Source organism: Euprymna scolopes, chromosome 28 (assembly GCF_053919585.1).
Source record: "Euprymna scolopes isolate OS-2025 chromosome 28, ASM5391958v1, whole genome shotgun sequence".
Lineage (NCBI taxonomy): Eukaryota > Metazoa > Mollusca > Cephalopoda > Sepiida > Sepiolidae > Euprymna > Euprymna scolopes.
This window is the reverse complement of record NC_136509.1, coordinates 39,126,203-39,198,291: the sequence shown is the minus strand read 5'-3', so window position 1 is coordinate 39,198,291 and position 72,089 is coordinate 39,126,203. Positions and strand designations below refer to the sequence as shown.

The 72,089-nt window shown below is 32.4% G+C and overlaps 2 protein-coding genes across 2 annotated transcripts in view; both read left to right on the top strand.

Annotated features, from left to right (window-relative positions):
* Positions 1-5,080, top strand: part of LOC145249581 (zinc finger C3H1 domain-containing protein-like) — a 113,306-nt gene extending 108,226 nt beyond the window's left edge. Inside the window, exon 33 of the mRNA XM_080111279.1 lies at positions 4,837-5,080. Coding sequence (XP_079967405.1) covers positions 4,837-4,950 — 114 coding nt within the window. The 3' untranslated portion in view covers positions 4,951-5,080. The remainder of the gene's footprint in view (positions 1-4,836) is intronic.
* A 20,687-nt stretch (positions 5,081-25,767) lies between these two features.
* Positions 25,768-63,308, top strand: LOC145249578 (small ribosomal subunit protein mS27-like). Its single transcript, XM_080111276.1, has 10 exons — positions 25,768-25,921; positions 27,934-28,020; positions 36,178-36,248; positions 42,984-43,048; positions 43,938-44,052; positions 47,636-47,714; positions 50,162-50,319; positions 61,114-61,362; positions 61,953-62,102; positions 62,736-63,308. Exons 1-10 carry the CDS (start codon positions 25,843-25,845, stop codon positions 63,165-63,167), a joined length of 1,485 nt encoding a protein of 494 aa, XP_079967402.1. The 5' UTR covers positions 25,768-25,842; the 3' UTR covers positions 63,168-63,308.
* Positions 63,309-72,089: the final 8,781 nt, after the last annotated feature.

The window sequence follows — 72,089 nt, the reverse complement described above, 5'->3', positions numbered from 1 at the left end:
AGTGTATGCCAGTTGAAACTGAGAGCTTCAATTTCGATGTTTGAGAGTTCGTTAGTAGTAAGAGTTTGTATTAGATCCAAATGTCATATGGTTCTCCATTTGCTGTTTTTTTTTTGGGGGGGGGGTAAGCTTTTGACAATTTACTTTATATTAAATAAAATAGCTAATAAGCTTATTTCATCCAATTGAAATATTAAATATTATTTCTATTATTCTGATACACACTCAGTGTGATTTTTGTGTTCCCTATAGAAAGGTTTTAGAATTTATATAAAATCTAAAAGTGTATGATTTAGCAGGGAAGGCACTGGATATGTTCCTGAGTCTCTGAGTGCACCTCTAAGGAATCTGTGAGGGCATAATCCTCTAAAAACTTCACATATATCCTATTTTAATAAACTTTATATCATATGTATAAAATTTTCTGGAGAAAACAATGGAAGTGGTCTCGAATCTCTACATTAGTATCTATGTGCCGAATATATGTGCTCTCACCTCTAATGTTGCATAATGAAATTAATCTATAAGCATGAGTTTAAGAGTATTATCATATCTGAGTCAACTTGGTAGAAATTTGCTGACATAAAATATTTTCTGAATTAAATATAGTGGTTTCATGCAAAAAAAATATTTTGAAATAGTGTTGAGAGGCATTTTTAGGATTTTCCAAAAATTAATATTAACGTATTTAAATAACCTGATTTCTTTTTACATTTTTTGTTTTAAATGAATATTAAATAAAACCAAGAAAAAAGATAATTCAAATTTTAGTTGCTTTTAGCATTTTATTACAATGTAATTATTATTGCCTTTTATTCTGTTTATTAAGATTGCGTTTTTTACATTGTGCATATTGTATCGTTTCATTTTACTGAGTTTTTTTTATCATTGTGGCCATATTACCTATTTAATGTTATTTTAAATAAAATAGTCATATTAAAATAAATTATTTAAAGTAGCATTAAGATTTTTATTCAAATTAATATTTTTGTCTTTTTTTGTCTTTAATATTTAACTCTCCTCCTCCAACTTCTATTTAAATGTCGGTTGTTAATATAGGATGAACCCTGTTCTACAAAAGGGGCATATGACTGGAAGCTAAAATGAAAGAAATCTTGACTTGATCTAGAAAGATTTCTCTTCTGACTTAAGGACAAAACATATTACATTTTGATCCTAGCTAAAATATCAGATAGAATTTATCAATCTCCCTACAAAAACTTGATGTAACACAAGGTTGGTTTGATGTTGGAAGAACAGCAGCCACAAAAAATAATCTGTCGGCATTCCATGGTGAGGGTACCTCAAACAATAAATTCATTCACCCCTAAATGTTTTAAGGGGTGGAGAGTATTTATTATTATATTATAATAATAATGATAAATGTAATTTGATCATATCAAAGCTAAAATTAACTGACATTAAACTATACTAAAATAATTCTTAGCTTTCCTCATAATTTATTTCCAAGTTATATATGAGGAAGTTCGAATAAAAGAAATTAAAATTTCTGACAAAAATGAAATGGTTAGCATATGGCTCAAGTTAATAAGCACAAGAATAAAATACTTACTGACCATTTTATGACTGCACACACACGCATATATATTTGTATATTTTGTCAGCAAGTCGTTATTTAGACACGTTTGATTGAACATGACAGGTATTCCTTTTTCTGATTTTGTTGGATATCTTTTCTATTTGCCGAGCTGTTTTTTTAATTGAGAAAAATATGGTCGACCAACAACTTCTGGGCGCCATTCTATATAATGTTTGCCGAAATTAAAAAGACTGCTCAGCAAATAGAAAAGATATCCAACAAGATCAGAAAAAGGAATAACTCTGTCATGTTCAAACAAACATCTCTCTCTCTCTCATATATATATATATATATATATATATATGGAGTGCATGAATATGACTATATTTATGTGTTATATATATTTCCATAATACAAATATTTTATGAATATTACAATATACTGTCTTTAAATATGTTTGTGTCAATGTTTTGAAGTAGTTTGTTCTTGTGTCTATCAACTCATTCCATATACCAACCATTTCATTCATATATATGTATAGGTGTGTATATTTATAAGTGTTATGTATAAATTTGCATAATATAAATATCTTGTGTATATAACACACAATACTGTCTTCTGAATATGTGAATGCCTCTCTAAATTCAAGTGTTGTCTTCATCTGGTTTGTCTTGCATGGCATTTTGGGGTTACATTTCTTGCTCTACTGTTGGAAATTGTTCATTTTGAAATTTTTTTTTTTTTTTAATTTACTTTATACTAAATAAAATAGCAAATAAACTTATTTCATCTAATTGAAAAGCATAGTTATTTGCCTCTGAAGACGCTATAAGTCAAAACCTTCTGGATATAAGCTATATGAAGTAATATCATCTAGTCAGTTACCCTGACAAGGGTTTTGATTGGATGACAAATAAAATTTTATTTTAGTGGTTTTCATTGTTTTATGAATATGTGTAAGAATGTGGATGAAAGGAGGGGTATGTTCATATTTATTTTATCTATCCTAATTTATAAACTCCTTATTTAATGTATAGACCAATTTACAATATATCAAGATTGATCTAAATTCAGAAGTCTAGTGTGTGTGTGTGTGTATATATATATATATATATATATATATATATATATATATATATGAAATTTATTTATACAAACATTGATGGCTACATATGTGCATACATGTTTCTGTAATCACCCGCGTTGGGGGATTACGTCTTCAGGCCAAGAATTATCGTCAAGAACTTCTTGGCCTAAAGACATAATCCCCCAACGCAGGTGATTACAGAAACATGTTTGCACATATGTAGCCATCAATGTTTGTATAAATAAATTTCATATACCTGCTCTGTTTACTCATTGAGCACTCTTTGGTAGACACATGTTGTTTCAATGGACGTGCTTCTAGGAAACTAAACTCTACTGGCTAAATATATATATATAGATGTAAAAGTGTCTGTCTGTCTGTTTGTATACATTTCCCTACTCGAAATTTGATATACAGGGTACTGAGATTTGGGAAAATCTTAGTAATCCGTTTTCGGACAGAAATTTGGCTGTTAAGGGGTCAAAGTTCAACCTTTGAGAACTCTACCAAACTCCTCTGCCAATTTTGGGTAGAACCACTTGAAATTTTAAATATAGATTACTTGGACAGGGATCTAACTTTATAATTCTATATGAGCGCAAAACAACAAATTCTAAGGGGTTAAAATTGGGGTCAAAGTTTAAAAAAAAAAAAAAAAAAATCTGTGGTCTCTACCAACTTTTCTCTATGGTAGTTAAGGAAGTATTAAATAGAAAGGCATTATCATACATATTCACACTTTTTAATATATACAGGCACGTAAAGTTATAAACAGTACACAGAGCCCGAGCAAAGCCGGGTGGAACTTCTAGTATAATACATATATATATTGGGTGTTGGGGCGATTAATTAAGAATTGGAAAAATTGGAACTTTTCAGGATATCAAAATCAGAATTGGAAAATTTTTCCGATGCCAAAATCGATTCTTTTGTCTTTATTTGATTTTGTTCAAACAAAATCTTCCACTGCTGGTTGTAATAATAAAATAAATATTTACTAGTAAGACCTGTTGAAATTCTGCAGGAGACTCCTTCATTTGTAATATATTGATGTTGGCATTCTGTAGATGTTCAGCATAAATGGAGAGGCTCTGATATTATTGTAGCTCTTTTGTTAAAGTTGTAAAAGCATTTCTCTAAGCTAGCATTTCTCTAAGCGTAGTCTGATTGTAAAGTATGCTAAAATATATTTTAATTCTTGCAGATTTCACATATATTATTATAGAGTTAATTGTTCTATCGATTTTTATATATTATGAAGCTGCGATTTCAAAAATAAAAAAAATAATATATCCATATGACTTGAGTGCTACCAATTTTAAACTACCAGGAAAACTAAAATCCATTGATTCCAAGCATGTGTATTTTTACGTTTAAGAAAATATATGCACATTTAACAAGTGTTTTATTACAGTAATCGGAGGAAAAAGTAACAACTCTGTAGTTAAATATTTAGAGATTTATAAAGAATCGGAATCAGTAATTGTATCAGAATCCGGAGGTGGGGGGGGGAGGGGAAGAATATTGGAGTTGTCTTATCATTAATATATATATATTAATATATATATATATATATATATATATATATATATATATTTTATATTTCAAATATAATTTCTTTTAAAACACAGTTTTATTAATTTTCATCCTGCAAGACTAGAGCTATCTAATTTTTGTAAATCATTTTTAATACAAAGATAAATTCTGTTATATCTACCAAACAAGTTATTGTTCATTAGAGCAAGTAATTGTTTTGGCCTATATTAATATACAAAGTTCACTGTATGTGTTTATATTTTATTTTAAAAAATGTTTTTGTTTATTTTGGGTTTTTTTTTTTTTTTTTTTTTTTTATATTTGAACACTGATAGCCTAAAAGTAAAAACATATCTATGATGAAAAATATATATATATTAGTATGGACTGAAACAATTGTTTGCTCTAATGAACAATAAAATAATTTTTCGATTAATGTACTGAATCTGTTTCCTGTATTAAAAGCGGTTAAAAAAAAAGTAAATAAGTAAGTTTCCATACCAGTTGTTTCTTAAATCATTTTATTCAGAAGTGTGTGTATATATATATATAATCTTAGAACATCTATAGAACACTTATTTAATGTATAATTTGTCTCTTATTTTTAAACCATTTTTACTAACAATTTTTTTTTTCTTTTTTTTTTTTTTTTTTTCTTTCTCTTCTCATACAGTTTCTCTTCTTCGAGGTAACTTTGGGAGCTGAGGCAAATGTCATGCAGATAATCCGTCGTTGTAAGGAACTGGATGTCAATATCTTAGGTTTTGTCAAAAATATCTCTAGGTGACCATTGGTGGTTTTTTTTTTTTTTTTTTTTTTTTTTTTTTAACACTTTAACCCCCACATCTGTTAAGACTCTCCACAGATCCTGTAGACTAATGTCTATAGTTAATTGTACAGTTTCTGCTGAGACCACCCAAGGAGTATTTTCTTTTCCTTTTTTTTTTTTTTTTTTTTTAAATATATTATTAATCTCCCTACATCCCTGTATTTATTTACCACACATTGTTAATTGCTTTGTTATTGTTATCCTTGTCTTTTTTTTTATGTTGGTATCCCTACTATGTCTATCCTAGTATGTACTGGGTAGATACATCTAGTATTATTCTGACTTCAATCTTCTAATGCTACTGCCACCACTTGTATCTTCTGACTGCTGACCAATGTGACTGTTACAACCAAACGCAGTAAGTACGTCTGCATCTTATGTTTAAGTGTCACTTGGCACTGACTAATGTAGACCATTATTTTTCTTAACTTTTTTTTATCATTAATATTATCACAGTTCTTTACCTCTTTAAAATTAGTTCACAATCTAAGCCTTTTTTTTTTTCTTAGTAAGTGTGCCTTGTAATTGGATATCAAAGATGCATTTTTAAGTAAAAACACTGTCATGTCGAAATTTAGTTGTTTTTTTTTTTTTTTTTTTTTTTTTAATCTTAAAAATATATGAAAAATGAAGTAGAAATTTGCTGGGACTATTTCTAACAAAAAAAAAAAGAAACCTTATCGTATATTCCCGATCTGTCATTTAATTCAGAATCACAGAAGTGAAAATAAGGGAGATAAATCAGTTTGGCATACCGAATTGGTCATAGTGGAAGAAACAGATAAAACTGTATTTGATAAATTTTAGTTTTTCTTGTAATTTTTCAATTTGATTATTTTTCATAATTTTCTGACATTTGAACTAATTTCAATGAGGGGTAATTATGTAATAGTGTTTTTTTATATAAAATGTTTTTTGTATATCCAATTATAATGAACAAACACCTTTTTTTTTTTTCTTTTTTTTTTTTGAGAGGTGGGGCTAAAAATACTTTATTGATCTTAATTTATCTTTTAACTAGCTATTGGTTAAAAAATTTTAATTGTGCTTTTTTTCTTTTTGTTTTCTAATTTTTTTTTTTTTTTTTTTTTATTCCCCATATATTTCTCTCTTTCATCTGCCATTCAATTTAATTCTGTAATTTCTGTGAATGTTTTAATCAGACATTTTTTCCCCAGGAATTTTACACCTTGGCAGAAAAAGAATAATTATAACTGACTTTTCAAAATCTCAAAGTGAAGTGAATTTCTTGCATAGAAAGAAAAACAAAAAAATGGAAAGAAAAGATCCTCAAAAATGTTTTTATGTCGTCTTTTAAGCTGTATATTGCAAAGCGGACCCTTCGTATGGAATTTTCCTTCAAAATGCGGCCGATCGATTTGGTGTTTACTCTGGCAATTGATTAAGCAATCGTCATTATCTGTTGCTGCTTCTAACCCACAATCCAGATTTGTGATAACCACTTTTCCCAAAGAGTGGTTCTTTTTAAAAAAAAAAAAAGTGAAAAATATTTAATAGAAAAAAAAATTGTTTGGAGAGAAAAAAAAAATGTTTTTTCACTAAATTTGTCAATCAATTCAATAACAATTTTATTATAAAAAAAAAAATTAAAAACAAAAATCAACTATTGTTTACTTTATTTCATGGCAGCTGTCTCCTTCACATTTACTTTCATTATTTTTTTTTTTCCTTTTTTTTAATTCTTGAACTCCAGTCCTTTCTCTTCTTGCATCTCTATAGTTTCCTTTTTGTTTTCTTTTCCTCTTCATTACTTCACTGACCCCCCCCCCCTCGCCCGCAGAAATAGATTGATCATCCTCTATCCTTTTTTGTAAATGTATGTAATTTTGTTTGGTCTTTGGCTGGTGACTTTTCTCTATTTTTGTTTTTTTTTTCCTCGTGTGATTCCATTCTCTTACCTAACTTGTCATGTTGTCTTCTATCTAATATATAAGAATTATAAAAGTTAGACCTGAATAGCATTTAAGCTGACATATCAAACTTTGATCTTTTTCTAGCTAATTTTCATTTATTGTTATCTCATGCCATTAGAACTATAATAATGTACTTTTCTACAATTCTTACCAAACAGCTAGTTATAGCAAAATTTTTCAATTATGACCAAAAAATCGAAATCAATGAAGGGGAATAACACATATTTTTTTTTTTTTTTATTGAAGAATATAAAGCATTGTCTCCCTTACAATTAAAATTTCATGTCTTTCTGTGAGTTTACAAGCAAATAAAAAAAAATAATTAAAATCTAAAAGAAAATTTTGCTGCATCCCGGGCAACACCAGATAAGAACAATTAATAGAAAATAAACTCTTCGTTCAAAAAGTTTTTCTTACTATTATTAATCTTCGAAGATGTACATTTTACACTTGTCAAATTCATGCAGTATTGTCTCATTCTGTTCATCTAGTTTGGTATTTAGGTTATTGTGAGTGTTTCTGACTCTGGAGTGGGGAAACTCCAAACAATGTTTCATGTATGCAGTTTAGTTGAAAGAATTGACATCAGCCGAGTTACATGCAGTTATATTGCTTATGTACCCAAGCGAAATCGTCATCAGTTTATCATGCTTCCCTAGTGCTAAGGATATCCAGACAAACTATGGACTTTTATGCAAGAGATGGCATGTTCTGCATAGTCAAACTGTCATAGATGCCGAGTGCATAAGGTAGTCATAATTTCACTAATACAGAGTTTTAATTGACGGATATTGTCCAGAAATAAATTCTGAAATAGACAATGTTTTTATTTTTTTTAATATAAAGTTCTGTATCCTAAATTAAGATTTAATTTCTATTCAAACCTCATAGAATCAAAAGAAATATTAAGAGATATATATATATATATGGCAGTATACCAAGAAACATTTTGCAATGTAAAATCAATATTTGTAGTACTATCCTTGGATAATGTATCTCTTCATAACTGCTTAAATATCATAGAAAGAATATAATCAACAGTTTGACTTAAATTTCTATAATAAAATCGAGATATTTATTACAGCATATTTTTTATGGTTTAGGGCCAGTCTTTCAACTGTTAGAAACGACAGAGCAATATGCTTGTCTTTTTTTTTTTTTTTTTAACTTTTTTTCTGAACGCTGTGATTTATATGATTCCTTTACATAACTTGTTTTCGTAGCCGGAAAAAAATGTCCAAACCACATTAATCTCTTTCTGTTCAAATAATGTCATTGATGCATCTGTTAATAGTAAGCTTGCATTTCTTTATCTTACTCCAAGGATAGTTAATAAACATTTTATTTTAAAGACATGGAGCTAAATGGATACGACAAAAAAAAAAAAAAAAATAACATAAACAACCAAAATCCTTCAAGCGTGATTAATTAGGTTTGATCGGAAGTTATTGCCGTTTCTGTTTTTCAGTTAGATAAGGTCAATTTGTGGTGTATAAAATAGAACCTCACTCCAAAAATAAACTGGTCAGACCTGACGGCATTCTATTGTGAATGAAATCACCTCGGATGACAGACAATACGCATCTCTAAAAATCCCTGCATATTATTCCCTTGAGTACTGCTTCGGGAATGAATACCTCAGGCGACAAAACTAACTCCCAACTGGCAGTTCCAGTCGATACATATTTAATTCAATGAAATCTTTTCAACTCTAACTCTATTGGATTAACAGTATAGTCCATGTTTTACTTGCATATGCAGCAAAAATTACCAATGCCTTGTAAAGTCTTCAGAAATGTTTGTTCTGGAAAAGGAAGGATATTAATGTTATTAATACATCATTTTTAATTTGTATGGTCCTTTGCTCTTGTAAACTTAACTGTCATTGTTTTGTTTTGTTTTCTGAATTTTTGAGATGAGGATTGATAATTTGTATTATTCAGACTATTGTTCTCATCTTGAGTGTTATTCCCACAATGCTTTGGTAGATGTAATCTCCAACAGAAAGAGTTTGACAGTATACACCTGAAGTTTGAGTGATGTGTGAATAAGACTCAATATCAGAACGGTAGTCCAGATAATAATAGTGATTGTTTTTTTGTTTTGTTTATTAAACCTGAACCTAAGCAGGGTTATGCTGAATCCGTTTTGTAATCATGTTTCATGCAGTTTCTGAGATAAGTCTGCACGCACACAAAACTTTGTTTTATATAATAGAAGAAAATTGAATTGAAGCCATAAATGTTGATTCTGTTTAGTTGCGAGACCAGGCATTCTCTACTTGAAATATATTTGGGTTTATGTCTAAGAGGGGACTGTGAGGAGTTGAGTAACGAGATGCCTCTTCACATTGCATTTAAACTTCTGCAGCTTAGTACAGTCAGGAAAGCAAAAAAAAAAAAAAAAAAAAAAAAAAACGAAAGGAATTGCAAAATTCAATAGGTTATGGAAAGAAACTGTTCCTTTCCAGTATCTGAGGGACCTCAACAGTGAAGAGGTGAGATTTTGCTGTTTGTCAGATTAGTTGAGAGTATGTACATCAAAAGGGGGCACAAGTGCTATCAGTTCATCAGAGCACATTCCATTAAAATACTAGAAAAACAGACACAGGGATGCAACATTACAGTAATGGAACAGTGGTTGGAGCTGAGTAAAATTGGATTTTTTCAACTTTACGCAAATATACTCACGCACAATATGTATATTTAAAAATTAATGTGTATATTATGTATATATTTTTTGTGTTATGTATTATTAGAATATATATGTATGTATAAAAGCTCATCATGAGAATTATAGTGTTTAAACAATAAAAAAAATACAGTTGTATATGAGGAATATTTACAAAATATGAAAATGTTTGGTGTATATTTTCTTTGGGGTGGGGATGGGTCCTATTTCTTACAATGCTAAAAGTGTGTAGATGTATTTTGTTTATCATGTTGGTTAAGCAAATAATATTCTAAACTAGAAAACATTCAATAGGATTGAGCAATTGTGTTGTCATTCATGAGACGGACATAATGATAATGTTTCGTTCATTTTCGTTTTTATTTTTATCCAGAGTTGTCTCGAGTTTTTATTTACTCTGAAATGTTTGTCTGCTACTGATTTTTTTTTTTTTTTTTTTTTTTTTTTTTTGCTAGTTTTTACTTTAGTTTCTCAATCATTGTAAATTGCAGACTCTTAACTCTTTAGAAAAAGGAGTGAATCAAATGTCTTTCTTTCTCTCATATATATATATATATATATATATATACACACACACAAACACAGGATGTCCAAAATTTAACTCTTATTTGTAAATATAAATTAGCATCAAAATTGATGGTTAATTTTGGTATATCCTGTATACTTTATCGCAGTTTCATGAATCATCCAAATCATTGAAAAGGCATAAAGAAACTCCTTGTTTTGCATTCAAATCTGGCAAACACCTTCTTAGTGCTCTTCTGTGTTACCATAAGCCTTATTTATTACTGTTATAAAACTCTATTTGAAAGTATATTGAGTCCTTCCTAAGCTCTACTGTCTAGATTTAGTTTAGTTTTAAGTTGATTTTCATGTTACATATTTATTTCATGTATTTATGTTTTATATATCAGTTTTCAGTATTTACTTCCACAGTGTTCAGTACTTGAGTAGAGATAGTAAGTTATCAAAATATATATATATATATATATATATATATATATATATATGGCAATTAAGCTACACAGAATTGTCTGCATTTAATCCCTGTGAGGATTCGTCAGGAGTTGGTGTTAGCACATGTTTTTATATATTCATGTGGTGTTGAGTTTGCTAGTTGGCCAATCAGATTCTTTGTTATTCTCGCACCCATTTTAAGCAGCTTGTGACCATGCCTTTAGCAGACTGAGGTACTAAGGTTAACTTGACTTGTAACTCACATCTTTGTTTATTTTGAGATTTGGGCTTTTTTTTTTTTTTTTTTTAAATTAAAAAGTGACAGTTTTAACTTGTGTGAATGGATGAATGCTTTTCTTTTCTTTGTAGCCTAATTGCCATCTATATATTTTCAGAAGTTTATATATGCTCTTTCAGTTTTGAATTGTTAAATATCTTTGGGGGAAAATGTCTTTATCTTGTGCATCATTAAAGTTCATGATCATGTTTTTGTTTTGTTTTTTTTTTGGGGGGGGGTATGTTCTTATATTCATTCTTTGAAAGGTCTTGGTTTCTATTTTTGCATTACTGACTTTCTAAGATGTGATTTGTTTCCTTTTTTGTTCTCTCTGTCTCACTACTAAGCTGTTGGTCCTCATACACACATGACTGTAGACTTTTGCTCAATTCAAATGTTTAATATTAACAAAGTATTTAAACGGCCACTATCTCAACACACATTGATCTCCTCGCACACATACATACACACACACACACTGTGATCTCTCTTTATAGTTTACAAAGAGCATTCATCCATTCACACTAATATGAACTATGCACACACACATTTGGGCACTGCCATGAAGATTGGACATAATTGGTGCAAAATATTTTTTTCTTTTTAAAAATAAAAATGGAAATGCAAAATTTTATTTCATATATAAAATTTTGTATGTTTTTTGTTTTTTTTTTTCTTAAACATTAAAACATTTTTTAATTGAAATATGTACTTCTTGTTATTATTGCTTTTGTACGTGTTTATCTATTTATTATGTTAACATATAATATGCAGGGTGTCTAAACAAAAAAAAAAAGAAATGTACTAGCATTTAGATTGACAATAAAACCTTTATTTGTGAACATAGAGAAATGAAATAGCTTTGAATATAGAAGACAAATGTAATTGAAGAATCGTGATCACAAATATTTAAATGGATGACCATTCTTCTCCTGATAACACACAACAGGTCGTTATAGTACTTTTTTGATTCCCCAACAAAAGGAGGGTGGACCTGTAAATTCACCCGTGTCCGTTCGTCTGTCCACATTTTTCTTAGTAACTACACCTTGGAATTTTTTTTTTTTTTTTTGTTTTTTTTTTTTGCACAAACATTAAACATGATATGAGTAAAAAAAGTAATAGAATGGATTTTCCGGGAAAACTCTGATCCCACCCCACCCCCTAGGGGTGACTTTCGTATTAAAATAGTTAAAATTGACACTTTTGTTCTTAATAAAAAAATTGATGGTTTCGACTTTTATCAAACTTTCTTAAAAGTTGTAACTTACTGATTTCTATATAATTTTTTTTTGTCTATACTTCGATAACTCTTGGGGTGCTCCAGGGGCTCTTTTAGAGCTAATAAAAGCACTCCATTTTTATGACTATTTTACCGTATTTGTCCAAAATTTTCTATGTATGTATAATTAGCAGTTTTGCATGGTATTGAATTCAAATTTAAATATGTTAAGGCCTTGGGAACTTTTGAGTCTAGGGGACGGGGCAATGATGAACTTAGTCATTTCATTTTTTTTTTTTTTTTTTTTTTTTTTTTTCTGCTTTGTGCAGAACTCAAATTTATATATGTTAAGGCTTAAAACTGCACCTTTGTTCATTTTCACCAGGATTTGACATCCTCTGAGGACTTCTGGGGCTAAGTCTTTTTTTTTTTTTCTTTTTCTTCTTCTTCTTAGACCTTGTTCACTGTGCACTCATGAGAGACCATGCATGCTTCACATTTTTTTTTTTTTTTTTTTTTTTTAACCTGTTTTAATGAGATCAATAAGTTTGTAGCACTACACAAGTGAAATTTTAATCAATTTTTTTTTTTATTACTAATCAATAGTGAATTTAGGGCACTTACACAGAAAGATGATATTAAAGAATTTCCTCACCTTATTTTGTTTTTACCACAAATCCCTTTGTTTTTTTTTTTCGTTTTTTTTTACACCCTCTCGTCTTCGTCCTACCCAACTCATTCAATTTGTACACTATCTCACCTCTCTCAGCTCTAATTTATTTTCCTTTCACCCTTATAATATTCTCTTCGCCTTTTCTTTCTTTTTTTTCCAAATACAAATTAAATCCGAAATAATATTTCCTATAGGGATCTATTATATCAAGGTGAAGCTTATGGAGGCAGATGTTTTAATAGAAATGTCATACTTTTACCCCTGGCAACATCAGGTAGCTCTACTAGTATAATATAAACTAAAAATGTTCTTTTACAAGGAAAGTAAGTCACTTATTAATGTAATCAGGCAATAAGTTATATATGCACGTAAATAACATCGTCAGATTCAGTTTAATGTCTCTTTTCATTGGATGGCTTTTACAAGAGGCATTCCAAAAATAATGCTGTCTATTTTTTTTTTTTTTTTTATTCCACCCGAATGGATCAGAGGGGATTCCTAATTGCATTGTTATGATGACTGAACTGACCTGAAAGTTTCATATCTCTGTTACAGATATTAACAGTGTGAAACTCTTAGAAAGCAACCCCTGTCATGGATATGTGTCAGAAGTGGAGATGTAATTGAATTCTAAGCTTAAATGCATTGAGAATGGTGTTGATTGTAGAAAAATTAATTCTGGGGCATCAAATGTCACTAGTTTTAATGCTACCATTCCTGCTTTTGTAGCTCTTCAACTTAAGTTTAAAAAAATAGGAGGCTTTATTTTTGTTTTCGAAGGACCTTTGTAGAAATTTACTTTGTATCTTTTGCCAAGTCTTTATCCGTTTTCAAGCTCGTTTTTTACCATTTTCTTACATGTTTTCCTTTCTGAAATAAATCTGCTATTTCAACCCAAGAACTCTTATCCATTTTTTTTTCCCCCCCAATGTGAACAAATTGTTTTCTGTTCTGCACAAATCTTTCTATACTATTCAGATTTAATCTTCTGAGGTTATCAGATCTAAGCCTGTTTTTTACCATCTATTTCTCGTTTTCATATAATCCTTCACCATGCAACACATGTCCTCAACTCTCACTGGCCAGGTTTCACTTCCATATTTTACACATGCCTTATAAACTCTTCTTTTGGTCGACAGTGGTAACGCTCCACTGGTTTATAATGGCAAGTTTTGAACTTCCTTTATCCACAGATGTGGATGCAAAAGCTGTAGTTGCTAACTCGTTCAACAAGTCAGCAACAATCCTTGGTAAAAACAGACGCGTTGATTTTTTTTTTTTTTTTTTTTTTAAACCATATTGTTTTCATACTTATGTAAACATGCGTGATGCTGCATGTTTTGCGGGATGCATATATATATATATTGATCTTTATTATAGTGGGGAATGATCTGTTATATATGACACCCTAGCAACAAAGGGTACATCTGTTGGATTATCTCTCAGTTAGAGGTGTGAGTGATGAACACTCAAACTGGTGACAATGTTATGAGAATAACAAAACATTTTGATAGAAGAATGTTTTGAGTTAAGACTAGAATTTATTGTCATAAATAATTAAGACAGATGAATATGTAAAGCAATACAGGGATTTTTAATGATGAGATTGGAATGCTTAGTTTAAATAAACAAATACATTTTATAGTTTTACCAAACCAATAATGATTGACCTGCATCTGAAATCAGAATAAACCAAAGAAAGATATATATATATATATAGTTAGAGAGATTCAGTCAGAGGGAGACAGACAGGGCAGTTAGTCGGAGAGAAAGCCTGTATCAAGACTGATCGGAGTCAATCATTTGAGGTCCACAGTAAGCAGTCGGTGAAAGAAACAGAAGCACACCAACTTTGAGAATTGGAGCATTCATGGAAATAAAGTTTGTATGTGAACTATAAAATGTCATAATGAATTCGTTTGGAGGAAAACTTCATTCCAGTGTTTACGGACTCTTCAGAGTCAAAAGAAACCAATGAAAAGGTATGTGCCCACCAGGAACATATTATTCATCATTTGTTAAAGAACTGTTCCTTTTGTCTTGTTGATGAGCTGTGTAATTGTATGTATATACCACCGCACACTAAACCATCTACTTGAGGAACAGTTAAAGGTACAAGAAAGGAACAAATTGACAATTATGTGCATGAAAAAAAAAAAAATTATACAGATTAGACTACACAAGCTGATATACATAAAGACGACTATATAACACATCTAGTTCATATATTGAGAATTTATGTAATTGTGTGTGTGTGTGTATATATATATATATGAGAGAGATAAATGACTTTGTAGAGACTGTTCCACACGCAGACCAACTGTCAGTTCTTGGTCTACAGGTTTGAAACTTGATATATAAGAGATTCGAGCCTGTGGAGCAATTTTGAATTGCTTTTTAGCTGGTAAATCCAAAAATTGGCACTTGGTAGGCATAAGTCAACTTGAAGTGTTTTTCCACGTGCGTTTTTGTTTGTTTGTTTGTTTGTTTTTTTTTTAGAGTTGATATGCATTTACACTTAGCTCAGATGGTAATGAAAAATGTATGAGTGTTGTTTTGGTTTCAATTCTAACTGATGGCAGCCAAGTCAATTTTTTTTTCTTTTGTACTCGCAACTATATATTGAGTACAATATAATAATCAATAAAGAATTGGTTCTATAATAATATGAAATCTGTATAGATTAAAATATATTTAAGCGGATTTTATGACAGGGCAACACCAGGCAGACTGTTAGTGTAATAGCTATTTCTAAAGTGCATCCAGAGTTGCAATTTAATGGAAATTATGGACATTTCATAATAATGAATGATTTAATAATGAGATTGGAATGCTTAGTTTAAATAAACAAATACATTTTATAGTTTTACCAACACAACAATGATTAACCTACTGGTTGGCTGCAACAAAAAATAAACTTTTTTACATCGTAAAAAAAATACACAGAACAAAACACCACCATGCAAATCAGTTTGGTAGGCATAAGTCAACTTGAAGGAAAACCTTTATGAAATCTCCTAGCTTCATTACTCTCCTCCTTTTATGACAGACACATCAGCAATTCAGGCGAAGTTATCAACCAGTACACCTTCAGCCTTGACGTCATCTCTTTCTACACTTTCGTACCTTTATACCTGACAGTCGATCCAATCACCACCTGCATCTTTAATGATTTCTACTGCTTCAGACTCGGTTATCAACATAAACCAGTAAATATGTGTAATGCTAGATGTTTAGTAGGATGCATAATTGCAGTGCATACAGACAGGCCTCCAATGAGAGAAATGTTTAGCTAAGTAAAGAGAGAGATCACTGAACTTAGGCTGACTTGAAATAGTAATATCTTCTGGGCTGTGAAATTCCATGCTGTAATTATAAACCACTTGAGTCTTGGAAACATTAATATGCTTTCAGGTATAAGACTGGAAAAAAATGTTTTATGCACATAGATAAACTGGCTTATGAAATTACAAGTAGGTAAAATCCATGAAGGAAAGGCTAAATCCAATAAAGTCCATTGAGAATCCATAAGAACAGGTAACAGAATTACAAATGTCCAGGGTAAGTTCATGCTTCTGGAAAATACATCGGATAACAGAGAAATAAAAAATATAAAAGAAAAGGGGCAAAATGGAGGTAAGTCATAGCAAAACAATTTCAGAAAATGGGGAATGGTATAAATATAAAAATAATGCAACTGCTTTGTGTGTGTGTTTTTTTTTTTTTTTTTTATTTATTTTTATTTTTTTTTTTTTTGTGGACTATTATCCTCGTCTTCATATTTGTTGTTGTTTCGCCACGTTTTGGTCAGCTTATCCCGATGGTTAATCATCCAGGATAGCAAAGCAAGTCAGATGAGTTGGCCAAAACATGGTGAGACAACAACAACTATGAAAGATAATAATTTCACAAGAAACATCCGTCCAGCAGAAAACACTATCAATAATTTCCCCCACTCTTTATCTGTGCCTAAACCTAAACGTAGATTCCATGAGCAAAGCTTCTTTCTTAGAACTGCACACCTATGGAATTGTCTTCCATTTTCCTGCTTTCCAGCTGACTACAATATAGTTGTCTTCAAGTCTGACGTAAACAAGTTTTTGATGAGCCGTTCCATATAAGTTAACAAATTTACCAAATTTCCATTACTAGTGTCCAATTTCTACTGTACATTCTTTAACCCTTATCATCGAGTGGCCTCTTGGCCTTGATAAGTGGTGATGTCTATTAAAAAAAAAAAAAATTACTGGGGATAGAGTTAAAAAGACTCTGCATTCTATCCTTTTATGGTTAACTATCTGAAGAAGGCCAGAGGATGAGTTGGCCGAAACGTGGGGAAACAACAACCAATATGAAGATCCGAAAAAAAAAAAAAAAAATGAATACACAAGTTATGAAGCCTCATCTCAAAGGATTCTAAAAAATTAAAACTAATATATAATGCAACCATTCTTTGGATTTATGTAATCCTGTCCAAATTATTTCTTCTTTTCCTTTTAAAGTTAATGAGTTCTAATTCTTATGGTGAGTCAGGGCAGAAAATATTCAAAAATTGACATAATAATTATGATTGTTTCTGTGCTATGAAACAGGTGCTGTCAAGAATTGAACATTTTTAACATGTTGAAAAAAGATGAACAATATATTGGAATTCAGAATATAGACATTTTGGCATTTATTTGCATATGCAAATAAATGCCAAAATGTCTATATTCCGAATTCTCTGTAGTTATATTTACCATACATCGAGCTTCGTAAATAAAATGACTGGTATAAATAAAGGATGGAATATAATTGAATAAGTATATTTATCCCCATAAACATATATCTATATATAAAGTAGTCACATTCATGTCTGTGTGTGTACAATTCTCTTACAGCCCACAGTCATGACCAAACCCGGCATGATGATGGTCACCCACCTAGGGATGGTGCACACTATTTTTCATAGCATATGAATATATACTCTCCTATAGCCCATACCACAGGATCAATAATGACGAAACCTGACATAATGATGGTCTCAGCACACTATTTTTCAATGTTAAGGTCGAGATTTTGCTATACGCTCGGGTACCTGCTTCACAGGTATCCGAGCATACAGCAATATGTATGTGTGTGTGTGTGTATATATAATATATATATATATATATATGGAGGTGTGTGTATGTATGTGTGCTCCTGCATGTGTTTCTGTATATATGCATGTGTATGTGTCTACGTGCGTGTGTGTGTGTGTGTATATATATATATGTATGCATTTGTGTGTGTATATATCATCTGTTATCTATTTTCCATTTTGTTTGTGTGTGTGCTTGTGTTTGGGTGACTGAGTACATCTATGTGTGTGTGTTTGGATTGGAAATCGACCTTGTACCTATCTAGGTATCCTGCTTCTGTCTCCCTCTTACACGCACGGGCATGCACACACACACTCAAGCACACACATGTGGGAAGGAAAAAAAAATAACGGATCTTGACCCACACACATTCACGCACACACACACACAACAGACAACTCTCACCTTAACACTCAGGTACACACTGACACACACATGCGCACACATCAAAAAAGAAAGAAAATCATAAAATCCCATAAAAATCTTCACCAAATAGACCAAAAGCCCCCCTCACGTACTAAATAGACTTAACTCTGATTGAACTCTTGAGCAACTCACCAACTATTTTTGACAAAAAGTTTGAGACTGGCATTTCTCTGAAAACATGATCAGTGTTGTCAGAGTTAAAATGTTTTCCAAAAAGACATTTCAAACTTTCACTTTAAAAAAAACCTTTAAGAGAGCTGAACAAAGCTTAAAACGCATTATAAAAATATTTTAAAATAAAAAAGGATAAAAATCTAAAAACCCCACAATTTTTGATGGCTACACTCTTTTAAATATACATTTTTTCTCTCGTTGGAACTACACAACCATCACTTTTTATATATATACTAGCATTTCAGCCCGGCGTTGCCCGAGTGTTTGGATGTGTATGTTGAGCAAAAAAAAAAAAAAAAGTAGTAGTAGGAAGGCAGGCTCAAACCCATACCACAAAGGAAGAAAAGAACGAGGTAAAACCTAACGTTTATGCTGTTATGACCACCGCCAAACCGGAAGCGACAATTTTTTTAAATTAAGGCTAGACAACCTAAAGGAGAGGATAACTTTAAAAAATATCGGCGAAAAAAGTGACACCCCCCCCCCTGTAGAACAGTGCCTAGTTGAAGGGGAAATATTAATGTTTTTAGCCAATTTTTCGATATTTGTCATATGAAAGGTTGAACTTTAAAACGATACTGATCTTGGTAAAATAAGTTTAAGGCAGACATGCAAACAGACATACATACATACATTTATATATTGGTAACTAAAAATTTTCGTCCCAAACGGATGAAAAAGCTTGCCCTATCTCTGAATACCCTTTATGTAAAATTTCAAATATTTAGACGAGAAATTGTCTCAGTAATTTGGAAGAGACTGCAGAGGTCAATTGTTTTTAACTTTGACCCCTATTATGACCCCTTAAAATTTATTGTTTTGGGCTCAAACCAAGTTATTAAGTTAGATCCATGTCCAAGGAAGCTATATCTAAAATTTCAAGTGCATAGACCCAAAATTGTCGGAGGAGTTTGGTAGAGTTCTCAAAGGTCAGATCGTTAAACTTTGACCCCTTAATCGCCAAATTTCTGGCCAAAAACCGATCACATCGATTTTCCCAAATCTCAGTACCCTGTATATCAAATTTCGAGTCTGTAGACTAAAAATTGACAGAGTTATTGCGTAGGGAAATGTACACAGACACACACACACACAGACACGTTCACTTTTATAGATATATTTTGTCGGAATACTATTTCCATTATTTTCATCATATATATGTGTGTGTGTATGTTTTGTGAAAAAGTAGATTTGCAATTATTTTTCAGTCTTTGTGTATACCAAAATAGATTAAGGTTTTTTATATAATTTTTTATAACTTGTAACCAAAACGAAATTTTATACAATTTTAAGTTGATATGGTAACTGATGTAATAGCTTTTCCCCATAAAACAAAGATGGCTGCCCACAAAATACACATTACACTTTTATGTTATTTCTCTTTAAGAATTTTCTGGTTTTGCTAATGAGCTATGGAAGGAAATATTCGATGTTGACATACAAATATCGATTATTGTGAACAAAACAGATTTGTAAAATGTACTGAAGTTTGTTATTTTAGAAAAAATGATTGGTAAGACGAAGAAAACCATGGATTTTTAAATATAGCAAAATTGTTTATATACGTGTGTGTGTGTGTGTGTGTGTTTTGAGGGAGGTCATGTTTGATCAACACTGCCGAGAGCCATGATTTAATATACTATTTTGCTTTTAAATCCCCGAAACAGTGTTTCATGGTAAACAACTGATGATCCCCTTTAAGAACATTCATACAATGTGAAGGAGGAAAAGAACGTGAAAAAACAAAAAAAATGTGACATCTTTGCTGTTGGGTCCATCGCCAAACCAGCAGTGACGAAGGATTAAATTAAGGCTAGTCAATCAAAAAGTAGAGAATGACTTTCGAAAATATTGGCGAAAAAAGCGACCCCTCCTTGTAGAAAAGTGCCCAGTTTAGATTAAAGGAATTAATGTTTTTAGCCAATTTTTCGATATTTGTCATCCGAAGGCTTGAGCTTCAAAAAAATACAAATCTCATAAAAATCCGTCACCTCTGTCGAAAGTTTTTGGCATACATACATACATACATACATACATACATACCTACATTTAAACAGACAGGTGAGATTTATATAATAGATTGTTGAAAAGTTTTTTTGGTCTTATTTTAATCAGGAATTATTGAAATTAGTTTTGTCTTGTTTTTTTAAGAATTATTGAAAACAGTTTTGAAAAACATTTTTTTTAACTATTTTCGGAATATTATATATTGGATACGTTTTTTTTTATGAAGTTTGAAATTTGTCATTTTGATTTTAATAATTTCATTTGTTATTTCGATTTCAATAATTTTATTTTTATATTTTCATAAACATACATAAATTTAAATAAAAAAAACTTATTTTTAAAATTATAAAAAAGTTTTATTTTTATAATTTCATAAAAATATTTCTTATAAAATTTCAAATAAAATAAAATCTTTTTTTAATTTTGTTATTAAAAGTGCAAATAAAGACTTTGTGTTGTTTTTATCTTTTTATTTTTTTTTATTTTATTTTTATAATTTTGTGAATTTCTATTGAATACTGTGTAGGGGAAAAGAAGTTTAAGTGAAATTAAATCTCTTTGCCCAAAACAAAATAAAAAAAAAAAAAAGGAATAAAACAAAACGACATCTCCTTCTGGTTTAAAATGCACTGCATTTATTTTTTAACAAAAACAACAAGATGAATAAGCAAAGGTCTGATCGGTGAAAGTTCTTGCGAAATCATTATGATTAGAATATTAGATGAAAGTCCTTCGTGGAATTAATAAGATTACAAGGTAAAAGTCTTGTGTGAAAATAATGTCCTTATTTTAAGGTTGGTGTTTTAACTGGTGAGGAAAATAATTTGTTGTTCTTAATTAGAAAATATGCGGAATGTGTGCATGTATGCATAAATGTGATTTTTGAGTGAAGAAGGAAAAAAGAAGGGAAAGAATGTTCGATGCGTTTTTATACATTTCGGACCAGCTCCAAAACAAGATTGCTACTGCTGATATTTTGGTTTTTGGGAAAGACAATCTTCTAAATCTTCTCATTGGTCACTTGTGTCACGTGATACTGTCATCAGCTATGTCTGCCAGAAATATGTTCATTTTACATTATTGTTGATGTAAGAAAAAGTGTGTGGGCGTATTTGAAATTATGCCGTTGCTAGAAGAACTTATTTTTGTGCAAAATGAGCGGGAAATTGAAATGAATAAACGTTCGTTTATTTGCGCACCAGCGTGCGTGTGAGTGACTGCACAAATACTCCCCCCCAGATTGAAAAATAATATAAAACTGTTTTTCTCTATGTTTTTTTCAATATGTAACGTATTCCTTAAAACGTTTCGGCCAGTGTACTTTCCTGACGGTTTTTGTTTTGGTAGTCGTGTCGGCGTTCTGTACAACAGTAAGTTCTGTAAGAGGTTGCTTCAGTGAAGGAATGATTTGAAAATCTTCATCTATGTATGCCGGTTTAAGTCGATTCAATGCGATAGTGTCTCTTTTCCTGTTTTTTAAAACAGTGAAATATTTATCCTGCCTGTCCAGAACTGCGTATGGACCCGAATAATTTGGACAAAATGGCTTTTTCACTGACAAATACATGTTTGGTGGTGTGAAGATCTTTGGGGATATAAGATTGTCTGTCTGATGGGTGTGAAATTTAGGCGAGATATTTTGTCTTACAACTCTGTTACGAACGTGGTTGTAGGTGAGATCTCTGTGTGTTGATCAAAATATTGACCCGGGAGAGTCTTAGTGGAACCAAAGACTACCTCTGCCGGTGTGCTTTGTAAGTCTTCTTTTACAGAGTTCCGTATCATTAATAGAATCAAATGTATATTGTCTGCCCAGTCTGTGTTGTTCAGACTCATTAGCAGGAAGGTTTTTAACTACCTGTGAAAGCCTTCAACCAAGCCATTCGAGGATGAGTGATAAGCTGTAGTCTTGATGTGGTTTGTTTCCAGTAATTGATTGAATTCTGCAAAGAGTGTTCATTGGAACTGCGAACCTCTGTCTGTCCTAATGACCGTGGGTACTCCGAAAATGGCTATCCAGTCCTGAAGTATGGCTCTGGCTATTGTTGAAGCTGAAGTATCCTTAATGGCTATGGCAGTAGGCCATTTGCTGAATCTATCAATGATAGTTAGGATGTGGGTGTGTCCTTTTGAAGTTGGTAACGGTCCTACCAAATCGATGTGGATGTTGGTGAATCTAGTATCGGGTGTGCTAAAAGAACTCAGTGGTGATTTCGTTTGTCTGTGAATTTTGTGCTTTTGACAAGATATGCACGTCTTAGTCCAATTTCGAATATCTGTGTTCATATTCAGCTGCACAAAACGTTGCGTAATTAGCTTTAGAGTAGCTCTTTTTCCTGGGTGAAATAAATTGTGAAGATGTTGGAAAACTTGTCGTCTGAGGCTAGGTGGTATATACGGTCGTGGTTGTTTCTTTGCCTTGTCGCAATAAACAATCGCTGTACTGAAGGGTACGGGCATTTTTTCGAGTTGTAAGGATGTGTTTTCCTGAACATCTTTAAGCGTTGCGTCTGATTCCTGTTCTCGTGCTATCAATTCCATGCTTAGCTGGAATTTAGAGAAGTGATCATGGCTCTGGATAAGGCGTCTGCTACAATGTTTTCCTGACCCTTCACATATCTTATATCCATGGAGTACTCTGCAATGTAATCGAGATGTCTGATTTCTTGTGGGCCATATTTGTCTACATGTGTATGTAGCGAATAAGTTAACGGCTTGTGATCTGTGTAGATCGTGAAATTTCGGTCTTCCAAGATATGTTTGAAATGTTTAATCGCCAGGTAAATTGCCTTTAATTCTCCCGAAAATGTGCTATTTTCTGTGTTTTGTTTAGCTTAGCTGAAAAAAATGATATAGGGGTCATTCCATCATCGGTCAGCTGGTGTATGACTGCCCCTACGGCTATGTCTGACGCATCTGTTGTAAGTGTGAGTCTGGTATCTTCCTTGTCATTCATGTAAGTCAGCTTTGTGAAATTTGCTAGTGCTTTCTTCGCTTGAGTAAAAGCTGCTAAGGCTGGTCCATCTAATGTTAACTGTTGGTTCTTGGTCTTGTTGATGTTAGTGGTGTGAGAATTTCAGAGCAGTTGGGTAAGAATCGCCTGTAGTAGTTGATTATCCCTATAAATCGATGGACTTGTTGAACAGATGTGGGTTGTGGAAAGAACTTATTTTTGTGCAAAATGCGCGGGGAAATTGAAATGAATAAACGTTCAGTTATTTGCGCTCGAGCGTGTGTGTGTGTGTGTGTGTGTGTGTGTGTGTGTGACTGCACAACTGTCGCAATTTTGGGGTCATTATCAAAATTTGTTTTCCATGATAACAAATTGAAAGGGGAAAAAAGGGGAAGGAAAAAGCATAAAGGCAAAATGACGTAAACAAAATGGAGGCAAAATATAAAAAAGGAGCAAATGAAAACCAGACCGAAAAAGAATATCAATTTAGTCAAGTTTTATTGAAAAATAAAATGCTGTTTTGCTTTTATTTCCTAAAGCAGGGGTTAACAATTAACCTCTGGTACCAATTATAAAGATAAAAAAATGGAACATACAAAATCTAAAAAACTAAATAAATACTGTGAGTAGGTACGGGCAAAATGAATGCCGATGCTCAAAATGTATAAACATTTTGACTCCTCCCTTTACGTAAAAATTTACCAAAAAATCAGGAAATTAACCAATTTTAATGAAATTTTCAATATTTATCAAATAATGATTACGGAATATGATGAACTCGTTATTTTTATTTAAATCTTAGTGGAAATGTATTATTTTGTTTAAACAAAAAATACCTTTACTAAATTTATAATTTTCAGTAGTAAATAAAAAACGCAAGAATTTATTTTTGCTTTTTTTATATAAATAAATAAAGCATCGTAATTTGTAACAATAAAAAAAATAAAATAATTTTTACAGGAACATTACAAAAAAAGCCCCTAAAGTCCGTATTAATGAATTCGATATAACTCGAAGAAAAATGAATTTCTCAAACTACCGATATTACCATTAAATTAAGCATTGTTTATTTAATATTTTCATACAAAAAAAAAAACATTATGATAGCAAAAATATTTCTACTGTTTTTTTAAATTACAGATTTCGTATAATTTTATATGCAAGATTTTATTAATTTCCTTGCTTGCAAGAATGTGAAACTTTCGGCATAACATGATTTTTATATAATCTCGAACAATAATTTAAAAAACAAATTAATTTAAAAACAGGAACATAAAAAATAATTAAATTTAAAAAATGATAAAAATTGATACAAACGTTCAGAATAGGAATGTATGGATGCACGTCTGGGGGGGGGGGGGAGAAATCTGACACCCTACCTCCTTTTACTATCATGACTTCATTTTGAAGCAGCGTTTCGATTGGCTAAAATTTTGGGCTTCCTTATAATCGTGTTTACAAAATTTTAGTTTGTTGCGTTTTTGTCGAATGGTAAATTACTTGCTTTTTGAGGGCTAATTAAGGTTTTTTTTTTTTCACAAATAAGGTTTTTTTTATTATTATTTAATTCAATATCTTAGGACTTTACTTTACTAATTATCTTTGAAATAGACCCAGAGAAAACTAATATTTATCTTTTAAAGGATTTTTACAATGAATTTATTTAACTTCAAAATTTAGCTTAATTGGTTGTTAGCTCACCGTTGTATGTTTTTCGAGCTGAATAAACGTTACATTAAATAAAAAAACACTTAAAAAATTATCCAGTTAAGTAGAAAAGTAACTTATCTTGCCTTTGATAACTTTTATTGGTAAATTTTCAGATTAGGTCCACCTCAACAATTTTCTTTTAAATGACGACTTGAATAGATTTTCGGCTAGGCTGAATACGAAAATCGCATTGAAAGTTTGAAGAAATAAGTAGTTATCGGAATATAAAAAGTTGTATTATGCATTGTATTCTTTGGCGGCCATTTTACGCGCGTGCGCACGCCATAAACAAATCTACTCATCTCTGACTGACATTGCATGCGCGTAAAAAAAGATGGCCGCCAAAAAATACAATGCATAATACAACTTTTTATATCTCGATAACTAATTATTTCTGCAAAATTTCAATGCAATTTTCGTAGTCAGCATAGTCGAAAACCTTTAAAAGTTGTCATTTAAAAGAAAATTGTGGAAGTGGACTTAATCTAAAAAAATACCCTTTTATTTTTTATATATTTGTTTTTCAACAACTTTTTCGAATCTATGTGTATAGTAATACGACCTCGATTTTTTTTTTTATTCCATTAAAAAAAGGAAAAGAAAAAGAAACCCTTCACCCTCCCCCTAAATTGTCCGCTATTTTAACTCTACAAACTTTGAATAGACCGGAAGTAGCTGATCGCTTGATGCACAGTCGAAATTCATCATGGCTACCACATGTGTTCTTCGTTCTGTTTGCCGACGATTAAAATTGCAGTCAAGGCTTCAAGGAGTTAATTATTCCGGTAAGAAGAATAATTGGCTTTATCTTATCAATCTTGAATTATGTTCGCTTTGGTATCATGGCAGTTTATCTGCTACCAATATTATTTGAATCGATTTTATCCATTTCGTTTATCGACTGTTAACTTTGTCCTTGAAATGAACTCGACTTTATGAAATAAACATACGTTTATTTATTTTTGTTTTTAATCCATTAGATTGATATATAAACAAATGAGGTAATTATGGGAAATACTTATGCATTAAATGTGGGGAAAAAGTAATAACGAAAATATTAAATTTATTTGTAAACAAAACATTAAACGGTAAAACCGTAGTTTAGTGGCTTAACATAATGCGATGAAAACTTGTGTACAGGCAATAAATATTGTTTTGTTGGGTTTGTATTACTGTACACATAGATTCGAAAAAGTTGTCAAAAAACAAATATATAACAAATAAATGTTATCAAAGGCAAGATAAGTTAATTTTCTACCTAACTGGATATATTTTTTTGTGTTTTTATTCAATATAACATGTTTATTCAGCTCGAAAAACATGCAGTATTTACCGATGTATTGGAAAATTCAAAATGGCGCCCGACTCTCTCTTTAACACGGTAAGTTCGGGAAAAGGTGTTATAAATAATAAACTAGACAAAATACTATTAAAAACCACCGAATATATGTCAACTTATGTCACGGTAACATATATTGAGCGAATTTCTAACAGTATATCGGTATATTTGAAAAGGACAAATGGCGGCTAGCTTGCTGTTGAATACGTTAAGTTCAAACTAAAAAAATTATACAAAATACTGTTAGAAACCCACCAAATATATGTCAGCCTGTCACGGTAACATATATTGAATGAGTGGGTTTGTTTTACTATACATATAGATTTGAAGCTAAATCTATCAGAAAAAAAGACCAAAACAGGCCAAATTGATAACTAGCCAAATTTTCACAAACAGAAATATATGAAATGCATCAGTTTAAAACATCACCAGTCTATATAAGCACATAAAAAATAATAATGACGTTAAAAATATATAAATGTTTATACATTTACGCACACAATCTTTGTTTTTTTAATTTGACTTTTTTGTGTGTGAAAATTTGACTACAATTATCAATTTGGCCTTTTTTTCTGAAAGATTTCGCTTCAAACATTTATTATAGTCTGGCAACCCCAATTAGGGTTGATTAGACACGTTTACTGACATCAGTAAATTTAAAAAAAAATTTTATTATTGCATATTCACCTCAAACAAGGCACAGTGTCACTTTGATGTAGGGGAGTACTATCTGGGACATAATTTGTAGAGCTACTATGTAGGGAGTTGAACAACAAGATGTCTGTTTACATTACACGTGAACATCTGCATGTCAGGGAAGCAGGAACTTGGAAGGGAATTCCAAAGTCTAGCAGTCCTAGGGAATAAACTATTAGAGTAGAAAGCTTTCTCACATCTAGTGATTTCTACTGTGTAGGGGTGGGATTTTGCTGTTTGTTGGAGTTATGTACTTTGAGGACAGATAAGGGCTTGTAGTTCGTCAGAACACCTATCATTAAAATACTTGTAAAACAGGCAGAGGGATGCAACATTTCATTGATGGGACAGCGGTTGACGTTTAGCTAATAGTGCGAGACCTATTAGGTTGGCGACTCTCATTTGAACACTGTTTAAGAGGGAGAGACTAGTAGCAGATGCATTAACCCAAATGTGACAACAATACTCCATATGATGGGTCATGTTGTAATGGTACAAAACACCTTCTTTGCAGTAGTCTCAGCAATGCCCTCAATGTCTGAGGAAGCTAATGGGGCGATAATTTAATGGGCCAGTTCTGTCGCTAGAATTCTTGTAAACTGGTACAACAGAAGCAGTTTTCCAGCAGTCAGGAAAGCAAAATTTGTTAAGACATTTGTGGAAGAATTTGAAGAGGATAGGAGCTACTTTAGTGGAGCCAAAGTGAGAGGGTCTACGAGAAATTCAATTTAAATTCAATAGCATTTTTTTTTTTTTTTTCAGTTCGACGCCATTTGCTCAGCGATGCCTATCTCTGCCAAGAAGCATGGAACAAAAGATTAAATGCACCGGAATTACAAGTTCCTTGTGGTAGGTATTTAAAAAGTCATGGAAATTAATTAAGAAGGGATGGAAGAAACGAAGTAAGGAGGAAGATGACTGTTCTAAATTGATACCTGTTTCCATAGTCTATTAAAACCCTTTTCATTATACACTGTGTATCAAATTATTAACGAGTTTACATTTTTCTTAATATTTAAGGAACGAGTGAATAAAAATCCATGAAACTTTGAGAAAATGTGTACAATATTATTCAGCTCCTCCAGTCAGAAAATAAGATTATTTAAAGCAGCATTAGTGAAACTATGACAGAAGATAGGAATATCTGTTGATTTCAGTGTGTCAAGTTATTAACGAGGTTGAGAAAAAAACACAATATACCCATGACTTATATTATTCCTTAATTGGAATTCATTTTTGAGATGAGCATTATATATTAATTTATTTTTATTTCGGACTATTATTCTCATCTTTATTAGTTGTTGTTTTTGATCTTTTATTGGTTTTGTTTATTCACAACGTTTCAGCCAACTATTCCTCTGACCTTCGTCAGGTGGTAACCGCGACAGATAGGAACTTCGAATCTCCAACCTTGATCGCCTTTCGGGGCCCGTGGCGCAGTTGATAGAGACATTGAATCTCTACAGTTCCAGATGAACATTGTCTGAAGATAGCGGTTTCAATCCCACCCAAAGCGTGCCAGAGGTTAATTGGCCAAAATGTGGTGAGACGACAACAACTACGGATGGCAGTGATGGCTGAGAATGCAGTTAGGAGATTCGAAGTTCCTATCCGTCGCGGTTACCACCTGACGAAGGCCAGAGGAATAGTTGGCCGAAACGTTGTGAATAAACAAAACCAATAAAAAGATCAAAAACAACAACTAATAAAGATGAGAATAATAGTCCGAAATAAAAATAAATTAATACCCATGACTTGTTTATTGAAATAATTTTCAAACATTAAATGAACTAGGAAAAATCCTTAGAACACAATAACTACATAGCAATTTCTACGTTGACATAATTAGTAGGGGATATGCGATCCTTTTTATGAATGACTTGTAAAAGACGTTGGTCCACAGAATTAGTCAAATTTGTGATTTCGCCAACAGTTATTCCTCGCGATACCTCTTGGAGAGCATTCCACAATTCATCTTTGCTCTTAAATTGGCGTCCGCTTGCATAGAAACATCGCTTCATGATACTCCAAAGGTTCTCAATTGGGTTCAAATCTGGCGAATTCGCAGGCCACTCCATCTTCCATAGGCCAGAGAACTCCAGTTGTTGCAAATAGTCTTTGCTTTTGTTTGCTCCATGCGAAAGAAGCATTATCCTGCATGAAAATAGTAATAGAATAAAAATAATGGTTCTTCTGAACGTCAACCTTTTGCTTCTTCAGCCATTGTTCAAAGTGCTCCTTCAGAAAAGCTATGTAAGCATTTGATGTCATTTTTATGCCTTCTGAGACTTTCCATGTGCCAACTAAAGTACCTCCAATAATCCCAGCCCAAATCATCATCCCACCACCATCACCTTTTTGGCGCCTTAAATGCTGATGAAGATGTCGTCCATCTAGGACCCATCCCTTGCTCCAGCCATCAGGGCCATCCAGACTGACACGCACTTCATCCGTAAACAAATCTTTGGAAAAATCTGTTTTCATGTTGTCCTCTGCCCATTTCAATCGGTTTTGTATGTGATGTTGCTTTAATGGAGGCTTTGTCACAGGCTTAACAGACTTTGCCACTTCTTTCAGAAGATGACATTGAATACTTTTTGAGACATTCTTCAATCCGGCTTGGTCAAAGACTTCTCGACTTGTCTGCCCAGGGTTCTTAACAACTTCACGTTTAATTGGGAGTAGAGAATGGCGTGAAACAACTCTAAATCAGCCCTCTTACATACGTTTGTAGGGTCCTTGACAAAGTTCTTCACAGTTTGATGGTACTTTCCTATCATTTTCGATATTTCAAGGGTAGTTTTACTTTTTACTAGCTGTTCTGTAATAGTACTCTTTTCAGAACTACTCAAACCACCTTTACGACCCATTTTATTGACAAAAGAAACTGTCTTGTCAATAATTTGACGCACCTCAAATACCGTGGATTCCAGAATTACGATGACAAGTTGTTTACATTGTGCGGAACAGTACGAAAATTTTGCAGTACACGCAGCTCAGCATTGCCAACGTTTTTGAAGCTTTTGATACAAAACTACCGGTAAGTTTCTGAAACTGGTAAAAAAATGTTATCTCGTTAATGATTTGACACGCAGTGTATACTTGGTAACAGAACTTCATTTTTTAATGTGTATATGTTCAACATTAAAATGGTTGAATGTGTATATGTTCAACATTAAAATGGTTTTAATGTGTATATGTTCAACATTAAAATGGTTTTAATGTGTATATGTTCAACATTAAAATGGTTTTAATGTGTATATGTTCAACATTAAAATGGTTTTAATGTGTATATGTTCAACATTAAAATGGTTTTAATGTGTATATGTTCAACATTAAAATGGTTTTAATGTGTATATGTTCAACATTAAAATGGTTTTAATGTGTATATGTTCAACATTAAAATGGTTTTAATGTGTATATGTTCAACATTAAAATGGTTTTAATGTGTATATGTTCAACATTAAAATGGTTTTAATGTGTATGTGTTCAACATTAAAATGGTTTGAATGTGTATATGTTCAACATTAAAATGGTTTTAATGTGTATATGTTCAACATTAAAATGGTTTTAATGTGTATATGTTCAACATTAAAATGGTTGAATTGCTGTAAAACAAAACCAGCAAATCAAACCAAACTTTTCTTTTTAACTAAAAAATTTTTCTAATAAAATTTTGATAGTTGAATTTAATTATTACACGATTGTTTGGCTATTAAAAATTATTAATTGAACCAAATTGTAATAAAACTATAAATCACTTTGTGAAGCTAATGTTTTAATCTTTTACTTATAAAATTATTGGGTGTAAAGCGCTTCACAAACTTGTAACCTCTTAGTACACAAGGATTTGTTAGGAATTTAAAACCACAAAATACTATTTGATAGTATAAATGCTTCTAAATCCTTTTAAAATTTTGAAAGGTTACAGAGTAATTCAATCTATTTCTTAATATACTCAGAGCAATTCTTTTTCTCTATTGTGTATGTATATATATATATATATATATATATATATATATATATACAAGGTGACCCCCCCATCCCACCCCCAAAAAACGGGCCTCAATTAGCCACCGTTTCTTAGTGTTTTGTCTGAATGAAATGAAACTTTGGTTATAACTAGTTTATTATATTCAAAACATCACATCAAAACACTAGGGTCTTTGGCATTTTTTTCTCTGTTGACTGTAAAATGCTCAGAAAAACAATTGAATGTCCTCTGTTTTTTTTTTGGGGGGAGGTCACCCTGTGTATATATATATATATATATACGCTAGCATTTCAGCCCAACATGGCCCGGGTGTTTGGAGGTGTATGTTAAGCAAAAAAAAAAAAAAAAAAAAAGCGGTCAATTTTTTAACTTTGTCCCCTATTATCACCCCTTAACATTTATTGTTTTGGACTCAAATCAAGTTATTAAGTTAGATCCATGTCCAAGGAACCTATGTTTACACCCAAAATTAGCGGAGGAGTTTGGTAGAGTTGTCAAAAATCAAATCGTTGAACTTTGACTCCTTAACAGCCAAATTTCTGGCCGAAAACCAATCACAAAGATTTTCCCAAATCTCAGTACCCTGTATATCAAATTTCGAGTCTGTAGACTTAAAATTGACAGTTATTGCGTAGGGAAATGTACACACGCAGACACAGATACGTTCACTTTTATATATATATATATATATATTTTGTACACATGTTCATGGATAATTTTTGTGCACGAAAAAATATTTAATAAATATTTGAATAAAATATTCAAATGTTTAATAAATAAAATTAATAATATATATATAAATATGTTTGCGTGTTTGTTTTTTATATACATACATAGTTTTAACAATTCATTGTTTTTGTGTAAATGTGGTCCGAGTAAGAACCTAACACAATCCAATGATAAAAGTGTAAAAAGAATACATAGATTATAGAAGCAGTGACAAGACAATTCGGTTCTTTCACGTTTAATGTTAAATATTTATATCGAGAAAAGTTACAGAGTAATTCAGTTGTGTTTTCAATAATTAACAGATGATTTAAATAGCTGACTTGTTTACAAATAAATTCTGGTGGATTTAATTTCATAATTGAATCATTTTTGATCACCCCCAACAAAGGAGGGATTGGTCTTAGTAATTCACTTTCATTCACACTTTTCTCAATAACCATGCCTTGGATTTTTAAAAATTTTGCACAAACATTAATCATGGTGAAAGTAAATTTTTGCCAGAACAGGTTTTCCGGGATAACTCTGGTTGGTGCAACTGTAGGGGTAAAATTGCCCCAAATCAGTCATCCATTCATTTGTTTACACTTTTCTCAAAGTTTGCACAAGCATTAGGCATGGTGAAAGTAAATTTTTCAATTGTGAAGGGAACTCCGCATACTCAGTTTAGAATTTTTAAATGTAGTGTATTGCAATTTTAATTTCAATAAATATTCAATTTAAAAGAAACAGGGTTCGCATAGGCTTGAAAAGCCCTTAAATTTTTAATTTTGCCTTGAAAAGGGCTTCTTTCTATTATTACCTTGAAAAACATTGAAAATATGGAAAATGTCTTGAATACATATTCAAGACATTTTCCATAATTTGAAACTACTTGAAAATCATATTTTTATGCCCACTAAAAATTTGTCGAAATATTAAAAATATAATCAAAACAAATACTATTAAATTATTTTTTAAGTATTGATAAAGATATTATTGAAATATTTTTGAAATATTGAAAATAAAATCGAAATGCATTGTTCTGAAATTGCATTGTATTATTGTACCTATTTACTATGCCTCCCCATGGGACAGAGTTAGACACCAGGGTCGTTTTTTAACGTGCATTGTATTATTGTAGATGCAAGAGTTATGTCCCCTTATCACAAAAAAGGGCAGTTAGACACAAGGTTGGTTTTAAATGTTGGGAAATTTAGCTCCCCAAAAAGGGGCACTCTGAATAGGAACAGAAATTAAAATTGTCTCAGTCATGAAGGATTCCTTCTCCACAGAACAAAGTGAAGTGTATATAACATTGGGTAGTTTTATGATAAAGGGAAATAACTCTTGTATCAACAATACTAAAAATTCAAAATTTAAAAGTAAAATGAACATACCATAGACTAATCTACAATTGGAAAATAACATTTAATCACTCTTTGTTGGCCAAATATATGTGAGTCAGGGAATGTAAATATGATTGTTGACAAGCATATTGTTGTTTTTGTCAAAAGACGTTTCTTTTTAGAAAAATGGGTGAAAGTATCTTGAAATCACACATGGCTGACACTAAACACAAAGCAAACGAAACCTCTAAATAGTTGACCAGTTTTGTTGCGCCTTAGCGAACTTCATGTAAGGTATGACCTTTGAAACTACTTTATGAAAATAAAGACGCAAATGGAAATTACTTTTCCTAATGTCAATTATAAAGTTTTTGGTTAGTTATATCATTTATCCATAGCTGACTATTATCTCATCTTTTAGTTGTTGTTTCAAAACGTTTTGGCCAACTGTTCCTCGGGCCTTCATAGAAGATGAGGATAATAGTCTGCAATGGATAAATAATACAAATTACTCATCTCAATAAGAATTCCAATTAATTAATATAAGTATATAATCTATATATATAAAAGCGAAAATGTATGTATGTATGTACGCTTTCCCTCGATGTCCGCAAAAGGCTTCTTTCAGAGAAGCGCTCGCTCGGTTCACAACTTCTTAAAACTTTTTATATCATCTATAAATTGTAATATCTCACACTTAACCATGGAGCTCGCCTGTCTATTTAATTTTATTGACTTTCAAACATTAATTATTCCACATTTCCCGCATCGGCACGCGTTACATTCGGTTATTGGTATAAAAAAAGCGAAACTCGACTCTAATCACAGGCCCAGAGCCAGTTGTCTCTAGAGAGCTAAGTAACGTTTGGTCAATGTCAACTTCGTCATATCAGATGGTAGCTCGGGTTTTTTAAAAAAAAAAAACGATTTATTGACCTCATTAAAAACTGTCCCGCACAAAATGCTAACTGCTGAATAACTATCGCCGTTACGTCAATCAAAAACGCGCACCTGTTTTTTTTTTTTTCACACTTTACTATTTTCCAACTGTGCGTCGTAAAGGCTTTGTTTTGTTTTTTTTTCACAAGCACCTGTTTTTTTTTCACACACACCTACAAACACCCGGGCAACGCCGGGTACCCCTCGCTAGTCTATCTATATATATAAAAGGCAAAATGTGTATGTCTTGCAAAGGCTTCTTTCGCACGCGCTCTCAGGGGGGTTACGATCGCTTAAAACTGTTTATATACTCCGCTAGATAATAATATCTAGGATTTGGGAACGCGGGTGGCCTCTACATTTATTTACGTCGACTTTTATGAGATTCGCGCTATTTCGCCTGTTTGTCCGGGGTTTTGATTTACCCAAAACCACACACACCTCCAAACACCCGGGCAACGCCGGGTACCCCCTGCTAGTACATATATAAAAGCGAAAATGTGTGTTAGTGTGTGTGTGTGTGTGTGTGTGTGTGTGTGTGCATTTTTGTGTATGTTTGCCAAAGACTTTTTTCGCCGGGCTTCTCGGTCGGCTCACTCCTTAAAACTTTTTATATGCTGTCTAAATTATAATATCTACGACTTAAGAACGGGGGTCGCGGCTGTCTTTAATTTGCCCAACTTTTACACGCTATTTTTGAGATATTTTTTGATCGCCGATGGGGTCGGGGGAAACAGAAACTAGCTTCCAGCGCAAAACTAAGACAAACATCACGCGACCTAACTTTCTCGCACATGTCAATTTCACTTTATAAACGTTAACTTAAGACACTTATCACTTCCACTTCCCTCGTGGCCGAGATGATTAGGTCTCAGTTTTTTTTTCCATTTCGTTTCCACCTTCGCGTCAAGGCTTTGGGGTTCAAGCCTACCTTCCTACTAAAACTTTTTTTTTCTTGAACACCTCCAAACACCCGGCCAACGTTTTTATTTTTTTAAATAGGGTTGTTTTTATCTACCTACCCCCACCCCAACACACCTCCAAACACCTGAGCAACGCCGAGTACCCCCTGCTAGTTGTTTATATATCTAATTTTGTTTTGAAAAGTTGAATTTAGTCTGGAGAAGGCCTTCAAAAACTTTGAAAAGTCTTGAAAATGGACATTGAAAATCTGTATGAACCCTGGGAAAGAAAGAAAAAACTAAATGTGTAATTATCACAGTTATGTTGGTATATATCGCACCTGCCTACAAAATATGTGTTTTGATTCACATCATCAGCAAATGAAAAAAAAAAAATTAAATTCCCAAATTTAATGGTGACCGTAATGTGCAGGAATTTTCGTTGCGAATGAAACAGTCGCATTTACGAGTGATTTTTCAAAGTGGCGACTAAAAATAATAAAACGCTTATCTTTTAGCGATTATATTTCTTTCACTAACAATCTTCTAAGGCTTATTACTGAGTGAAAAATGTCTTTTCAGCCATTATTTTTTTAATGGGCAAAAGTCAAATTATTTAACCAATAAGTTTAATAAAACAATATGCTCTTTTTCTTTCTTCTTTTTTTTTAAACAAATTCAGTGCATATTTAGAATTGCACTTATTTAAAAATAAAAAAAAAATACAGAAAAATCTTTATGATGTATGTACTCATCAGAGAACAAAGATGTCATATTTCAAAAATCACATGGGTTTGTCTAGTACCTTTTCTGTTTGGCTAGTAAATGAAAATATTTAGTTGTCAAAGGTAAACTGAAGATAAATCTGTCTTTAAAGTCCTGATGTGTTGTAATTCTTTCTTTTGTTTTTGTCTTTTTTGTTTTTCTTAATTTGTTTTCATCTATTTAAAAAAAATTTTTTTTTTCATTTTTTATACTTTCCTTTTTTCATTTTTTTTCTCTATTTTTCTTTTTATTTTTATTTAGTCACTTTTCTTTTTCCTTAAATTTTTCTTTTTTTTTTTTTTTTTTATTAATTTAACCAAACATTGTACGAATCTTTTTTTTTTTTTTTCAGGTGAATTTCTTACAAAACTTTTTGACAAATATGAAAAAGAGAAAATTATTTCAGTTGTTGACATCTCTATTGTAAGTAGAAGAAAAGTTTTTTTTCATTTTCTTTTAAATTAAAAAATTTTTTTTTTTTTAAGATACTTAGCAAAATTTGATATAGGAGGAGTTTATTCAAACCTCTTGAGTAGAGGCTATTTTTACTGGCAAAATAAAAATATCCAAGTTATTTTATTGGTCAGCTTATAAAATCTTTTTTACCTGTTTACAAAGGAAGAGAATGCAAAAAAAAAAAAAAAATTTTTTTTAAATAAATGACAAAAATGTTTGATAATAATTTGTTTTATTTTTTTTTACATCAGTTATTTACAAAAACAAAACCATTTTAAATAATACTTTGAGGGAACTTGTCATTCAACAAGTTAATTCAAAGTGACATTTGCTTCCATGAATTTTATGTGAATAATAAAGCGAAGAATGAAACTGCATATGAACAGAATAAAGTGAAAATGGAGTTAGCATAATTATATGATAATCGCATCTCATCAGATCACCGAAGTTAAGCAACATTGAGCCTGGTTAGTACCAGTTGGGGGACCATTTGGAAATTCTAGGCGCTGTATGTGCTCTCCGCTTATCTCAGCATTTGTTTCCAGTCGTCCTGTACATACAGTTCATTTGCCACTGGTATTTAACAATGTCGACTCAGGAGAGGTGTGGTTAAAGATTGCGCACCTCCTGCCACAAAAATTTCACACACAAGCACCCCTAAATGGGTATTCATAGTCTGTCAATGACCGAAGAAGCCTCTTTTTTTTTTCTTTTTTTTTATATTAGTGTACACTCTTCCTTCAAAATAATGAAAAAAAAGCATTTATACTAATATTCACATAAAATAATATCAGTAATTTAATTTCTCATATATGAATATATAAGCAGAAAGGAAGTAAAAAGGGAAAATGTATAAATCATTATAAAAAACAAAAATCATTTCTTATAGAAAGCAAGAAGGAAGTCATATGAGGTGCCTTCAATTAGTTTCCAGACATTTTTTGTACAACCATTTAAAATTGTCATAAACTCTTGAAAATTCAGTATGTTACTGCTATACATCTTAGATGTTTGGCCAATTTTTATGATTTCAGCTTCAAATGAACAGCTACAGCAGGAAATGGAGTACACGCTACTAAAGCCTGATTGTCAAAGCTGGTGAATTTCAAAACTGCAATCTGGACGTGAGGACACTTTAGAAGAATGATATGCAATAAAATTCTGTTTTAAACTTGCAAAAAATGCCACAGAAATGTATGGAATGCTTCACACGGCTTTCGAACTATCTTGCACGAATCGAACATCAGTATTTTAGTGGCATAAGAGATTCAAGGAAGGCAGGGAGTCTGTGGGAGATGATGAGATGTATAAGAGGTGTAAGGATGTCAGAACACCAAAGTTGATTAGCCAAATAAAGAATTTCATGAATAAGAACCGTTGTGTGTCTCTAGAGAGAATAAGTGCACCATTTGATGTCAGTATAATAACTGAAGATATGGAAGATTTGTGTGAAGTTTGTTCCAAGGGTGCTCAGAAAAGATCAGAAAGAAAGATGTTCTCATGACAGCAGAGAAATAGTTGAGCTGATCAATTCAGATCCCGAAGTTCTTGATGCTCTGGTGACCTGCAATGAAAGCTGGATCTACTGCCATGACCCAGAGTCTAAGAGACAGAGTTCCCAGTGGAAGCATGCTAGGTTCCCAGTGGACAGACTGTCAACAAGGAATACTATATTGAGTTTTTAAGGGAGTTCAGAATGAGATTCCATCGGAAGAGGCCAACACTCTTCAAGTCGGGTCAGTGTTTTTTTTTTTTTACTCCCGTTCACCCCTCACATCGCCACATGGACATAAGGGGTTACTATTTGGGACTATGCCTAAGAAAGATTAACAAGATGTTTGTTTGCATTTAAACTTCTGCATATCAGTACAGTTAGAGAAGCAAGTAGCAGGAAAGGAATTTCAAAGTCTAGCTGTTCAAGGGAAGAAACTATTAGAGTAGAAAGCTTTCTGGCATTTAGGGACCTCAACAGTGAAGGGGTGATATTTTGTTGCTAAGCAGGTTTGTCGGAGATATGTACATTCAAGAGGCCACTAGGACAATGCACCAGTCCACAACTCTATCCTTTTCACGGACTATTTTACCAAGATGGGCATCAAAACACCGTCCTTATTGTCCAGACTTTGCACGCTGTGACTTTTGGTAATTGCCTAAGCTCAAGGAAAACCTTAGAGGCTGTCAATATGAAACAATTGAACAGATGTAAGAGACTGTGATAAGGATCACTGACACTCTCACACAAGGGTCTTCAAGAAGTTGTTGGAATGGTACAGCAAATGCATTGCAGCAGGAGGAGATTACTTCAAAGAGTTTAATGTGTGTATTATCAGTAAAAGTGCCCATACAAAAAATGTCTGGAAACTTATTAAAAGCACCTCGTAAATCATTACAGAAAGAAAAAAATATATTTAAATTGTTATAGAAAGCAAAAAGGAAAAATACAAATCATTATAGAAACAAACAAAAAAAAAATGTATAGAAAGCAAAATGAAAAAATTATTAATCTTATGGAAAAAAAAAAAAAAAATATAAGTCACTAGAGAAAGCAAGAAGAAAAAATTTATGAATTGTTATAAAAATAAAAACGAAAAAATTTATGAATTGTTATAAAAATAAAAACGAAAAAATTTATGAATTGTTATAAAAATAAAAACGAAAAAATTTATGAATTGTTATAAAAATAAAAACGAAAAAATGTATAAATTGTTATAAAAATAAAAACGAAAAAATTTATAAATTGTTATAAAAATAAAAACGAAAAAATTTATAAATTGTTATAAAAATAAAAACGAAAAAATTTATAAATTGTTATAAAAATAAAAACGAAAAAATTTATAAATTGTTATAAAAATAAAAACGAAAAAATTTATAAATTGTTATAAAAATAAAAACGAAAAAATTTATAAATTGTTACTGAAAGCAAAAAGAAAAGGTTTGGGTTCCTTCCTGGGCATATATTTTTGTATGACTAGATGCATATATATTTACGAATAAATACACATTGCTATTTATTACAATGAATGATTACAAAATCACTCCCTCCTTCTTTCTTCATATTTTAATCTTTTATGAGAAACAGATTTTGCTTTAATTTTTATTATGTGTGAAAATGATGATGATTCATAATTAGTTAATTATTAAAGAACCAAATAAAAATATACCGTGTTTGTTTAAAATAAAATTCATACTGGAAGTCATACCGTCACTGACAAAATAAATTAACACAAAGATATTTTTAGTTTTGTACACAGACGAGAGTCTGTCTTCTATTTACATTCTGAGATGAAGGCGGATAAAATCACGCAAACACTTGCTTATATCTTTTATATTTTGTGTACAGAAAGTTGTTAGTTGAGACAGGTCATTGGTACCGTTGGTTTCAAGCCCGATAATAAGGCCCGTTTCGTAGACGAATATTGGCTGAAGAGAGCTTGATAAGGATACCTTAAACGGGCCTTATTATCGGGCTTGAAACCGACGGTACCAATGACCTGTCTCAACTAACAACTTTCTGTACACAAAATATAAGTACGCTCTTAAAATTTGGATTTTCCTTTTAATTGAGCACTCTGCTGGAATTCTTTTTCCAAAAAAAACTAATCATATATATATATAAATAAAGGTTTTTTGTGGTACAAAATTTTATTATAGATTTTAAAAGGATAAGTGGAGTCATTAGAATTTGGGGGAAGATCGGTGCAGGGAGAAAAAAAATAGACACTAAAGATAGTTAAGACTATTTGACTAAAATAAAAAAGAACCTCAAGGTACCTTTCGTCCGACCCTTGTCAAGAGATCACGTCGGAAGCGATTAAAATAAAACAATTACACGATTGAAAAATGGAGGCAAAGAGAGGGGTGAGAAAAAAAAAAATTATAAAACTACACGGTGTGAATTGAATGAATGAATAACCCATGATATATCATCCATATTTCAGAACCTGGTACAAAATTTAAAAAAAAAAAAAAAACGTTAACTTGCCTGCAGAAACAAGACTTCAAGACGCTATGTAGGCATTTTCTTTTTTTTTTTTTTTTTTTTTCATCTCCTGGTAAATCAGAGCTCTTTAAACAAGTCTAATGTATGCGACAGCTCCTTTTGCCTACAGAGCGATGGTTTGTGCATTAGTACAGTTACGGCCTCCAAAATATCGAGATGTTGTTTGGAACGGGCCTTGTATACAATGTGAGAACAGCCATTCGAATACGCTTCACCACATGTTTTATTGTTACACAAGTGCACACCAATAGATGACTCTTGAATAGGTGAGCGCCCGGATGTGCTCTGTAAATGCCCGGAAGTGTTCTAGAGGGTCTAGAATAAACACATTGTTGAACACATCCGGGCGCTCACCTATTCAGGGGTCATCAGTTGGTTATTTGCAGGCAAGTTAACGTTTTTTTTGTTTTTTGTTTTTTTTAATTTTGTCCCAGGTTCTGAAATATGGACAATATATCACTGGTTATTCATTCATTTAATTCACTCGTGTAGTTTTATAATTTTTTTTTTCTCACCCCTCTCTTTGCCTCCATTTTTCAATTGTGTAATTGTTTTATTTTAATCGCTTCCGACGTGATCTCTTGACAAGGGTCGGACGAAAGATACCTCAAGGTTCTTTTTTATTTTAGTCGAATAGTCTTTTGACTATTTTTAGTGTCTATTTTTTTTCGCCCTGCATCGATTTTCCCCCAAATTCTAATAACTCCACTTATCCTTTTAAAAACTGTAATATATATATATATTGTAACATATGCGTTAAAAGGTGGGAGATTTAAGTAACAAATAAACATAGGGGTATGAAAAGAAACTTACGATAAAAAAACCAATATTGTTTATCTTTGTAACACATCACAAAAGGGGGGGGGGCATAAGGGAATTTATGGGAAAGCAAAACGCAAGTGTTTTATCGCACATGTAACACGGGTAAAAAGAAAACAAAGAAGACACGGGAAACAAACATGACAAAAACGCAAGAAGTAACGAAACAAAACACCAGTGATAATATTTTCAAAATTAAATTTTATTATGAAACACTAAACTACGATAGGGAGGGGGATAATGAGATTAGGTAAAAATTAAAAAAATTATTATAAAGATGGGTAGGGGGGTATCTTTGTCTACTATCCGAAGATGCCAACGAGAAATATATCAAAACGAAAAAAAAATGTATCTTCAGTCCAGATAAAATTAATTTGTTGATATAATATATGAGAGAGAGGTAACTCACATTTTTTTATGTTTCTTTTCTCTCTTGTTTTTCTTTTAACTTTTAAAGTGAACTCTAACCTTCATTTTATTCGACTCTGGCGACAGGTCATAGCATGTGGTATTCCTATATCGTATCCATTCAATATTTCGGTTATTCTCGGAGTATCCTGTCTTCTGTGTTCATGAAATTAACATCCTGTATTTCGATGCCGCCAGCTTATTCTTCAAGCATTATTTCTTTCCTTTTGCTGTTAATATGGAGTTTCTCCCAGGCATTATCTCCTTGGACGGTTTCATGCCGCTCCTCCGCTTTTCTGTCGCTGCCAGGTGAAAATTTCCCACGCCCGCTAGGCGCGACAGCCAAATGGTAACTGCCCTACCAAAAGGTCTCTTTTCTTCTCTCTCTCTCTCTCTATCTATACAGTCTATCTTTCTTTTCCTATACATTTCTTACTCTCTCTTTTTTTTTCTTTGTCGCTTAGCAGCTGGCAGGAGTCACAAAGCGGTCAACTTTGTTTCTGAGTAAATGACCGGTCATCTCGCTAGCTGATTTTCCTCACCTCCCTTCTCTCTCTTTTTATACTCTCTCTCTCTCTCTCCTATAAGGGCTCTCTCTCTCTCTTTTTTCTATACTGTCTCTTCTTTTGTTTTTATACTCTCTTTTTCTCTCTTTCTTGGAAACTACGGTCATTTGCCTCGCTAATAAAATAACAAAATAAACGATACATTTCTCGTTGGCCCGAAATTAAATATTTCAATTTTTAATTAATTACGTAATCCAATTTATGGGTTACGTCACAATATATATATATATACATATAAAAGAATAAAAGTTAAATTCTTTGAATTAAAATATACATAAAAATATATTCAAGTTAAGAATTTATTGTTTAAACCAAGGAATATATAATAAAGTATTTCTATACAATATATTGGTTTAAACAATAAATTCTTAACTTGAATATATTTTTATGTATATTTTAATCTAAAGAATTTAACTTTTATTCTCACTTTTATATTTTTTTGCTCTATTTTTACATATTGAGCTTTACCTTTTTGACTGGGATTATCTGGAAAATATTATCTCACCATAATATTTTATAAGATAATTCATTTGATTGTCTAATCTGTGATTTAACTCATTTTTTATATAATATATATATATATATATATATATATATATATATATATATGAAAGGTAAGGTAACTCTAAGTTACTCAAAAAGCTATGTCAGTAAAAAAAATTATCACAAACCCATACACAGACAATGGGAAGCAACTCTTCACACGGTCCAAGGTAGACAACTATTACAGGTTTCACTATTAAAATCTGATTTACATTGATAATTTCTAATACATGATTTCGGAAGTGAATGCACTTTTTATATTTTTGATAATAAACTTTAGTAAAAAAAAAAATCTTTTTTCTTTTATTTTATTTTTGATATTTCTAATGAATGAATTTTAATAAAATAATTTTTTTTTATTTTTAGATGGTGAATAAAATTCCAGAAGTGGATGAACATGATCTGCAAATGATTGAAAGTTTACTTTACAAGTAAGTTTCACATTTGGAATCATTTTGCTTATGCCCGAAACATACTAATTTTATGATTAGATAAAAAAAAAAAAAAAACTGACATAAAACAATTTCGACAAAAAAATAAAAGTATCAAATATATTGTATCAATGAAATAAAGACAAATCTTAAAAAGTTTTTATAAAAGATACAATTTAAAATATAATTTTTTTCCTTTGCTTTTATTCTTTCTATTACCTTTTCTAGTTTTCCTTTCTAAGTTTTTTTTTATTATTTCTGTTTTTCATTTTAGTCTTTTTCTTTTTTCTTTGGTTCCTTTTACATTTCTTTTGTTTTTCTTTCATTTTTTCCTCATTCATTTCTTTTTTCTTTACTTTTTCTTTTTTTAATTTTTTTCATTCCTGCTTTCATTTTCATATTTTCCTTTTCCTTTGTTTCTTTTTTCTTAGTTATTTTTTATTTTCCATTTTTCCTTTTTTTTTTTTGTGATATTATTTTTTAATTCTAAAAAGATGTTTCATATTAAACTGATGAAATTAAGAAAAAGTTGTTGAATTTTTTATTGATCTTTTATGGGTGTTTAGCTGGGTAAAATAGTTTTAAAGGAGTTAAAAAGAGGTCAAAATTAAAAAATTTCTGATACATTTTGTACATTCATCTTAGTTTATTTTTTAATCATTTCATATATAGGTCGCATTGGTACAGTGGTAACGTCACCAGCTTTGAATCCTACAGTTTTGCTTTCGGTTTTGATTCTAGCTGATAAGACCCCAATACTTTTTTTTATTTTTGAAAGTACAAAATCTGGACAAATTAAAGTATATTCAAGCATATTTTACGCCTGGGTAAAGCCGGGCACTCTCTAGTATAACATAAAACCAGTAAAAACAATCTTTTTTTTTTCTAGGTTCCGCCATTGTCGAGGAGCACACAATGTTGATGATTCTTTGCCATACAGTTTAATCCGCTGTTACATAGAAATTGACAAAGCAGAACGTTTAATTCCATTTCTAAAGGATAAGGTGAGTTAATTATTCTTCTGATCACTTTAATATGGAGGAGGAGGAGAAAGAAGTTATTGAATGTGTTGAGGGAAAGGATTCTTTAACTGTTCTTTTTTTTTTTTTTTTTTTTTTTTTTTTTTTTTTTTTTTCTATAATCTCAAGATTAGTAATTATGTATCAATGATATTGTAGGGAAAATCGTAACTTACCAAGATAGCGTGCATGTGTGCTTTGTAGGGTTCGGTCACTTTACAATAAAAAAAAAATGGCAACTCACAGTTGCTTTTATACTTTTATACGTAAGTATATTATACATTTATATATGAGTAATATTAATTCTCACTGTCTCTATGCAAATTAGACTACACCAGGTGCATAAAAAGAAATTGTGAATAGAACAGGAGATTGAGTTGGATTAAGGCGTGTTAAAGAGATGGACATGTACGAGAGACTGTTAATAGTGATTAGAAAAACCGTGTACAGAAAAGAAAAAATTTATTGAAACTGACTTTCAAACTAGAGATATACAACAACTTGATGCATTACAAGAATGGATAAAATGAAAACATTTAAGGATAAGACTAAAACATTTGGGCATGCAAATATGATGTTATAAAATATATAATGCTATAATATATATTATATTATAAAATATATAATGCTATAATATATATTATATTATAAAATATATAATGCTATAATATATATTATATTATAAAATATATAATGCTATAATATATATTATATTATAAAATATATAATGCTATAATATATATATTAGACTAAAATATTTAATATATTAATATAATTTATAATTGTATATTAATATTTAGGGGACCAACTCTCACTGTTATTCACAAAGCAAAATGAAGAGAAGAAAAGTTTTATGCATTATTATTCATCGGATTACTGTTCTCATCTTGAGTGTGATTTTCACAACGTTTCGATCGATATAACCTCCGACCTTCTTCAGGTGTATTTTGTCGAACTCGGGAATTTGGACGAAATTTCAAGCGGAACCCTTTATTTACTTCATGGGGGTAACGTGCTCTTGTTCCGTCAGAGGTCCTAAATAATTCGCAAATGTATATTTTGGTCACCCACACTGAGGATTGAACCTTCAACCTTCAGGAGAATATCACTTTTACAATTGATTTTTTTCCAATACTCTAACCACTGCGCCAAGGGTCCTTGCGGACAATTCTAGTACAAATTTTAGGAGCCTTAAACCTACTTTTTTATTTCTAGTTGTAAATATCACCATTTATTACTAATTATTACTATATATTAATGTAGATCAAGAGCATGCTAACCCTGTGAAGTAAAAGGATTCTGCTTGAAATTTTGTCCAAATTCCCGAGTTCGACAGAAACATTCCAGAGTTCGACAAGATACACCTTTTTTTTTCTTTTTTTTTTTGCTCTTATTTATAATTTAATTGGGGGTGGGCAAGGGGAGAGGAGTAGTGACGGCTGCCATAAATAAAAATGCCCCCCCCCCTTTTCTCTAAAAAAAGAAAAAAATGCTTTCCTTACACAGATGGGATGCTCCAATGGCGAATCTCCCCCTCCTCTCATGGCCCTGTCGGTGGGGCATTAGAATACACCGACTGCCCCCCTGCAGCGGGTAAAAGTCCCTCAATGGGGGTCCTGGATATGACCTTAAACTATATCCAGTGGTGAGGCCCCAGCTTGCGGGCTTTGGGGAGTGTGGAGCCACCCTTTAATTACCATTGCTCCCAGGTCCACTCTGACCCGGAGTGGTAGTACCTGTTAGGGTTCCAACTATGGGTTAAATAGAAACCGACTTGAAAACAACAAATATATTCTACTAAAAAAATTTCTTCAGAATCTTTTGATTCGGCATTAAATAACCCGAAAAGGGTTGATATGCCATAAAACAAAAACAACCAACCAACCAACCAGCCCCCTCCTCTCAAAAACAAATTGTGATAATCGAAAATGAGGCTAGCCAGGTCAAGAAAATGAACAAAACAGCAACCATCTTGGTTGGAAATTTATAAGCCGTAAAGAAAATTAATGTTTGAGATGAAATAAAAAGCATTTCTTTCAAGCTACTTAAAAACACCAAAAATGATGCAGATAGGTTGCAAAGTAATTGTTATTGGTTATGGTAACATTTATTTGTTGTATATTTGATTTTTTATCACTTTTTAAAATCGCTTTGGATTCTAAAACAAACACCAAATTTTGTTTTGAAAATTGGAATTTTGTCTGGAAAAGGCCTTAAAAAGCCTTGGAAAATCCTTGAAAATGAATATTGAAAATTTGTATGAACTCTAAAGTGAAAAAAGACATATTGTCGAAAGTTTTAGAAGAAAAAATTATATATTCATTTAATAAAAAGAATATTATCTGGCACTAGCAAGCCACCAGACATTGTCCAGTTATAAGATTTGCTTAAATATAGTATATTAATGCATGCGCATTACATATTTATTACTATAGAACTAATTCTCTATTGATTATTATATTGTACCCAATATATAGTTGTGATATCAAAAATAAAAAAAATAACTTGGATGCCATCAGTTAGAATCAAAACCAAAACATACAAATCTTCAGCCTCATTCCATATCCTCTGACCTACACCCATATGCATATAAATAGTTAAAAAAATAACATTGTGTAGCCTATGAATGTAAATTTGTGTAAGCAAAAGGTTTAGTTGGCTACTACCAAGGTAAACTGTTCTTTTAATTTTTTATGACTAAAAGCCAAATTAAAAGTGTGTTACAGGTTCAAATACCCTATATATAAAATTTCAGAGAGGAGTTTAGTAGAGACGTTTTTACACACACACACACACACACACACACACACAAGATCACTTACATGTATAAATGTAAAAATATTTTTGTGTGCTAGTACGTTTTCATTTTAAATTCTAAGCAATTATGCAGAATGTAGAAACTATGCATAAATAGAATTCAGTATATTGGTGAAATGAAACCAATCATATAATAAGAAACCATAAAATGAATAAGTAATTAATTAATGCTTATTTCTCAAAGGAATATGTAAATTATTTCACCTTCATGTAGTTGATCACATATTCATGACTGACAAGAACTAATTATTTTTTTTTTAAATATAATTTTTTTTTAATTATTTGATGCTATTGCAATTTTATTCCTATCAATATTCAATTAAGAGTAAAAAAAAAATAAATAAATATCAAACTTTGATGCACAGCACATAAATGTGAACTTATTTTTATTGATATGGAGATTAAATATACTAATAACTATTAAATGAAAAAAAAATTGAAAGTTTTTTTTTCATTCAAGTGAAAGTCAGTCAAGCAATTGAAATGTTACTGATATTTTATTCTCTTTCTAAATATGTAAATATTTTTCACATTTTCTTATTATTTATTAAGATTAACCCTCCCCTTTTTTAAATTAAATTCGCATATGTGATTATTATTTTTCAGTATAACCAGTTATTAAGATCAAGCCTCCCTTTCTTTACTCATAAAATTAAATTTCCATATGTGATTATTGAAGCGAATTGGACACGCTTTATTCGCATTGTTGTCAAAATTTTGAAATAATAAAATTTCTGTTTTTTCATTTCAGGTTCATTATGGAATTTTTCCAAACTATCAAACAGCTAATATCTTAATGGACCATTTTATCAAGGCCAAGAAATACAACTGTGAGTTTATTGTTTTTCATATGGATTTATTTTTTATTAGAAAATTGAAACTAGTCTCATAAAGGGTTACATTTTTTTAAAGAAATTTCATGACTATTCAAATTTCAAAAAATCTCTTCAATATTATTTCTAACAAGAGTTCTCAACAGAAGCATATACTCTATCCCAACCATCATCAATGGGACCTGAGGTAATCTCATCAGCATCAGACAAGGCCGAACTCTTTGCCAAGAACTTTGCAGCTAATTCTACCCTATGCAATTAGGGTCACCAATCCCCTGTATTTCCTCCTGTGTTTCAAAACATGCTATGCGACATACAAATATCTGTGTGACATACAAATATCTGCTTCAATATTTAAATTTAAAAAATCGAAAAAAAAAAAAGAAGACATCTCACACCACAATTCGAACCCAGAACATTTAGATAATGACCCAACGCTCTAACCAACTGAACTAACACGACATACATGAAATTTAGTCAGTTCTTCAACTATTTAAACTAAATCAGGTCATGACGTCATTTGACGCATGCGTAGAAACAATCTCGTCGTGAGAGGACAGTTTTTGTTAACACCCCCCCCCCCCCCCCCCCCGTAGGAAATTGTTGGTTTTAGGGTGAAAATTTAACGTTTTTGGCAAATTTTTCAATATTTTTCAGGCGAAGGATGGAGCTTCAATATGATACCAAGTTTGTGAATTTTTGTTCTGTCTGTCGAAAGTTTTTAGCAGACACACATTTTTGCTTTTATATATAGACTAGCGAGGGGTACCCGGCGTTGCCCGGGTGTTTGTAGGTGTGTGTGTGTGAAAAAAAACAGGTGCCTGTGAAAAAAAAACAAAGCCTTAACGACGTGCAGTTGGAAAATAGTAAAGTGTGAAAAAAAACAGGTGCACGTTTTTGATTGACGAGACGGCGATAGGTATTCAGCAGTCAGCATTTTGTGCAGAACAGTTTTTAATGAGGTCAATAAATCGGTTTGTTTGTTTTTAAAAACCCGCTCCCCCGTCTGATATGACGAAGTCGACAAACGTTCACTGGCTCTGGGCCTGTTATTAGAGTCGAGTTTCGCTTTTTGTTTATACCGAAAACCGAATGTAACGCGTGCCGATACGGGAAATGTGGAATAATTAACGTTTGAAAGTCAATAAAATTAAATAGACAGGCGAGCTCCATGGTTAAGTGTAAGATATTACAATTTATAGATGATATAAAAAGTTTTAAGAAGTTGTGAACCGAGCGAGCGCTTCTCTGAAAGAAGCCTTTTGTGGACATCAAGGAAAAGCGTACATACATACATACATACATACATACATACATTTTCACTTTTATATATATAGACTAGTGAGTGGTACCCGGCGTTGCCCGGGTGTTTTTCGGGGTATGTGAAAAAAACCCGAAAATGTGAAAAAAAAACGAAGCCTTCACGACGCGCAGTTGGAAAATAGTAAAAGTGTTAAAAAAAAACAGGTGCGCGTTTTTGATTGATGTGACGGCGATAGGTATTCAGCAGTTACGATTTTGTGCGGGACAGTTTTGAATAAATCGGTTTGTTTGTTTTTAAAAATCCACTCCCTGTTTATTAGGAGGAGCGAAATGAAAGCTACAGTCTGATATGATGAAGTCGACATTGAACAAACGTTACTTAGCTCTCTTGAGACAACTGGCTTTTGGTCTGTGATTAGAGTTGAGTTTCGCTTTTTTTTTTATACCGAAAACCGAATGTAACACGTGCCGATGCGGGAAATGTGGAATAATTAACGTTTGAAAGTCAATAAAATTAAATAGACAGGCGAGCTCCGTGGATAACTCTGAGATATTACAATTTATAGATGATATAAAAAGTTTTAAGAAGTTGTGAACCGAACAAGCATTTCTCTGAAAGAAGCCTTTTGTGGACATCGAGGAAAAGCATACATACATACATACATACATTTTCGCTTTTATATATATAGATGAGGAACCCCTCCCTGGACTTTAGCCATCTATCTCTGTCCCAAGCTATCCGCTGCCATGTGGGATCCATGTCTTGTATTCCTCCACTTTGTTCTTGGTCTTCCCTTTGGCCTCTTATGTTCACAAGGTGTCCATTCTGTTGTCCTGATGGACCATCTGTTATCTTGTCTGGCTACGTGCCTTGCCCATCTGTGTTTGGATGTAATGAGATATCTTTGGTTGATTTTTGAGGGGAGCAAAGTAGGTAACAGTTTCTCGCCAACTCAAAAATGAATGTACTAATAGAAACACTAGTAATATTTTTTTGAATAAATGTTCTTACTATTAAAAGTGACTGTATATATATATGTTTTTTTTCCCAACAACGTTTCAAGTAAAGGAGATACAAGATGAAAATTAAGGAAGCCTCCAGAGCTCTGCTAAGCCATTCTCTTTTTGACTTTTTCTAAAAGGTCTTCTCTCTCTTTTTTTTTTTCCTCTCCCCTTAACAGATGCTGCTGATGTTGCATATGAAATGATGTTACAAGAAGATTTGTCTCATCGATCAACATCCCTCATCTCGCTCTATTCCTGCGTCAAACATCTGATGAACATGTCACTAGCACCACTAGAACCAGTGCAAGAAGGCGAACCTTCAGAAGAAGAAGAGGTATGTGTTGAAATGCACACATTAAACTTTATCTGGAATACATATCTTGCCTAAATATGAGGTTTGAATGTTATACGTGATCCTACCTCAACCCAGGGGGTCCTGGATATGACCTTAAACTATATCCAGTGGTGAGGCCGTAGTTTGTGGGCTTTGGGGAGTGTGGAGCCACCCTTTAATTTCCATTGCTCCCAGGTCCACTCTGACCCAGAGTGGTAGTACCTGTTAGGGTCCCAACTATGGGTTAAATAGAAACCGACTTGAAAACAACAAATATATTCTATTAAAAAATTTTTCTTCAAAATCTTTGTATTCGGCATTAAATAACCTGAAAAGGGTTGATATGCTGTAAAACAAAAACAACCAAACAAAACTTTCTCTCTTCGTCTCTCTCTCTTCTCTTTCTCTCTCCTCCTCTGTTTCTCTCCTTGTTCTCTCTATCTCTCTCTTCTCTTATGAAATATCCGTCTGTATAAAGTGTGCATATATATATGTTTGTGTGAGTAATCTGCATATGTTTTGCATATATAGGGATTATAATGATTTATTTTTGAAGAGGAGCAGTGTAAGTTAAAAATAAATTAATCCATTTACTCAAAAATTAGAAAGATTTTTATGAAATTTGAAACCTACATAGAAGACATTAAAAGGTACTCCCTCCACTAACAACAATTATACTCCTCCCCATGGCATTCATAAAACTGTTAATACAATTTACAATCCTTTCTGTAATCCAACTATATTTGGTACAAGTAAACTCCTCATATTATATACATTTTTCGAACTCCTGTTCTCGCCTTGAGTGTTATTCTCATAACGCTTTGATCGATGTAACCTCTGACCTTCTTCAGGTATATTGTGTCAAACTTCGGAATCCTCTTTCTGTTGAATTCCGGAATCTACCTAATCATGACTGACGGAATGAGAGCATACCACTCTTGTGGATTAAATAAAGGGTTCCGTTCAAGATTCTGAGTTCAACAGAAAGATTCCAAGTTTGGCAAGATACACCTGAAAAAGGTTGGAAGTTACAACAATTCAAACATTGTGAAAATAACACTCAAGATTGTCCAAAGAATCCAGATAATATGAATAATAAATCTGAATCTCAAAAATTCAGAAACATAAAATAAGCCCCTGACTTTTCCAAGTTTCAATCATGAATGCTGGTGCTATCAGGCTGTCTATTGGCCTCCTGAGACGAAATGCACTTACATTGATGGTCCTTTTTGTTTTTCTACTCTCTTTTGTAAAACTTAATTATGTTCTACAAAACCCAAAACAAAAACAACAGCCCCTTTCCTCTCCCCCCCTTTTTTTTCCCTCCACTTCCTCCCTTCGCCCTGTCGGTGGGGCTTTAGAATACACCAGCTACCCCTCTGCAGAGAGTAAAAGTCCCTCAATGGGGCCACCAGTTTGCTGTGGGTGGCGTCCCGTGACACCTTGGAATGGAATCCTGGTGGTTGAGGGTTGCGGAGGATAGAAATGATTTCCTCCCCTTCCCAACACACCACTTTGGCCCTTACCTCGGCTAGACGGGCGGTCGGAGAGGCCCGCTCCAATCAATCGACTGGTCACGCCTAGCCCTAAATTAGACAAACACAACAAGAAAACACGCTCGCGCTCCCCACATTAGGCAATAAACTGATTTAGTAAGCGGTGGCTGAAGGGTCAATCAACTTGCTGAGTACGGACGAAACATGGTTGGAAAACCAACATCCCTTCCAAAAATAAGGCACTTGGAGGGGACGAAGGAAACACAAGTGCTGGAATCCAAAATTCCAAGATATCCAAGAAGAATATACTTCTGCTGTATCCCTGTTGTGTTTTGGGTGAATGGCCCCCCCCCCCCAAACACTTCCCACATAGGGCTCCGAGGCGGGTGGGGAGCAGCAGAAATGAAAAATAATCAAAAATAGAAATGGAAAAAAAGAAAAAGCCTCCCAAAAGAAATCACACGGAAATATTGGATATTTCCAGCTCAGAGGAAGAAGATTTACAAAAACAAAACTTTCCAAGATTTATCACCCTGGAAGCTGAAGATGACAACTCCCTGACAAGACTGTCCCCATTCTTGATACAGAAAGAAATTGCTGCAAGAATATCACCCAAAGCGGTTAAGAATTTAAGAAATGGAACAATTCTAGTAGAAGTGAATAAAAAAAGATGCCAATATCCTTTTAAAAATGGAAAAATTCCATAATAAAAAGATCAAAGCATATCCTCACGGTAAAATGAATTCATCAAAAGGCGTTATAAGAAGCAAAGAACTATCATACTGTTCAATTGACAAAATAAAAATCGAACTAAAATCCCAAGGACTAACAGACATAAAAAGAATATCCATTAAAAAAAATGGGAACTCAATTTTAACCAACACCTATATCATAACGTTTAGCACACCAAAGGCCCCAGCAGAAATAAAAATCGGTTATACAAACGTAAAAGTTGAACTATTCATACCAAACCCACTTAGATGTCAAAAATGCCAAAAATTCGGACACCATGAGGATGTATGCTACAATCAACCTGTATGTGGGAAATGTAACTAAAGAAACCCAGACCACAATTCAAACGAGTGTACAAACAGGTGCAAACTGCGGAGAGGGCTACCCAGCCTATGCAAGAAGCTGTGACATATGGAAAAAAGAAAAAGAAATCGTAACAGTAAAACAAAAGCAAAATATATCATTCCCCGAAGCAAGGAAAATTGTAGGCAGATATATGACTGAGAAAAGTTATGCACAAGTTACCAAAAAGGAAATTACAGAAAAAAAAGATAAATATGATATACTCGTTGAAAAATTAAGAAAACTTGGACCAAACGACTGGCAAAAATTCATGACTGAAATAAAACGAATAATTACAGATACCACAAAAATGAACACATACTCTGAAATAAAACAAAGAAAAGAAAAACCAATTAATAAAAACACCAAATCAAACAGAAATAGAATCCGCACAAACCCCTAGCACATCCAGAATCAAAGAATTACCAATACAAGAAAAAATTAACAAAAAAGAGAACAAAACAAAGCAAGAACTAAAACCCTCCTACAGAACACCACGATCACGAACAAAAACAAATAAAAGCCCTAACTCACAAACCAAAGATAAAGACAAACAAAAAAACACTATGCCACCAGGACTCGAAAGCCATGAAGTCATGGAGATTGAGGAATCCAACAACCCAAAACAAAAGAAAGAAAATATAAACCATGGCTAACAAAATCCTACAGTGGAACATAAGAGGATTAAAAATTGATATCGAAGAAATACAAATACTTATCAAATCCCTATGTCCCGCAATAATTTGCCTACAAGAAACACACTTAAAAGAAAATGACAAAATTAACATAAAACACTACTCAATATACAACCACATAAATACATTATCATGCAAAGCCACCGGTGGATCATCAATACTGATAAACGAAAACATTCCACACAGCAAAGTGAATTTAAAAATAAATATGCAAGCTGTTGCAATAACTGCAACACTACACAAAACAGTAACCCTGTGTTCACTCTATATACCACCAAACGAAACAATAAATGAAACAGAATTAAACAATATAATCAAACAACTACCTAAACCTTTTCTACTACTGGGAGACTTCAATAGTCACAATATATGGTGGGGCAATAAAAAAAACAACAAAGAAGGCCAAACCATAGAAAAAATAATTAACCAAAATGATCTATGCCTACTCAACAACAAAGAGAATACATACATGCACCCACCAACGGGAACCCTATCAGCAATCGATATAACTCTATGTGACCCAACTATATACATGGATTATAGCTGGAGAACACATGAGGATACATGTAGAAGTGACCACTTCCCAATCATAATAGAAAACGAGAATCCCAAACTAGAAGACAAAACACCTCGCTGGAATTTACAAAAGGCAAATTGGGAAAAATTCCAAAATACATGTCAACACAGATTAATACCTGACGCGAATCCTAACTTAGAACACATCACATATTTCCGCAATACCCTACTCACAATAGCCGAGGAGAACATGCCAAAAAGTTCCACTCCTACAAAATATAACAAACCCTGGTACAATAAAGAATGCAAAGAAGCTATAAGAGCCAGACGTGCAAACCTAAGGAAATTCAAAAACAGTCCAACGAAAGAAAATTTGGACACGTATAAAAACAGCAAGGCCAAAGCACGGAAAATTATTAAAGAATCAAAACGGAACACGTAGAAAGACTATTTAACAAAAATTAATCAAAACACAAAACCCAAAAAAGTATGGGAGATGGTCAGAAAAATAGCAGGAAAAAATACAAAGAACCCTATTAAACACCTTATATGCGACAACACGAAGATTACCGACAAACAAAATATCGCAAATAAATTAGCAGAACAATTCTCAATGAACTCATCATTAAAAAACCAAAATAAAATTTCCAAGCTATAAAGAAAAATGAAGAAAAAATAAAATAAACTTCAAATCAAAAAATGAAGAAAATTACAATCAATTATTCAACAGCGCAGAACTAGAGGAGGCAATAAACAAATCTCCCGATACAGCAGTCGACCCAGACGAGATCCATTATCAATTCCTCAAAAAACTACCAAAACCATCACTGGACTACTTATTACAAATTTACAATGAGATATGGATAACTAACAGCATCCCAAAAAACTGGAAGCAGGTAACAGTAATCTCAATACCTAAACCAAAAAAAGATCATACAAACCCAACAAACTACCGACCCATTGCACTCACTAGTTGTTTGTGCAAAACTTTTGAGAGAATGATTAATGAAAGGTTAAATTGGTACTTGGAAAGAAAAAATCTAATTACAGAAAGCCAGTCAGGTTTCAGGAAAAATAGAAGCCCACCGACCACTTAATAAAACTGGAAACACACATAAGAGAAGCATTTGCAAAAAAAGAACATCTAATAGTAATTGTTTTTGATATGCAAAAGGCGTATGACACTGCTTGGAAATACGGAATCTAAAAAGACCTGTATGAACTATGACTTAGGGGCAGAATGCCAGAAATTATCAGAAATTTCTTAACAAATAAAACCTTCCAAGTACGGATGGACAACACTTATTCAGTCCAAAAAGATCAAGAAATGGGTGTACCCCAAGGCAGTATCCTGTCTGTTACCCTCTTCAATATTAAAATAAACAATATCATAAAAAACATAGACCCAGGAATTGAAAACGCCCTATATGTGGACGACCTACTTATATACTACCAATCTAAATATATACAAACAGCCGAACGCAAATTACAACTCTGTCTGAATAAAATAAACAAATGGGCCATAGAAAATGGATTTACATTCTCAGAGGAAAAAACTAAATGCATCCACTTTTGCAAATTACGAAAATTCCACCACGACCCCAACCTGAAACTGGATAACAAGAACATCCCACTCACCGACCAACATAAATATTTAGGTATTATATTCGATAAAAAATTGACTTTCATACGACATATAAAATATTTAAAAGCAAAATGCCAAAAGATAATGCAATTGATCAAAGTCCTAGCACACACCGATTGGAGTGCAGACAAAGTCACATTATTGAAACTATACCAAACTCTAATCAGATATAAATGGACTACGGATGCTTCATCTATGGAGCAGCAAGGAAGTCCTACATAAAAGAACTAAATACAATCCATCATCAAGGATTAAGATTGGCCTTGGGAGCATTTAGAACCTCTCCAGTAGAAAGCCTCTATATAGAGGCCCATGAGCCTCCACTGATTTTAAGACGACAGAAGTTAGCGCTACAATATTACCTAAAGCTGGTATCATGTCCAACAAATCCTGCATACCAATGTACCCTCCACCCACAATACACACATCTCTTCAATAAGAAAGAAAATATCATCAAGCCCTATAGCCTCCGGATAAAAAACCTTCTCACAGAAGCCCAAATGGACATTACAAAAATACATAAATATAACAAATCAAAAACTCCACCCTGGATGATCAAACAACCACACATAATATTAAAATTAAATAAATATCCCAAAACGAAAACCTACTTATCATCCAGAATACATACAAAGAATATACACAAATTTACACTGACGGATGAAAAGATGGAGATAAAGTAGGATGCGCAGCCATCCACAAAAAAATAAAACTAAAGAAAAGGCTCCCAAACGAATCTTCTATTTTCAGCGCAGAAGCAACAGCCATAGATTTGGCACTAAATATAATAACCAATGATGACCATCAAAAATATATCATATTTACTGACTCACTTTCAATACTCATATCTCTAAAAGAAAAAAAAATGACAAACCCACTTATTACAAAATTGCTAAACAAAATAGATGCCATAACCATGGAAAAAAACATTATCTTTTGCTGGATACCAAGCCATATCGGCATCTACATGAATGAACAAGCAGATAAGGCAGCAAAGGAAACTCTGCAACAAAACCACATAAGTGGAAAAATCCCCTATACAGACCTAAAGACTAAAATAAACACATATTTGAAGAGAAAATGGCAAGAAAACTGGAGCTTATGCACCAAAAACAAATTATTCCAAATAACACCAAATATTGGAACGAGAGACACCAAAAAGTTAACAAGAAAGGAAGAGGTAGTAATGACCAGACTGCGAATAGGTCACACTCACATCACCCACTCACATCTACTAAAAGGGGAGGAGACACCAAACTGTATAACGTGTCAAGAACCCTACACAATACACCATATACTGACAAACTGCATTGACCTTGAACAAACCCGAACAAAGTATTACCAAGAAAACAACCTAAAAACAATATTAAACAAGATTGATCCCCCAAAAATTATCAATTTTCTGAAAGAGTTTAAAATATACTCAAAAATATAAGGAAAGACCCCCCCCCCCCCCAAAAAAAAAACTTTAAGAAGAACAAACCAATATAACACATCATAACTAACCTTCGGCATTAAATGACCCCAAAGTGGTTGATATGCCGTAAAACAGAACAAACAAACAAACAATCATAAATGTCCAACAGTCTTTGTTTTGTCGCCATTCGATAATATACGAGGGCACTTTATTGATCCTGATGTGATCCTGAACAGACTTCACACTTTCAAGATCTTAACCATCTAGATTCTTATCTGTGCATTTATCTTAGCAAGAATTTCTATTAAATGAATCAATCCTGAATGGAAGAAAATAATCGCAGCCAAAATCAGGTAAATGCCAAAATAAAAGCCTGTCAAAGTGGTTGACAATTTTCCATGTTGTGTCCAGGTGTGCATATTATTAAACAGTGATAAAAAAAGCTGTTAGACAATCACAACTAAAACTTGGTGGACAAGTCAGGCATTGAATGAAGTTCATTTGTACCAAATATGGTTAGATTGCAAAAAATGTGAATTTTATTAATGATATATGTATGTATGTAATAATAGTTTTTATTTTAAATATTTATTAATGTTATCTACACACACTAGTCTTTCATGCTTATGCAATCTCCAGTGTAGGAAATGATTATTACTGCTGAAGGATTCAAATCCAGTTGCACAGTCACCTTTTACTCTGTAGTCTGGTATTCAACCTGAGAAAGAAGAGAATTTAAATTCTATATCATGTCAAATTGGCGACATATACAGTAAGCTTAGTCATATAGTGTTCAACCACAGTGGATGGAACATGACATTACGCATAACTTGACGTCTTAAAGGTTGCTTGTTACAGAAATCAATATACTAACAGTTAGAAAATTTGGACCAAGTAAAGAATAGATACCCTTTAGCAGAAGATGAAAACTGGCGCACATTTCAAGTGACACCGGTTGTTCGACCTTGACATTGCCATTGGTTGTTTGTAAATGTCAAATAGCAGACATGGTTGAATGTTCGCAAGCAAGATTTAAAAAAAATATATTTACAAAACTTTCTAAGATTTTAAAGAAAAAAAAATATATTTACAAAACATTTTTTTTTAATATTAAATATTTACAAAACTTTTAAGGATTAAAAAAAAACTTTTTTATTTACGCAAAACTTTTTAATGCAAGTAACAAAACGGCCGTATATTAAAAAATGCACTCATTAAAAAAAGACACCCATTTATTTAAATATATTTTGTTTAAATATGTTCGTTTTGTTACTTACATTAAAAAGTTTTGTATAAATAGGAAAAAAAATTTTTAATCTTTAAAAGTTTTGTAAATATCTAATATTAAAAAATTTTTTTGTAAATATATTTTTTTTTTCTTTTAAATCTTAAAAAGTTTTGTAAATAAATTTTACAAAAATCTTGCTCGCAAACATTCAACCATGTCTGCTATTTGATGTGTTTACTAACAACTAATGGCAATGTCAAGGTTGAACAACCAGTGTCACTTGAAATGTGCACCAGTTTTCATCTTATGTTACAGGGTATCTATTCTTTTACTTGGTCCAAAAATTCAAATTAATTTTAATAAGAGCAAACACATTTCATAAAGTTAAAATGAAAACATCGAAAAAATTGAGAAATGCTTTTTTTTTTTTTTGCGTAAATGAAAATTCAAACTCATTTTTTTTTTTTTTTTTTTCTAAGATTTTTGGTGAAATCTACCTTAACCATAGAAGACTTTATAATATGTGTCTTTTTTCCCCCTCATTTTTGTAGTGGTGTTAAGTCCACGAGCAATTGCTCTTGAAGAGGAAGTTGAACGTCTGATCTCCTTGACGGTTGTATTAAATTAATTTTGATAAGGAATTTCCAGACACCATTCAAATTTCCCTCCAACTTCAACTGGAGTTAATACTATCGCTTATCAGGGATGCAATTGAAAACAAAGACCAATACTAAAATCAGACACAAGTTTTCTCAAGTAAAATTTTACAAAGAATACAATGGTGGTTTTCTGGACTATTCTGGGATCAATATTCAGTCTGGATATCCGTAATCAGTAAAGACGATATCTTTATTGTAAAAATTAAAGATAAAAATTAGATAAAAATGATATGTGATTCAGGGCTGAGATAAGAAACTGGTATATGTATTAGAGTGAGGGTAGAGCACTTTGGTTAAATTATAACTTTCTACTTAGTGTAATGCAAAGCTCTTTGTAAATAAACAAATGGAGCACTTTATAAAGTCATTGGAGATATGATTTACCTTGGCTTAAAGTTAGAACAGTTGACTATTAACTAGATTGTTGTAGGTTCCATCCCTGGCTTGGGATGGGTGCCAGTCAAGTCGCACTGGAGAGCTGTGATACATTATTAAGTTACATTCCAATGACCAAAGGAAAGAATCAGTTCACAAACGTTGTTTTACTTTTTTTTTTTTTTCTTTTTTTTTGTAATATAAAAAAAATTGTATTATATAAAAGAACTTTATATTATATAAAAAATTAACAAAAATTATGATTGTGGAGTGATTCTTTTCCATAGTTATTGAAATGTAATTTATCAGTGTGTGTGTGTGTGTATATATATATATATATATATATATATATATAATTGTTTTGTTTTTGTTTTTTCAATTTTCTTATCAGTTTATTTAAGCTGGGGACTAGATGCCAAACATTCACCTATATTCCAGCTGACAAATCTTTTTAAGTCTTTTTAAGTGCAATTGTTTGAATCTCTCTTGCACTTGGTTCACTGGGTATATTACGCAGGTAGTTTTTTAAATTCTTTTTCATGAGTCCATCCAGTTCTTTTTCATGTCATACTTAAGACCTTATATATATATATTGAGTAAGATAAAAATCGGTTTCACAAGGAAGAACAAACAAAATCAATAAATTGTACGATCGTTTTGGAAACAATGTTTTTATTGAGATAGACAATAAGTCTTGGGCAATAATTTTATCATTTGGTTTTTTGAAACAAAGTCTCCTCATCAGCAAAACTATTGGGTGGGGGTTTTCAACACACCAAAAATAAAACTAGCATTTTTTTTAAGTAAGTCAGATATATCTTTTAATGGTCCGCCTTTTTTTACATTTAACATCCCAATGAATGCATTGACGATGAGACTTACAAACTTTAAAAGGCAGATCATTAAAAGATACATCTGCCTTACTTTAAAAAATGCTAGTTTTATTTTTGGTGTGTTTAAAACCCCCACCCAATAGTTTTGCTGATGAGGAGACTTTGTTTCAATAAAACAAATGATAAAATTATTGTCCAAAACTTATTGTCGATCTCAATAAAAACATTGTTTCCGAAACGATCGTGCAATTTATTGATTTTGTTTGTTCTTCCTTGTAAAACTGATTTTTAATTATAAATTATCAATCATCTTACTCAATATTAAAATAGCTCTAGGATATATATGCCTATCGAGCTTATTATATATCTACATTAAAATGAGCACGGTTTTCTTTTATTTTAATTGTATTTATGAATTTACTAATACATTAAAATAAACTCTGCTCTTTAGACTGTTGTTCTAATCCCCTTAAGATATATATATATATATATATATATATATATATATATACTGTTTCACTGTATCCCAGCTCTTTAGTGCATCTAGACTAGCACTCATCCGGAGCCAGTGGTCGAACCTAAAACTATCTAGTTGATAGTCAGTACTTCTGACCATTTGATCAGGTTGGTAAGTGATATTTTGGTTTTCTTCTTTATATATTTTAGTGAGAAAGTTCAGACGGGATACTGCTTGTGTTTTGATTAATCACTATTAGACAGTGCTCGATATGTTTATTTAGAAAATGCTTTGCATTGCATTAGTAGCAACCAATATCATTTACAACAGTGCTTAACCTGAAAACAAAATAAAAAATCCAAACTACTTTTTTAGAAAAAAATCTTTTCCTCTTTTCAGGAAGAAAATTGGGTAAGACTGCGGTATATTAACAAACCTTATTATGACGACCATTTTGATATTACGGAACCGGATTTACTTCTTGGAAAGACATTGGTTGCATTAAGCAAAGTCTTTAAAGAAAATACGATCATCAGCAATTCTTTGCAAGTTATTGGCTGGGCTTTTTATGAGAAATTTGACAAGGGACTCAATTTCTTGGAATCATGTTTGGCAGATCCAGTTCAACCATCCATTTATGAAGAAGCGGTAAGTTGCAAAGAAAGAAAGAAAGAAAAAAAATTTTTTAAATCTGTAAAATGTATGTACTCGTGACCAAACAAAATATCATATTCCAAAAATTATGTAAATTGATGAAGTAATTTAGTTAATACTTTTAAATAAGAAAATCAAATTTTATGAGCAACAGAGGAGTGGCTGTCTTGTTCACCATTTTGAAAATAATCTATAACAAAAATAAAGGGAGATAACTCGACCAATTCAAACTTGCAAGATTGTGTTTAATTCCTATGATTCAAAAAAATTTAAAGACACCATGGAAATTACTTTTAATTTCATCTGGAGTTACTAGAGGAAATTATCAGTTAGGTTCATAAAATAGCTAAAATGCACAGTTAGATATTAATGGGGATTAGTGTTTAATGCAAAAGTTAGCAAAAATTTAACGATATTCAACCATTAATTTTGCATAAAGTACTCATTCTAAGTCAATGAATTCTAATGTTTTTTGTTTTTTATTAATGGGATAAATATCTAGTGTATAAATTGTAATTTAAATGAATAAATGCCATTTTTTTATTCAAATAAACTGAATGATTATCATTTTTCCTTTTCTCCAGTTATTGAAGTTTGAAAGCTGCCTTAAAGATGCAAGCCTACAAGACTCTAGTAAATTCCAAAAAGACCTTGGACTCCTAACAAAAGCCGATATCCGAGAAGAACTCAAAATCACCCCTGAAGAAAAAGAGGCCTACCTTCAACGATTTCAAGTTAGTTTCAGTTTCAATACAACATTGCTTTTCTTTGAGATTTTTTGGTTCATTTCTTTATTTTATAATTTTTGCTTGTATTTGTTCTCCATTTCGATAAGGGCCATGAATTCACCAACTGCAACCCTATGCAGAGGAGGTACTCCCTCGCAAAAACGGGGCCATCTGGAGTCCATGAGTGATGATCTATGATGCTTTAAGACAGGATCCAGATGGTTGAACCATTCTTTAATTTTCGGTTAGATGGGAGGTCGGAGAGCACAATCCAATCAATCAACTTGATCAATCGATTGGTAATGTGATGCCTTAGTATCTCTAAGTTCATCTCCAAATGTATTATTTAATCTAATTCTTCGAAAAATCCAAACCTTATTTGTCGCTTTTGTTTTTTTCACAAATAGGTACTAATTATGAATTTATATCTCAAAATTTAGAAACATAATGTCAGTTAATTTGAAGTATTATTTTCATTTCATATTATTTATATTCATTATTCAGAAGTTGTAGTTATATCGACTCAAGTATCGCTCTATAGGAGGAAATTTTAAAATCTGTGCATGTTTTATATTTCCATCGGCATAAATGTCGTCTTTCATCCCTTAACAGATTTCTTTCCCTCTTCTTCATTCAAAGGCAATTTTCCAGAAATTCCAAACCGGAACACCAAAACTCGTGGAAGGTGAAGGCCACTTGGAACGGGAAGTGGATGAGCTGATCCTGAAAGAACTGCCAGCTCTTGAAGAATCTGACATCGATTTGCAGGTACGCAGTCTGGCACAATGGGAGTCTGATCGGAAGAGCCTCCTCAAAGAACAGATCGAGATGTATCGACGCCAGAAGAAACGGAAGGAAATCGAAGAGAAACTCCTGCAACTGCAAGAGAAGGAGGAGGTGTTGACATTTTTCGAAGCTCAGCATCAGATCATGATTGCATCCAAAATTGGGCAGAAACGTCTCGACCTCGAAAAAAAGAGGGTGCCGAAACAAAAAAATGAAGAGCTTGATGAAGACGGAAAGAAAATCCGTAAAGTCATCAAAGGGGAAATCAAAAAGAAGAAATTCTAACTTAGTTGTTTTGCTTTGCTGTTGCATGACACTGTCTAGTTATTATTCGGGACTGCTTTGCAATCATGTGATGAAAAGAAAATCGTGAAATTGTATCCTTGACCCTTTCAGCAGAAAAAATAAAAATGATATCCTATTTTATTTTTAAGTTATTACACTTTACCTGGAAATACATTGCAAAATTTTATCATTAGTTATCATTCCAAAATGAAAATGTTCAGTTAATTCACAGTTATTATTTATTATTTTTTCTTACTGTAATGAACCTTACATGTGTTTCATTAAATAGCAGAAGACCGCTAAACAACTCTTCAGAGACAAATTTTAAAAAGAAAGATAAAAAGGAAATGAAGATATGTAAAGTATGCAAAAACATTAAAAAAAAACAAACACTTATTGTAATATTTATTGGCATACACACACATACACATATAATATATATATATATATATATATATATATTTCTGTGGAAATATATTTTATTTCCTTATAATATATACCAATCCTTATTTAAGAAGCTCAATATAATTACAGAGCAATATACTGAATAAATGACAAAAGACTATATTCCAAAGTTCATGATGTTGGCCATTTTATAATTTAACAGAATTGTAAATGTCAACTGAATTAAAGGAATAAATTATAAGATGGTCAACATCATGAACTTTGGAATATAGTCTTTTGTCATTTATTCACTATATATATATATATATATATATATAAACATAAAAAAATCACATTTAACTACACCTAGGTTTAAAAGAGGTCAGATCACTAGATATCTACGCTTCCCGCTAAAAGAGCACACACAAAGGAAAGGTTGAACCTAAGGTAAACTGGGCCTTTGTCCTGTAAGTGCTTGCCCATTGGCTGATTAGGAGGGGCGTGGTGGAAACTTGGAAGCTGATTGGCTAACTAAAAACCCAATAGAATGTGTGTGTGTATATAAAAACGCAAGATAACCACAACTCTTCGCATAAACCTGATGAATCCTAGCGTAGATGAAATGCAGAATATTCTGTGTAGCTTAATTGCCATATATATTTTTATAACTTATATATATTATACTTCAGAGTGAAGGTTTTCTTTACTATATATGTTTAGCATAAAATGATCGCCGAGTTCTTGAACACAGTGTAAAACAGGCCATGTAACCATTTTTTATTTCCAAAATGACTGTCATTTTTTAGAAATACAAAAAAAATGGTTACTCATTCTGTTATGTGATGTGCTCAATCTGGGGCAACATTTTATGTTAAATTCATATAAGAATGAAAGTTTGTAGAATAAACTTAAAATTCTTCTACAATTTTTTAAAGTGAAATTATCTCCCCATATTGAGAAAAATTTCCCTTAGAGGGTTGTCATTTTGAGGAGGAGAAAATAGGATAGAATTTCTCAGCACTGTCCAGCACCATTTTTTTCTGTCAGGAAATATGCGAATCTCAATTTATATTTAAAAAAAAAAAAAAAAAAAAAAAAAATGAAATAGAATTTTCTCCAAATAGAACACTTTTAAAAAAAAATTTTCAGTAATGTGTAGACAGCAGACTAGGAAGAAAATGTCTGCTGACTTCTTAGAATGCTTGTTAACATCTAACAAGTCTTTTAAATGATGTTTATGACAATGATTTGATTCTTTATGACAATGAAGAAATAACAATATTTCAACTTGTCATTAAGATCTCTGACAATTTTGAAATGATTCAAAGAATTGTCAAGCAAAAGACTTTTTAAAAATCCAAACAAATCAAATTGTCTGTATTTTTGAGATGAGGTGTTTTCATTGATTGAGATTGTCGGACTGACTTCCTCATCTTGGTTGTTATAGTCACAACGTTTCGGCCATTTTGCCCTCCAGCCTTCATCAGGTGTTTTGTATCGAACTGGGGGAACCGTTTGTTAGGAGTCTCAAACCCAATTATTATTACGAGAGTAACGTGTTCGGACTCCAGCCTAGCTGGAGTCCGAACACAGTACCCCCGTAATAATAATAATGGGTTGGGTTCGAGACTCCTAACAAACGGTTCCCCAGTTCGATGCAAAAGACCTGATGAAGGCCGGAGGGCAAAACAGCTGAAACGTTGTGACTAAAACAACCAAGATGAGGAAGTCAGTCCGACAATCTCAATCAAATCAGTGACTCACAAAACGAAAAACAAATCAAAGATACTTTATGGCACATTTCTGAAATATGTAACACATATTAGGGTTTGTGTTCCTTGATAGAGGCGCTGGTTGAGTTTGAATAAAATAAATACGTATTAGATACATTTGAAGCCAAAACGATGCATCATTACAAAATAAACAGATATTTATTTTGTTTGAAATTTATATTTTCAAAATAAATGTTTATTTTGTAATAATGCGTTGTTTTGCCTTCAAATGTATCTAATACGTATTTATTTTATGTAATGCATAGTTTATATAGTTAATAGCCGATTCTTGGAGGTGTGAAATTTATAATTTATCATGCACATTAAACTGTTATTCACAGTCAATTGATTGGAAATGGAAATGTTCAAAAGATGAATTTTGTCGTTCGATACAAAAATAATCTGTTTTTTTATGAAAGTTTCCTTACGAAAAATTATCTTTATAATTTATATGTGGAGTAAGGATTTCTTTCCGTTCCAGTTTTTACATAAAACTCAAACTCGGTAGCCATTTTATTTTCAAGCTACTATGTTTACACATTATCAACTTTTTATAACATTTTATTTTTCCTGAATCTTTCAGGATATATTGTAAGTTAAGGCTTACTAATAAATAATTCGATAAGCCTGTCACAGTAAAATTTTAACAATAAAATTTACAACTTCAAGTTCCCTCTTTTTCTAGCGACCACTCTGTATTTATACAGAATCTGCCATAAGTAACTATATAATTTTATTTTGACATAAATGTACCTTGGAAGAAATATGCAACTGCAATATCTAAACTAACAACGGGTGCATTTAAATATTTTACAGCATAAAACATAATGTTTATTATTAAAGCTATGTGTGCGCTTCATGGAGTTCAATGCACTTTGCTAGTCTTTCATGGACTGCACAGAATACTTTGGTGCTGAGCTCCAATAGCACTTATGCAATGGCAGCTCAAAGTTGTTCCTTAAGTTCAAAGAAGCTACACAGTTTTGCTGAATAAACTTTGTTTTTGGAACACCCGACCATAAAACATCGGAAGGGGTAAAATCTGGCAAACGAATATTTATATATATATATATTCGTTTGCCAGATTTAAAAAAAAAAAAAAAAATCGACACACATATATATATATTTTTTTTATTTTTTTTAACAATAATTAAATACGGTTATTAGCGTTTTTAACCTTGGAGAACTGGAAAATATTTTTCCTTAGAAAAAAAGACACCCATATTTTTGGGGCGTAAACAAATATTTATTTACTTATTATTTTACTTATATGTTCGTAGATTACTTATATATATATATATATATATATATATATATATATATAATGTTGTATGAAAATATACTTATGGCAAGCAAGTTACATTTTAATGTTTAACCCCTTAATCCAATGATTAAAGAGCAAAATTCAAAAGTTTCTATTTTAACTTGCATGTCATAAGTATATCTTCATCGTACTCCTACTGAATTCTATTTGCATATTCAGCATATTCCTACCAAGTTCTATTTGCATATTCAGCACTATATTCTTAATATTCTCTCATTTCAAAATCATTTGAAGTATAAAATAAATATGTATTAAATATGTTTGAAGCCAAAGCAACACATTATTACAAAATAAAAATTTATTTTGTTTGAAATTTATAAATATATTTCGAAGATATACTTCATCATCAGTATGTTATTTGTTTCTTCTTTTTTTTTTCTTTTTTTTTTTTATGTGTTATTTATTTATTTTTATTTTTTTTGTCATGTTTTTTTTTTAAATTTATTTATATTTATTGATATACTTCATCATCAGTATGTTATTTGTTTCTTTTTTTTAATTTTTTTTTATTTGTTATTTATTTATTTTTATTTTTATTTTTTTTTTGTCATGTTGGAGCATAGAATCAGTAGAAGTCTGTTTGTACAGTAGTCTTTTCAAATGTCGGAACGGTGCGTTGGTCACACGGAATTCACGTTAGGGTTTGTCTTCCTTGATAGAAGCGCTGGTTGAGTTTGAATAAAATAAATACGAAATAAATACGTTTGAAGCCAAAACAATGCATTATTACAAAATAAACATTTTTTTTTTTTTTTTTTTTAATTTATAAATATATTTCGAAGATGCACTTCATCATCAATATGTCTTTCTTCCTTTTTTTTTTTTCTTTTTTGCCAGCTATGTTGTTGTTGAATCAATCCTCATCAATCAAACCATATTAAAGATTTGATAAATTTTGCTTGATACCCCTTGCTAAGCCTTGGGATAGGAGTGACACCCTCTGCTACATCTCAAGAAATCTTCTGGTTCACCTCGACTATGGTCAACTATTTTACTTATTGCTATTATATGGATGTTCTTGCTTATTGGTCTCCATGCACACTGGATGACATTTTTTATTTTATTTATTTATTTTTTTTTTACATGGGGGGTCACCACTTATCAAGGCCCGGAGGCCACTCAGGGATAAGGGTTATTGCGTGTACAGTAATCAATGAGATAGTATTGTAGTAATCATTAGTATTGGAGATTTGATAGTGTGTCTTAAGGGGGTGGTTTGTCAGGAATTTGTTTATGTTGGACTTGAAGACATCCAAGCTGTAGTCAGGTGTGAAACAGGCAAACGGAACAGAGTTCCACAGGCGTGCACTTCTGAGAAAGAAGCTTTGCTCATGGAATCTACGTTTGGATTTAGGCACAGAAGTCCATTTGTTGTATTTACTGTCGTCTTTTCAAATGTCGGAACAGTGCATTGGTCAAAGTGCAACAGTTAGCTGTTTCTGTGTACTATTGATTGTTTAGAAAGCTTGAGATCATGACTCACTGGAAAGCACAGGAATATTGGAAGCGATGGCTTGTGCCAAATTACAAAATTCGGAAAAGCTTATTTGAAACCCAGTATGCCTTGAAGACCATGAGATGTGAGCTGGAGAATTTGAAACAGTGTTTTATGTAGCAGGCTGGGTGTAATATAATCAGCATCTATTTAACAGATGTCACTTAACTGTTATGATATATGCAGTGTGTCCATCTATGGGTTAAAATGTTCTATTATTGTATATATGTAAAATGTCATTATGTTCGGCTGTTTCTTCACAAATACACACAGTTACCAAATGTGACACATAAACTTTTACCAATAACTTTCTTACAATCAAATGATAACAATGTCTGCTTGTCTCAAACCAAAAGAACAACATACCGTCTTATTTGTCCAAACCCTAAAAGAACACCATAACAACGAGTTATATTTTACACGGGTTTTATTCGTCTTATGGATTCCCTTGTCAGAGTTTGGCACACCGAGTCTTTTTCTACATTTTCCTGGTCTTTCTTCTTGCTGCTTCCAATGAGGTAATTCACACGCCCATTCATTAAAGCGTCTCTCGCCAACTCTCAAGCTTGATCTCTGCTAAATATTACATCAACAAAACAGACCAAATCACGTCGTTCACGTTAACTAAAACCTTGTTTATTTCACTAACCAAATTCCGAATCAATTTTAAAATTCCTAAATCGACTTTGTTTATTTTATTTCTGAGTTAAATTCCTGACTAAACATTCCAAGCTGTAAATTCATATTTCCAAAATCTAGTTTTATTTTTCTAATAATAATAATCAACCAGGTTCTCGACGTTGCCCCGGCATGCTAATATAATACTACAACAGTAATGTGGAAGCAATGGCTAGCAGGGAGGATCATAACAGGTAAAAATTTATCAAGAAACTACAAAGAAAATGAGACAAGATCCAGAAAAAGCAATGCAGATCTTGGTGAAAGAAGTGGGCGTTTGATTGGTGACATGAATAAGAGTTACAAGAGCCAACTACTCACAATCAAGGCTCAATAAACTGCCTTATGAAACTCCTCAAAGTCAAACACTCAGTTGAGCCAGAGATGTTTAGTTCTTCATATCGCACAGAACAACAGGTGGCTAGCATGCAGCAGAGTCCATGAACTTCTATGCATCATAAAGATCGAGTTCCCTCAAACAAGGAATGGCTTTGGGTATTTGGACTTTGGGAACATTTTCATTTTGGTTTTTAGCTTTAAACAAAGTTGCTAAGGGATCAAAATTAAAAAAAAAAAAAAAACTGTTGACAGGAGTAAATTGACTAACTTCTGAGCATGTGTACATATACATTTTTAGCGTGAAGTCGTCTTAATATTTTGGCCTTCTTTATGCATCTGGCAATAGTTCCAATGGTAATGATGAAAGCTGAAGCACCAAATAACAACTGTGGCTGGAATGCTGAGTGTTTTGGTTTTGATTACTACAAGATAGGCTCATTTAAGAAAACCCAGGACAGTTTCATGCGTCAGTTCGAATGTGAAAAGGCTCCATCCAAAAGCAGAATTCAGAACTGGGTGGACCACTTCAAGAAGTATGGGACCGTGGAGAACCTCAACGCTGCCAGAGAGAACCGTCCAAGCCACTCGGGACGTCCCAAAAAGTGAACAGTCGAGCTGGTCGAAAGAGTGGGAGAGTCTCTCCTGCAGAGTCCAAAACGCTCTGTGCGTAAGCGAAGTCAGTTGCTCGGTATGTCTCATGAGACTTGCAGGAGAGTGCTGATGAATGATATCAGGTCTTACCCATACAGAATACAGACGCTGCAGATCCTTACAGCCTTGGACAAGAAGCAGAGGAGGGCTATGACAGTCAAGATGCTCGAGAAGATCGAGGAGACACCAAGTTTCCTTAACCTCCTTTGGACCTCAGATGAAGCCCACTTCCATCTTGATGGAAAGGCGAACTCCAAGACAAATGTCTTCTGGGGTTCCTTCAGACCCAATGGAGTAACCACCAAGTCCCTGCCCTCTCCTAAGTACACGGTGTGGGCTGTAATCTCGGCCAGAGGCATCATCGAACCAATCTTCATCGAAGAATCTGGCGCAGCAGTGACAGTCACCAAAGAGCGGTATGTGGAGGTCCTCAAACCCTTCAAGAGTGAGCTCCAAACCATCTACCCGTCGCTCATGAGCAAGTTCTGGTTCCAGCAGGACGGAGCAAGTTCTCACACCTCAAACCTGTCACGAGATTGGCTGAAAGAGTACTTCGAAGGCCGAATGATCAGTTTCAAGACTAATTTTGAGTGGGCACCCCATAACCCGAACCTAAGCCCCCCAGATTTTTTCTTTGCGGCTATCTTAAGGACAGAGTCTACGCAGGGAACCCCAGAACCATCACGGAACTCAAAGAAGACATCAGGGAGGAGATGAGAGCCATTACCAATTCGGTCTGTAAGAACGTCATGGACAACTTCGTGCTGCACCTCAAGAAATGCACGGAGCTAAATGGAGGCCATCTAGAACATATGCTGTAGAACGGAGAAAAAAAGACCAAAGATCCTAGTGTTTTGATGTGATGTTTTGAATATAATAAACTAGTTATGACCAACGTTTCATTTCATTCGGACAAAACACTAAGAAACGGGACCTAATTAGAATTGGGGCCCGTTTTTTTGGGTCACTTTGTATTTTATTTTATTACTGTTTTATCTGTTTAGTTACATATGTTTCCGTTACTGAATTGTATCAACGATCCAGCAACTTCGTCAGACTTGAACAGAAGTTCAAGTTCAAGTCTGACGAAGTTGCTGGATCGTTGATACGATTTGGTAACAGAAACATGTGTAACATAGATAAAACAGTAATAAAATTAAAAAAATATATATTTGCTCTGCAATAGTATTCAGCACCTTCTTTAGGTTTTTACTAATTACCAGTTTTGCTATATATATATATACTTATTTTTAATGCCTACAGATACTAATGTTTCATCCTTCTGGAATCATCAGTGCAGGAATTTACGATTGCCACTGGTCACGGGATTTAAACCCAGCAACGAAGCCATCTCTGTCTTTAATATCAAGGAACAAACCACAGGGTCACCACCAATCACTATGTTATTCAAATGAAATGAAACATTTATAAAGGCATAAACCTTATACAAGAACGTTTTACAGTGATCAAGCGACTAAACTGTCACAATCTCGCACACAGGCCAAATGACCGACTTATTCATTTCAACAGACAGTGCTCAACTGTTAAAAAACTTACTTCTTAAAGGGATGGCCAAAGAAAAGAATCAGTTTGCAATTATAATTTTGATTTATTTATTTAGTATTTTGGCGAATGCCTATATTTTCCATTTTTTTTACTCTTTTACAAGCGTTTTGCAGTCAATAATCGAAAACATTGTCTTTAGTCTATTTGGCTGTTGATCAGAGATGATCAAATATTAGTAAAAGCCGACACAGTGTTAAAAATAAAATAAAAGGGAGAAAATTACTTAAGAAAGATCAGACAAATGGGAAATCAAAAATATGAAACACATACTTCAAAGACGCAATCAGGGAAAAGGATATGAGTAGAAAAGGGATCAAACAGAAGTTGATGACAGATACATTATTTTATATATATATATATATATATATAATATAAATCTCAGTCGTCTGTTAGTGTGTGTATGTATGTATGTTTGTATTTCTACTAAAAACTTTTCAGCCACATCCAACCGGGTCGAAACCGGTACCATCAAAAAGAACTATGCCTTGGATAAAAAATATGTGAAAATTAGAAAAAAGATTCTGTGAGGGTCAACTGGACCATTTCTTGCAGGGGAGGGGGGTCACTTTTTGCGTTGCAATTTTTGCAAGTCATGCACACATAGCAAACTGAAACTATGTTTAAAAACGTTATTTTGCAGCATCATGACATCATAAGTCGTTGTGACAGCTAGCGAGTTAGCCAATAACCTTTTTCTCTTCTTTAACTCTTTC

Coding starts and splice junctions, on each gene's coding strand:
- LOC145249578 (XM_080111276.1), top strand. CDS start 25,843: ATGGCTACCACATGTGTTCTTCGTTCTGTTTGCCGACGATTAAAATTG. Junction 61,363..61,952: donor CATCCATTTATGAAGAAGCG/GTAAGTTGCAAA, acceptor CCTTTTCTCCAG/TTATTGAAGTTTGAAAGCTG. Junction 62,103..62,735: donor CCTACCTTCAACGATTTCAA/GTTAGTTTCAGT, acceptor CTTCATTCAAAG/GCAATTTTCCAGAAATTCCA.